Source organism: Lathamus discolor, chromosome 4 (assembly GCF_037157495.1).
Source record: "Lathamus discolor isolate bLatDis1 chromosome 4, bLatDis1.hap1, whole genome shotgun sequence".
Classification (NCBI taxonomy): Eukaryota; Metazoa; Chordata; class Aves; order Psittaciformes; family Psittacidae; genus Lathamus; species Lathamus discolor.
In genome coordinates this window covers 27,480,147-27,552,235 of record NC_088887.1, presented here as the reverse complement: position 1 = coordinate 27,552,235, position 72,089 = coordinate 27,480,147, and the positions used below count along the sequence as shown (strand labels likewise).

General features: G+C 38.9%; 1 long non-coding RNA gene across 1 annotated transcript; it reads left to right on the top strand.

Annotated features, from left to right (window-relative positions):
- Nucleotides 1-20,378: 20,378 nt before the first annotated feature.
- Nucleotides 20,379-47,089, top strand: LOC136012587 (uncharacterized). The gene is made up of 5 exons (XR_010611836.1): nt 20,379-20,466; nt 25,624-25,982; nt 27,251-28,836; nt 29,254-29,429; nt 46,599-47,089. It is a non-coding gene; the product is annotated as an uncharacterized LOC136012587 (long non-coding RNA).
- The last annotated feature ends 25,000 nt before the right edge of the window (nt 47,090-72,089 follow it).

The window sequence follows — 72,089 nt, the reverse complement described above, 5'->3', positions numbered from 1 at the left end:
ACTACAGCAAAAAATTCATGCAGCTCCACAACAGGGAATATGGGACCTGCCTTTGTTTAAAGGTATTATCTCCTTAATGACAGTCTGCTACCAATTTTGGGAGATTGGAACATTCTATTGTACCCCTGGTGCATAGCCCCTGCCATAGACAAAGACACGGGACTTTGATATGTGCAATATTTGTGTTAATGAAAGCATTGTTTGCCTTTTAAAATGCCATACCTTTGATTTAAATGAGATACTCAAACTGACCTATATTATCCTCTTCCCCTGTTGTATTTGCATGGTGGACATTATAAACATCTTAATTTAATGAGAATATTACTCTAATTGAAGCTGCTACCTAGGAGTGCTGAAGCAGCAGATGCACACTTGCTAATAATGAAAACACAGAATATCTGGCAAACAAAATATAATCCATCATAAACAACATAAGAGCCTAAAGAAAGACAATAATTTAAATGGAATGGAATATGTTTCCCGATGTGTCACTTTCAATCACCCACTGTCTCATTTAGAACATGAATTTCCCTCAGGGCTTCTGCAGTTTGTAAGACTTGCTGGCTGTTCATGCACCGATAGTGTCCATTCTCTCATCTCTTTACAGGGCATTTAAGTGAATAGTGTTCATTAATGTTAATAGAAAAGCTTCAGATTAATTATTTTAAAACAGTATTCAGAAAAAGCATTTTGTTGCTTTTGGCATGCAATACCTGCATATAATCTGTCTTCCACTGAACAAACTGAATGAGAAAGCCATGTATTTACAAAAACATGTTCTTCTTTCAGCCGAAAAGTTCATCTGATCTGACAGTGAGTTTCCAGGAGAGCAACTAAAAATTCAGCATTTTTGTGCTGAGGAAATTTTGATGTGTTGAAAATGCTTACCTTGTGATTCAGGACAGCACAGAGCCTGGAATCTGCTCTGCAAGCAAACAGTTGAAGAAAGGTTTGTTTTTTAAAATCTTCATCTTCTGGTTTCTCGGGAAAAAGTAAGAAATAAGTCTGTGGCTTTAAAGATTGCTTTGCTTACACCTAAAGATTGTTTGCTTCCACCTGTAGGGAAAGCAGGTGGGCAGCTCTGAAATGCTGTCTCAGATCTGAGTTCCCAGTGTTGCTGGAATGTTAGGATTATGATGGAGCAGAGATATAGATACTGAAATGTCCTGGGCTGGGCTGCTCAGGACCTGGCATCTTTAGCTGCTGATCTATGAAGCCTGGATTCATAAGCAATCTATCAGGAGAGACAGCAGAGACATGCCAAAATCCTGCCTTATTTTCCATAAATGTTTGTGGATACCAATCACTTACAAAACATCATTTCCCTAGAAATAATTTCTTTTTTTTGGTTGGAACCTCTCATGGCAGGTCTGAGTTCTAGGCTTATGAAAATATTTTGCCAAGGCCTATAATGACAACCTCTAATCATGTGTTTCTGTGGCTTGATCTACACATAGCATTGTATCTATGCACAGACGGTGTCTCTAGAAAAGTGTTTCCCTGCTGTAGGCATTCACTGTCTCAACACAACAACTCGGATGAATAATGGCAGCTTTTCTGGGCTCTTCATCATTAACACAGGGCTGTCTTTGCAGAGGCAACAGACAAGTTTTGATTCCTTCGTTTGTGTTTAACATACCTGCAGGAATGTGAGGGATATGAACCTCCCCTGTTTCCCACTTTAATGTTCCATTTGTAGTTGTGCAAAATGGACTTAAGCTGTTACATATGTGGAAAATTCTTACCTGGATGTACTTTGGGTATAAGCTACACAGCAATAACTGGTTAGATAACACTGTCAGTGTTGTGGTGCGAGGAATTAAATAAGATTCCTGTATGCAGCTATTCACTAAAGTCTCTCCTCATCTTCCTGCAGCTCACAGTCTTGTGCTTTTGTCTTCTTGGCCTGAGGGCATTGTGGAATCAGCCATGGTGCCTGTGAATCCTATAAATCCATCTGTGCAGATCAAGGTGCAGGAGGATGGAAAAAGTTACTATGGCACAGTTTCTTTGACTCTCATTTCCTCACTGGTGTTAGTTCTCACATATATAGTAAAACTAACAAAGAAAGTGGGAGAAATGCATTTCTCCTAGCTTTCCATTGGCTTATTATTTTCCTTATAACACATTCTCCCTTGCACTGGTACATTAGCTGCCTCAGGTTCTTGAAAAGGCTTACTTTGTCCTTTGAGAGTAGTTGCAATTGCCTGCTGTCTATCTTAAGCATCATTTTGCAATTTGAGAGAAAGGCCCACTGGACTAAACATTAAGATTTACTAGTGTGACATAACCCCCCCAATATCTTATAGTTGGAGATGTCCGGCAGAATGAATAAAAGCTTTTGTTCTTGGCTCTGTTTCTGCATAATCTATACAGGCAAAGTCCCGAACATAAAGAGGGTACTGTTAGGTCAGCAGTGATAAATAGTGGTGATGCTTGGAAATTACTTAGTGCTAATTAAAGTTCAACTACTATAATTAGTTTATTTGCTTATTTCTGGAACCTTTTGTGGTTTAGTTATTGATTTCATACATACAGAGGTGGTTTAGACCAGGATATTGAATCAGAAGTTTTATGTTCTCTGAAGACCTTCTACTGAACCGTGCAATAATATATAGCACAATCAGAGCAAGGTAACTGAAATAATAGCATCTTAAAAGGACTTGTTTTTCAGTTGTCTTGGAAATTTATAGGTTTCAAGACAATTTTTAAGGAATGATGTTATTTCTGTTTTCTCAAAAAGAGAAGAAATAATCTTAGCGAAATATTTACTGGGTAATTTCCTTTCTCCTTTTGCATAGTTTTTGACTTGTGAATAATTTCTATGTTGCTACTCATAACACTTCCACTTTATTGGACTGCAGGGCAAGTACGAGAAAACATAGCTAAACCAGGCAGACTTTAAGTTGGACAATTATATGACAATATTTTGATTCAAACCTACTTAAAAGTAATTTTTGACCTGTTCTGCTTCTCATGAAACAAGCTTCCTTCTGTTGTTTTTATCTTCAGGATATGGTTTCTCTGAAATCAAAATGAGAAAAGTAATGTCTTATAAAGTGAAATATCAAAGACATGCAAGTTTTAATAAGCACTGAGGAGTCCACCTAGTCTAGAGAAGCGAACATAGCACTTTTTTTTTTTTTTTACAGGGTAAAGTAAATTCTTCTCAGGCTCCTGGAAATAATTATTCCCATGTGACAAGGGTTTAAGAAATGTGATCATTATCATAGTTCTTCAGACACTAAAATGTCACCTTCTGAAGGCACTTGTGCTAGGTCCATGATAATTCTCTTTACTTAAGTGACTTAGCCACCTAGGTTCTTGCTTTCTTTAAAAAGCGAAGAGTGAGACATTTGTGCAATTTCTGCAACACATGGAAAAAAGTGAAGCACTTCACAACAAAAACCTAACTAGTACAGTAAGCAAAAAGCAAACAAACATCCAGCTCCTCACCTTCCCCACATACACAAATAGGATGGCTCTTAAATCCCATTCTACAGGTGACTTGCTTAAGATTTCTATGATGAAGTGAGTGCGTCAAGCTCTCTTTTGAAACTCTGGGCCCCTTTCTCTTTTTTCCTGTCTCCCAGGTCAGTGAGCACTTTTGTTCACTTTTGTCTCTCAAAGTGTTCCTGATAGTGCTGATCCTGGATATGCAGGATCACGGCTGATGATCAGAGTATAAAAGCAGAATGTTGAGAAACTACATCTCAGTTCCTTTTCTTGCCTAGGAGGAATTCAAATTCACATGCCTCCCTAGAAATGCAGTGATAGCAATAATGTTCTATTCTTTTTATTGGTGGTGTGCCTCAGTACAGGAAATAAAGATTTCTTGAACACAAGGAGAGGAGAAGAGTAATTTTTGCAGTTGTCTTCTTCCCAGGGCAACCTTAACTAGAGTGCTGTGTTTTTTAAGTCTTGTCTACAGAGCTTCAGACGTTATGGGTGGGATGTGGCCCTGTACAAAACTGCCTGTAGACCACTGATGAATGTACTCTTCTGACTGACGTGAATCTTCAAAGGGCAGCTAACAGTGGTTCTCCTGCTCGAGAATTTCTCTTTGAGGCACATACATTTTCAGTTCTAGCTCTTGATTTATCTAATCCAACTTTCTAATCCAATGTCACTAGACACAAGACTGCTTTGAATGATTATACTGACACAGAATATATTCTTACACGCTTGCATTTTCCGGGAAATGAAGTCCTCACTTTTATGTGGTGAAGAATCTGTAATTCATTCCCCTTTGCAAGTAAATTTCTACTTTTTCAGTATTTGTTCTTCCCTGTTGTTATGTATGTGTTGGTGAATTTACTAATTTCCAGTTTTATTATCCTATTGGTTGTATATTTCTTAACCTGAATTGTATCTTCATGGTTTGACTGAAAAAAAAAATATATTTTTGTGTCTCTTTCTTATATTTGCCTTGATTCTGGCAAATAAGGTCTTTGGGGGAGGACTTTTCTGTGAGGGAAGCTATGTTGAGTGGCTCTTGGCTCTGACATAGTTAATTATGACTTCACTATTATGTTATGTTCTCCCAAGTTTTATTTGTTGTTACATGTCCTGTTACTTTAAACTTATTTGATCAATGCATAATCTACTCAGGACTTAGAAGTCTCTATGAATTTTTTGTCCTTAAAATCAGATCTACCAATAGTGATTAGAATTTTTGCTATTCTAGATCATTCTGATTGTGATTTAATCATTTGATCATCTTGATGCTGATTACTTTTTTGTTAACATTTCTCATAATTTTCTTAATTGAAACGTTACTTTATTCTTTAACATAGATATAAAAGGTATCATCCGCAACTTCTGATTTGTAATAATGAATGCAATTAACTTTCATGCATATAATCAAATTTTGTATTCCAGGCAGAAAGTTCAGTATCTCTTTAACTATTTTGATGTTGTTATTACGCATGTAGCTTCAACTTACTGTGGTGATATCTTTATTTATTTTTAGTGGGCTGTCTGTCAAAAGACAATGAACTATGTCTTTTTACAAATACAGATGTTTTTGGAAGGTAGTACTCTGTACTTGTGCATTGTCTGGTGACTGATTTACTTGTGTGGGTGTTTATTTGTTCTTTGTGGGTATTGCTGAAATATTTTGGACAACTTCCTTTGAAGATGTGGGCTGTTTATCACCTGTTTGCTTTAACTTGCCGTTAGTTCTGTTCTTTTCAGTTGGGTCAAAGAGCATATTTAATCTTTTTTCACCATTCTATAAGGTTTACATGGTAAAGCTTTCTTAGTGGGGGTGACAGGGTGACCTCCATGAGAAGAGGCCAGGGCTGCCCCCTGACAGACCCACTACAGAGCACAGCTGTGGTAATAGCAAGGGGAGTGTGGAGGTCTTTGAAGTGAAGCTGAGCTTGGGAAAGGGGGAGAATAAATGTTATTCCCAAGTCTGTAAATGTTTGTTTCTTTTTATTTTTTTTTTCCCTACTACATGAATTGTTAATTAAATACTTATTGTAATTGTAAATAAATTAAGCTAATTTCTCCAGGTCAAGTCTGTTTTGCCCATGATGGTAAGTGGTAAGAGATTCGCATGTCTTTACTTTGATCCAATAAGGTTTCTTGCTCTTGTTTTTATTTTCTGCCAGTCTATCAGGGCAGTGGCTGTGTGTATGTCTGTTAGCCAAGACCAATCCACCACAGTCACCCAAGAAAATAACTAAAGCTTTTGAAGCAGAATACCTAGTAAAGAGCTGTCTTAAGTAGCACTTTTAAGAAAAGAAATTATTTGAACTAAAACTCATTGTTTTGAAGAAAAAAGAGTATACAAACATTACAGAAGTATTATGGAAATAAGTATAAAGTGTGTAGATATGCCAGAATAATGTTCCACCTCAGTTATGATACGTCCTCTGTCTTGCTTCCAAAACAGTAATACCTGCAAATTACATTTATAACTTCTTCTAATAAAAAACCCTGACGTTCATGTTGGCTCTGCTATTTAGATTGTATTTACAGCATTTTTAAGTTGAATTAATCCAAAGGAAATCTTTCATTTTACAAAGCATTGCTTAGAATTCTTTTAAGGTGTTTCCTGTGTCTGTATGTGCAGAATCTTGAAACCTCATGGACACTATTTCTCTTGAATCCACAACATTTCTAAAATTCTGTTAAGACTGTGGTTAAAAAAAAGGAAAAAAAAATCAAAGATATTTTATTGTTGATACAGTTTTTATCAGATGATTTTGTATATTTTTTAATTCTTTGTGAAGCATGAAAGCCTTCTTTTTATTCATATCAAGATTTGAGGTTTATTTGAAGAAAACAATCTGTAAAACAGAGGGAAGAAATTAATGTATTCTTTTTCAGGCCTGATATAAAAGACTGTGGATGGGGACATTTCAGAAACAAAGGTTTCTTTTCTTGAGTTTGGTGGATGCTTAAGAGACTGATTTATCACATTTCAAGTCTAAAAACCTCTTCAATTTTCAGTTGCTCAGGTTTTGGTATCCTGTAAATTCTAATTCAACAGATTCAGTTGTTCTCAAGCCACCCACAGAGCTACCCAGGCAAAAATATAAAGCCAGGAACAATGAAGAAAATACTTGATATTTTTTGAGAGGAAAATAACCCTAAACATCTTAACGTCCCTGCCTACACCCCAAATAGGATTTTATTACATGAACTGCTGAAACAAAAAGTAGTGTATTTCCCAAATAGCTTGTTTCACACCATTCCATTTTTTATCATCTATTATTCTTCTTAAGTAAATGGCACACTAATCTTTCAGTCTTCCTGGATGATGTATTTCATCCTTTAGCAAAAATGGTGTCTTAGCTTCTGATAATGTGTTTCTGTACTGTTTATTCAGTACCTAGATTGGTTTCAACATGGAATCACAGAGACTGAGCTTGTTTTCACTAGAGTGGCTTTGTACCTGGGCTACTCTGTTGTGTTTCTCAGCTTTTCTGGTGTGTCTTTGCACGGCATTGACTCTGGCAATGCAACCATGCCCTGCTGGCAAAACCAGACAATTTGGTGGGCTAGTGAAGAGTTACAGGAGTTACCTCCAGTTTGCTCTCTTAACGATGCTTGGCACATAACAAACAGCATCTGTGTTTCCCGCTGTCACAGGATGGATCTTGTAGAACATTATAAGAGTACTCGAGAGTCCACTATTCTGTAACCATCCGTCTAAAGGCCTGTCAATGTCTCACCCACAGTAACGTTATAAGTGCCCCAAGAACTCATTCAGTTACTCTGCCACCTTCTGTGCTTCAAGTTTCCATGTAGAGCTCAAATTCTCTCAACACCCTTCACATGATCATACTTTAGGTTTATGTATTTCTCATTTAAAGAGTGTCCCAGCTGAAAGAAAACCTAGGGCAAGTTAAGGTGTCATGGTCCCCATTTTGCTTTTGCAAGCTTAAATTTTTGCAAGCTTCATTTGGAGCTCGGCTCAGATGCCTCTATACAAATGCCCGTAGCACGGGGAACAAACAAGAGGAATTAGAGATGTGTGCACATCTACAAGGGTATGATATAATAGGCATCACAGAAACATGGTGGGATGGCTCCTATGACTGGAGTGTTGGAATGGAAGGTTACAGGCTCTTTAGAAAACACAGGCCCGGCAGGCGGGGAGGGGGAGTTGCCCTTTATGTTAGGGATAGGCTGGAGAGTATGGAACTCTGTCTGGGGGCAGGTGAGCAGCTAACAGAGAGCTTGCGGGTCAGGGTTAAAGGGAAAACAGCCATGGGAGACATTACTGTGGGGATCTGTTACAGGCCGCCTGATCAAGGAGAACCTGTGGATGAAGCACTGTACAGACAGATAGGAAAAGCCTCACGCTCACAGGCCCTTGTTCTCATGGGAGACTTCAACCACCCTGAAAAAAGTTGGAGCAACGGTACTGCCTGGCACAAGCAATCCAGGAGGTTCCTCGATTGTGTGGAAGACAACTTCCTTCTGCAAGTAATAGAGGAGCCAACAGGGAGAGGTGCCATGCTTGACCTTGTGCTCACCAACAGGGAAGGGCTCATTGAGAATGTGGTACTACAGGGCTGGATGCAGCGATCACGAGATGGTCGAATTTGAGATCCCCAGGACAGTGAGAAGAGCGTGCAGCAAGCTCACTGCCCTGGACTTCAACAGAGCAGACTTTGGCCTCTTCAGGAGCCTGCTTAGTAAGGTTCCATGGGATATAGCCCTGGAGGGCAGGGGGGCCCAAGACTGTTGGTTGATATTCAAGGATCACCTGCTACAAGCTCAGGAGTGCTGCATCCCAACCAGAAAGAAGTGCAGCAGGAGGGCCAAGAGACCTCCTTGGATGGATAAGGAGCTGCTGAGGAAAATTCAAAGGAAAAAAGAGGCTTATAAAAAATGGAAGCAAGCACAGGCAGCCTGGGTAGAGTACAGGGATGTTGTCCGGGAAGCTAGGGACCAGGTTAGGAGGGCTAAGGCTCAGTTAGAATTAAATTTGGCTAGGGATGTTAAGGATAACAGGAAGGGATTCTGCAGGTACATAGCAAACAAAAAGCAGACTAGGGACAACATAGGCTCCCTCCGGAAGGTATCAGGAGAACTGACTACACAGGATTTGGAGAAGGCTGAGGTTCTGAATGACTTCTTTGCCTCGGTCTTCACTGGCAAAGGCTCTGATTGCACCACCCAGTTCTTAGAAGGTAGATGCAGGAACTGTGAGAATGAAGACCTTGGGCCCACTGTGGGAGAGGATCTGGTTTGAGACCGTCTTAAAAATCTGAACGTGCACAAGTCCATGGGACCTGATGAAATCCATCCGCGGATCCTGAAGGAGCTGGCAAATGAAGTTGGCCATCATATTTGAAAAATCATGGCAGTCAGGTGAAGTTCCCGAAGACTGGAAAAAGGGAAATATAACCCCCATTTTCAAGAAGGGGAAAATGGAAGACCCGGGGAATTACAGACCAGTCAGTCTCACCTCTGTGCCTGGTAAAATCTTGGAGCACATTCTCCTGGAAGGCATGCTAAGGCACATGAAAAACAACAAGGTGCTTGGTGACAGCCAGCATGGCTTCACTAAGGGGAAATCCTGCCTGACCAATCTGGTGGCCTTCTATGATGGAGCTACGGAACTGACGGACAAGGGTAGGGCAGTTGATGTCATCTACCTGGATTTGTGCAAAGCATTTGACACTGTCCCACACCACATCCTTGTCTCTAAATTGGAGAGATATCAATTTGATGGATGGACCACTCGGTGGATAAAGATGTGGCTGGATGGCAGCACACAGAGAGTTGTGGTCAATGGCTCAATGTCCAGCTGGAGACCGGTAACGAGTGGTGTCCCTCAGGGCTCGGTGTTGGGACTGGTCTTGTTTAACATCTTCATCACTGACATGGACAGTGGGATTGAGTGCGCCCTCAGCAAGTTTGCCGATGACACCAAGCTGTGTGGTCCGGTTGATATGCTGGAGGGAAGGGATGCCATCCAGAGGGACCTTGACACGCTTGTAAGGTGGGCTGATGCCACCCTTATGAAGTTCAACCATGCCAAGTGCAAGGTCCTACACCTGGGTGGAAGCAATCCCAGGCACAGCTACAGATTGGGCAAAGAAGAGATTCAGAGCGGCCCTGCAGAGAAGGACTTGGGGGTGCTGCTCGATGAGAAAATGAACATGAGCCGGCTTCAGTGTGCGCTCGCAGCCCAGAAAGCCAACCGTATCCTGGGCTGCATCAAAAGGAGCGTGACCAGCAGGTCAAAAGAGGTGATCCTGCCCCTCTACTCTGCTCTCGTGAGACCTCACCTGGAGTATTGTGCGCAGCTCTGGTGTCCTCAACATAAAAAGGACATGGAACTGTTGGAACAAGTCCAGAGTTGGGCCATGAGGATGATCAGGGGACTGGAGCACCTCCCGTATGAAGACAGGCTGAGAAAGTTGGGGCTGTTCAGCCTGGAGAAGAGAAGGCTGCATGGAGTCCTCCTAGCAGCCTTCCAGTGTCTGAAGGGGGCCTACAGGGATGCTGGGGAGGGACTCTTCGTCAGGGACTGTCGTGACAGGACAAGGGGTAACGGGTTAAAACTTAAACAGGGGAAGTTTAGATTGGATATAAGGAGGAAATTCTTTCCTGTTAGGGTGGTGAGATACTGGAATCGGTTGCCCAGGGAGGTTGTGAATGCTCCATCCCTGGCAGTGTTCAAGGCCAGGTTGTATGAAGACTTGTGTGGGATGGTTTACGGTGAGGTGTCCCTGCCAATGGCAGGGGGTTGGAACTAGATGATCTTGAAGTCCTTTCCAACCCTAACTATTCTATGATTGTATGATTCTATGAAATCATGATTTAGGCTTAATTACAGATGAGATGACTGAATAAAATCTTTTTAAAAAGAAACTTATATGAGTAACAGTGAACACACAAATGCATCAAATGAAAATAAATAGGAAGTCAAAATTTAAATTAATGTGGCCAATAAGATTTGGGAGACAATATTCCTCTAGTTATGGAATCTGACAGTATGAAAAGATGTCTCACAAGACAGTGGTGATAGAAGTTGAAGGAAGTCATTCTTGCATCCTTTTGCCTTTTCTTCATACTGTCATTTTTTTTTTTTTTTTTTGCTATTAGGGTTTGTGCTTTGGTTAATGGCAAAGACTGCATTGCCAGAATGCAGAAAGCAGAATATCCATTGTCTTTGTGCTGCCACTGTTAGACACTAGCAAAAGTGCTCACATACATACAGCCTTACTAAGTTTAAGCTGCAAAAAGGCATTGAAATTTATAGTCCACTTAGGTAGTTGAAAGATGACTTGTGTCTCCTTTTCTGTCTTGAAAAGGAAGTGTCTTTCCTCCCCCTGAGAGCATTTAGTCTCCAATCTCTCTAAATTTGTCAAAAGAGCTTTATCAACTGCTGACTGGGGAAGCCCAAGCCTGCTGAAGGCAGTACACACAGCCCCACTTCCTCAGACTACCTTCAAAATGTTTTCACAGTGTGCCATTTAGTCAGATCAGAGCAAAATGAAGGATTAGAAGACAAAGACCAGTGGAAAATACAAAAGTTCATATGGTGTGCCATTTTCCCCTGTTTGTCCCATCTCTTCCCTATCTTCCCCTCTCCCCCTCCCCACTTCACTCTACCAGGAGTCCATCACATTGCGCTTTCCAGAGTCTGTTTCACCTCATCCTTTCTCTCTTCCTTCTTGTCTCATTCCTTCTTTCACAGCAGTGTTTTAATTTTTATTTCCCTCTTCTCTATGCTTTTTCACAGCCCTGTAAAATCTTTTGGATTGCGCCCTTCAAATTTTGCTTCAGTTTAATTTCTGACACTTTCCAATAGTTTCTGATACTTTCCTTTATTGTTCCTTAGGGTCCATAAGCTCCATTTGTTTCTCTTTGTATCCATAACATAGAACCCATTTTAAACATGGGTACGTGACTTTCTATCTTACTGGAAATAACAGAAGATGTGGGCTTTTAGAGAAAGTCTGATCTAGCCTGTGACGAGTTAGTGTGGTTTGGCCAAATGCCACAGCTAGATAATTGTCTTCTTTGCAGTACTAAATGATTGTCTGCTTGATCTCACTGATTATCACATCAGCTAGAGTAAGGGTGCTGTCAAGATAACATCTTACTTTCTCCTTTCTTCTCCCTTTTCCCAGATCTGCAAGTATTTCATCTTTTCCGCCTTACTAAGCCAGAGGTAATGATCTGGCCAGGACACACTCCTTGTTTTTCTCTATATATTTCCACTTATTTCCCCAGAGATAATTCTTGGAGACTTTTCCTGACTTCTGTCTAACATACAACTTCTTTGATAACTCTGGTTCTTATTCCTTCTGGGCTGTTTCTCTTTTCCTTGCGGCCTCCCTTTATACAGTTCAGTACTGCAAACAGACCTATTGTAAAATATCATCAAATGGTCAGTCTAGGCTGTTTTTTGAGTTTGAGTGCATCAGCAACCCTCAAAATAAATAGTAAGAGTTAATTTTCAGGTGAAAAGAAATTTACCTTGCCCATAAGTGATTTTGGAGCATGAAGACAAAAATCTCAGGAAAAATCATATGCCACACCTTTCTTTTACCTGTCCATAAAGTTGCAGAGTGAGTTAATTACATTTGTTGTTCTGTCTCTGTCATAGTTTAACTTGACCTTTTTGTTGATGCTGTTCATAGAAGCATTAGATTTTCAAAATTTACTTTTCCTTTATGTTCATGGTCTGCTATTATTAGGGTTATTAGCAGTAGCAGTAATATTATGGTCCACTGATATCAAGAATCCTTCAGAAAATGTTGCATTTTTCTTTGGCAAGGCTGGCTAGCTGATATCAAACATAATAAAACCATGCTTTAAGAAGAAATATATCTTTATGATGCATAAGGAAATAAGCTTAACTTGAATTTATAAATGGGTTCTCCTACCATTATGATATTTGATAGTGAATCACAATTTCCTCTACTTTCTGCCCATAATATACAGCATATTCTTTTACCTTTAATTTATTTTTGTTACATTTTAAAATATTTTTCATGAGAAACCTTGGAGAAGGATGAGCCAGAAAGACAATTAGCAACAGATAAACTCTATGTGTACAGAAGGTATTCTCATTATCTTCTGAAAATATCTCAAAAGAATAAAACAAATCAACTGGGAACTGTGAAATGTGACAAAGCAAGCATCGCTAGAAATGTCCCCACTCTTTTTCAGCTAAGAGCCTGCTGCAATATCCCTATAAATAAACATAAGTTCTTTAAATTAGCCTCCTGTAGTCAGATGTATATTTTATAATTTGGAATATAAATTTTCTTTGTCTGAAAAGGCAGTATTTTTTTTTTTTACCTTTATGAAGAATGTGTGTCAGTGGCTTAATAGCTGCATTCCTTATTTAAACAGTATGTTCCTCTTTCTAAGCAGCAAACCTGTTGTGAGCAAATAAACTTCTGCTTTTTTATTGTACAGTTTTCCTGCCCTCTTCCACCCTACCTTTGGAGCAGCTGCAAAATGGCTTGTGCTTTGGTAAGTAACCCGCTATATAAATGTTTATTCACCATTACTTATAGGAGAAAATACCCTGCCTTTTTTTTTTTTTTTTTTTTTTTTTTTAAATCTTTGATTAAGCACATTTTCTCTGTGTCTGCCCCTGCTTTTTGCTAGGCTGGCTTAATACACTGATTTATACAGCGGGCTGAGCTAGGAAACATATTTATATTTTAAGTATGAAATCTTATATTCTGCTGAATGCAGCAAACATGAACAGAGCACCAAGTGTGCAGAATCTATTAATTTTCCACACATGCACTGTAAGTAGTCCTGCTTGGGACTAAAAAATGCAGAATGCAGATATGAGTATTTTCATAGGATCATAGGATATCTCAAGTTGGAAGGGACCCATAAGAATTATTGAGCCCAAGTCCCTGCTCCTCACAGGACTACCTAACTCTAAACTATACAACTAAGAACATTTTCCAGACACTGAACTCTGACAGGCTTGGTCTTGTAACAACACCCCTGGGAAGCCTGTTCCAGTAGCTGACCAGCCTCTCAGGGAAGAATCTTTTCCTAATGTCCAATATGAACTTCCCCTGATGTAACTTCATCCCATTTTCTTTAGCAGAGAAAATAGTTAAACCTTTTTGGAAAGTCATCTTTCAGTGTATAGCATGGTCATTAATATGGCATTCCAGTACAGTGATTATGTACAGTGCATTATATTCCTGGCTTTTTCTGTGAAGTTATTGTAAAAACCACTCAACCATTTTCATTGTTATTATTTGGTGTTCTCTGGAAATCTATTTATTACATGACTCAGAAGTTATTGTATGCTCCAATGTGATTCTTATAGTCTGTGAACTTTAGACATCCAGTGGTGGGCCAAATACTGTGCCAATGAGACCCTTAGCCCTTTTAGAAATCTGTAGGCTGCTGCTAAATTCAAATTAATCTTGACAAACATGACATCAAATGCATTCTTTCAGCTCCAGAACTGGGCTTTATATGCTTCAGATTTTATTCAATGTGATGTCTGCAAATGGAATCTTTTTAAAATGCTTTTTACATGACAGTCCCTTTCTTTCTTGTTAGTTTGTCATTCAGGCCTTGGGTTCTGCAGTACGTGCATTTTGAACTCAAAGAATTGGTCTTTAAAGGCAAGGGCTGAGCGTATCTAGCACTTCCATGGAATTGCCACAGAACTTGTGTCTTCTAAGGTTGTGATTTAGTCTGATCATTACTAGGCTTGTCTGGATCTACAGATGAGTCTCTTTCAATTGTGTGTTTACTGACACTCTCTAAAGCACAAATAAAACAATAATCTAAATGAACAGAAAGGAAGAATAAGGAACTGTGCAGTCAGGTGTGTCAGTTATTGTCTTGCAGTGACTTGGATGTTAAATACATTGTGAAAGCATCTTGAGTCAGGAAATGCTGGAAGGTACAAATGAGTCTTGATGTTTGGTTAGTTTGTGTTCTTCTTTTTTAAAAGAGAAATTTGAATGTTTTAAAATACCCCATAAAAAGTATTTAGGAACTATTTTACTGGTTATTAACCTGCTGTTTTAATATATATTCTAATGGTTTAAACTTTTTATTTGGTGTTTTGGAGCTTTTGCTGTCAGGAAAACCGTGCTTGTTCCTTGAGGTTTTGGGGAGTCATCAAAAAAACACTGACTAGAAAAAAGGCATAGCACCATCTCAAGTGCTTGATTGCTACTGAATTTATTATGGATTCAATAAAACTATTAGTCAATTTCAAAATAAAATAACTTATATGCAAAAGAAGAAAAAAAGTTCCCAACGGATCTTGTAGCACTCGCATTAGGTGCAATGGTGATAAGGCTTTCTTTCTCTAAGTCAGGTTCATTACATTAGAAATGAGCTGAAGCCCATTACCCCTCTAAAAATGTCAGCTGAAATCTACCTTTGAGAGTTACACTGCCTTTCTGACTTTCTTATGAGCTAAAACATGGACTTCAGGGATATTTTAATGATGAGTTCTACAAAAATGCTGAATGACTACAATAACATTCAAAATACCATGATTAAACTTGAGATAATATTTCTTATTTAATCTTTATATTTTGCTTGGGGATGTTTCTACGCAACCCTAAACCAGTCTTGCATAAGTCTGAGAAAGCCTTAGAGGCTTGGAGCGATACGGTTTCTTAAAATAAACAAGTCTAGAAAATAACAAAAAAACATGTAAGTTTATTTGCATTTTATTCTAACTTAAGGGCAAGCCATAAAACAAAACTAGAATATCTTTTGTCATTTCAGAATGTATTCACCTTTCTATTCCTTTTGCATTCATGTAGAGACAAAGTGTTAACATGTAACAGAGACATATAGGAAAAAAGGAGGCCACTAGACCTAGACTGTATGCAAAACAAAGCATAGCATAAGAAAAAAAAAAATCTGAAAAATAATTGTGTTGAGTGGAAGCATCTAGGTCTTCAATGTGCTGTTCTTTTTGAGCTCATTTCCAAATGCATCAAATTTTAGCTCTTTAATTTGCAAAACTGTCCTCTTCCTTCTGTCTTTCACAACTATCTTCTGCTATGCCAATGTATCTTCTTGCTGTTAGAGTAATGAAACCTTTTCTGTAACTTAAGCCCTGAAAGAAATTATGCTTTCTGCCTGTTTCTAAGAGGAAAATAGAGTAGCAGAAATACTGAATTTTGGCTTCTTGGGTTTGTTTGAGAGAGCATGGAGGGTAAGGTTTACAGCACTATGGAAAACTGACTTCACTGAGGAACAGCAGTTCAACCAAAAGACTTTCAGAAACCATTTAAGCACTTCTCACGTATCATAAAAAAGAGCACAGGGTATAAACAAAAGCATTTCATAGTACTTTGTCACTATGTGTGCCTGGAGGTAACTATTATTTTGGAAGACCATTATCCATCTGTTGGCAGTTTCATAAACAAATATAAGTAATGGCAGAATAATTCGTGGGCTTGTGAATCACTCCTGGAAGTGACACAGGAAGAAGAGAACACTGGCCAAACTGAGAGCGGGCACTACAAGATGCTGTCATCTTGTACAAAATGAGCCACGTGGGAGAAAAAATGTTTTCAAGATTGAATAATCCTTGGAGGAGTGTACTTCAGCTAAAAAAAGATGCAGCAGTGTGTGCATGTGCATCGCTACGTGTTCATTACTGTGACTGAATGGAAAAGGTGAGGAGCCCAGCCCAAAGCAAACAGAAAGTAAGAGGTGCAGCAGGGACACAGGACTGAAAAGTGAGTGCTTGTAAGGGACAGAACAGGGTAGGAGGTGGGTAAGGATGGGGTGAGATTCAACTAGCAGGAGGACTGGAAGGATGGAGAAGTTAGTGGGTGAAAAATGCCTGTGCAATGAGGTGTGGTTTTCCACCTCAGCAAGCAGCTCACAACATGAACTGAGTTCCTGTTGTAGCAGTTGAGGATTTTTCAGTGTTTGTAATTTTCTTTATAGTAGCTCCAACTCATGTGGCTACCATTGATCTCAAGTTCGCTGTTTTTCAGTAGTGCCGTGAAAAAGGGTAACTAGAAGGGGTCTCAGACGCCCTCAGACTAGGGCATATTTGGCATTGTCCTTGCCCCTTTCTACCCTGGCTTTGTTCAGCCTCTGCTAACTGACTCTATCTGGTATTTCTGTGGCCTTTAAGAAGCATGGGGTGTTGATATGTAAAAATCTTCTTTTAAACATTTGTGTCCAAAGCAGAATAATCCCTGCTGGAAACAGTTAAGAGAATGGGAAGCATTGGTTGGAAATGGTTAGAAGAGAAAATGAAAAAATGCAACAGTAAACAAATAGATTCTCTTTCTGATATTCTCTATAAATAGGAAGCAATAATAATATTTCTCATTATTTAGAGAACCAAATGTATGCAGAATTTTCTTTGATGCAGAAATGAAACAGTATTATGACTTGTAGACCGATATGACCTATTTATCAGTGGCTTACTGCTAGCGTATAGGGTTGGTAGCTTAAATGAGTGTCCCTTGGAAAGCCTAGCTTAGCTTTCTGAGGTATTTTTTCAATAGAATATTGAAAACATTTGTCTATACTTAGAGGCAGTGAAGAGGAAAAGTAGTGTCAGAAGACAGCCTTTGTAGTCCCATGGGCAAAGGCAAAATGGCAGCTGAGTGACTGAAGCTGAAGCCAAACAAAGGGAAATCTAAAAATTAAGGAAGTAAAAAACCCCACCAAACCCAGAAGTGATTAGCTTCTAAAAAAACCTATAAAAAAATGTTTGACTTCACCATTTCCTGATGTCTTTTGTCAGGTTTGAATTGCACCATGCTTGAATCAGAATAGGTGGAGACAAACAGAAGTAAGCTCAGCCCAGGAGAGAAGGGTGGAAATGCTGGATGAGAACCAGCTAAAAGCACCACATAGAGCACTGAAGTGCTCAGGACACTGGCAGATGCTGCAGAGAGCTGAAGGGTGTAATCCTCTCCAAGAAAGTGTGGCTAGTTAAAACCAACAACTAGTTTGTTAGGAACTCATTCTAGATAATTCAATGAAATTGAAGTTCTTCATTTTTCCAACACTTTGGGAACAAAACTAATTTCAAGTAATTCTTTACTTTCCCCATTCTTTGCCCTTCCTTGGCTTTTGTTTCTCTGAAACTTTGAAAATGATTTTTTTTTTTTATGTGTCGCTTTTGAAATTTACCCTCTCTTTCTTGTCCTGAGTTAACTATCTTCATCGTTGAAGCCCTTGTCTTTGGGTACTATAGGCAAAAAACCTACATGTGTATCTACACTCGTGTTGTTTTGCAGTGTTCCGATAGATCGAAGGTATCTTACAGTAGACTTTAAGAGTATTAAACCGTGGTAGAGGCACATCTCCCAAGTGATCTAATGATTGCAGTTTCGGCTGACTTCAGTTCAGCTGGGAGGTGCATGACACATTTGGAAATACTTGAGCAAAAGTTTTATGGTCTGTGTGTCTTTACATGTACAGTCATTAAAGGCTAAATACTAGTCCTCGTTGTTTAAGTGATGAAATGAAGCATGCTGTAATGTCAAGCCACTGGAATTTTCTCGTGGGTCTTGAAATTTCACCATCTGGTTCACTGTTGATGCAGATTTGTTTTTGACTTGTCCTTAGCATAGGAATGAACTTTAAATAAACTGAACTGAAGCATTTAAAAAGTGCAATCATACTGACAGCTTCCACCCCTCCACTAATTAATTCTGACTTTTGCTTCAATCCATGTATAGCATGCATCATCCTTGAATAAATGAACAAATGCATATGGAATGGTATCTGCTCGGAATTGATACAAGTAGAAGAAAGGAAGTCTGTACCCCAAAGACATCTTTTATTATTTTTTTTAAGTGGTAACTGCTCTACTAACAGTTTGGAAGATAGAGCTGTTCAGTTGGTTTATTTAGTCTTATCAGGAAAGAATTGTGGGAGGGATGCAAACCATAGTTTTGTGAGCATATGAAAGAGCAGTTGTTAAATTCATTCCAGGATTAAATCATCATGCATTAAGGATACCCTCTAGCAGAACAGGAGCTTCAGTGTTTCCATGGTTTTTAATTTCTTTCAAAATGCTTTGCTGTTTTACCACCTTGTCTGTGTATGCTTGCCCATTTATTCTATTTATTGTTAATTTTGAATAGAAACATTATGAATCATTAGTTCCAAGAATGGCTGGTAAACCTGATATCAGTGCGTGCTGATGGAATTTTAGGGAAAAAAAACCCCAGACACTGGAGAGTCTATAGTTTCAGTGAGGAATCTAGAGAGGTGTGAGAGAGCTGATGAAGTAAATAATTATTTGCGTCTCACTTATGAAAAGGCTTTTGCTCATGAGGCATGTAGGCAACCTCAGCATACTGATGAATGCTAGTTTTATGTGCTTGATGCATAAAATGGAGTGGATGAATGTGTGGTAATTAAGAAAATTAAACAAGTATTATAAAATTGAACCATTTAAAATCCATGGATGGCATTTTATATTTGGATTGTGCTAAGCAAATTTGAAAATTATTTATGACATTTACAGGCTGATACAAGTAAAATATCATGACATGAGAGTATGTTACCTTGATTATGCATTAAGAAGCGACCTGATGAGAACAGTTTACGCTTCCAACAATGGAAATCAAAGTACAATTAATTGACAAGCTCCATTTAGAGGTATCTGGAAGATAGTAGCAGATCTGTAGTATGCAGTAGACAGTTGCTTATTCTTACAAGTCAGAAATGAAAATCTTGTAAGTAATATAGCTGCATATACACTTTTTCAGAATTGATTTACCTTCCTTGTAAGGGTGCTACAGTGCTCTTGATACCTGAAGCAGCATGTTTCCATAGGAAATTGAAATGTAAATTAAGACCACAGGAAAAGATACTACCCACCATAAAAATCAAGATTCAGAAAGACAGTAGTAAAGAGTGAGCAGTTTTAACGATTTTTATTATATTGATGTCTCTTCCTTCATTTTGAGTGTAAGTTAAGAATACACCTGAAGAAGAGTGGCTCATCTGGAGAAAAAGGAGAGTGCTGCTTTTCTTCTGAGCAGGGAATAACAGTTTATAGAGGTTTCAGAATGGGCACAGGCAGGGATTAAGGGGCAATATGTGCGGTGGTAGGTGCATGCAGCTCCGTCAGGGACTGAGGGACTGATGAGGAGAACAGGGAGCATACAGTTAAGCATGAGAGATGACAGAAAGAGAAACATCGGGGGAATTGGCAGGGACTCCTCTAAGCTTGTTGAAAACCTCAGAGACATCGTGCCACCTGGGTGAAACTATTAGACATGACCCACAGTTTTCTAACTTTACAGACAGCAGTCTCAGTATTCAAAATAAATTCATCCAGATTAAAAATAAAAAAAGAAGAGAGAAAAGAAAAAAACCCCAAACATTAAGTTCCTGTTCCAGAGTACCATGTGTTCATTTACATTTAGATCACCTGTAGCATGACATTTTCCAGAGCTGCTGCTGCTGTTCCTGTGTGAAATTTCTCTTCTCTCCACCTCCTGTGCTTTTCTCAAAGAAAGGAATGGGAATGTGCTAGTGTATAGTTATTATTGTTTGCTATGTCTATTTTACTTAAAAAAAATAATTATCAAATGACCTGAAATAATTTCCTTTTCAGCTATGCTCAATATTTGGGTCCTGATACAAACATAGTTTGAAGAGTGAGAGGTTTCTCTGGTGTCTTGGGTTTAGACAATGTTTCCAGTATTCAGTGTCAGGAGAATTCCTGTCAGGCTGCAGTTTTTATTTCGGAATGAGCTGATCTATGGCTCTGGGAACAAAATGCAGACTTACTTTTTATTCTTTTCTTTTTGAAAGGTCTAAGCCTTGTGGGTAGCTCGAAGTGTCCATGTATCTTTTAGAATGGAAAGAGGAAGTAGAACCTTGCTTTATCTAACCACAGAGGAGAAACAACTTGTTACATACCAGAAATGTAATATTTCGGTCTCTTTCTTTTCAGACTGTAGTATCATCATTTAAGAAACACAACAAGATTTTGCAGTTCAAGCAGCTCTCTTCCTGGCCTATTTGTTATAGGTAAGCAAGTGCCTGGAGTAAGTTACAAATTCAAACATGTTTCAGTATTACTGCCTTCCTCCAACTGATTGCTATTTCCACTTATGCCACAGTCATATCACGTTCATGACCTAGAACTTAAAGACTTCTTTTAGCTGATGCTTCCTAACTATTTTTTTTTCACACATGTTCTTAACCCTAACTATTGTATAATTCTATGATTTTCTGTTCTTTTAGTCCATTTGGAAATGGTCTTCTGTCTACTGCCTCACATATCTTCCAGGTGCAATGCAGTATCTTGCCATTTTTGTGAAAATGTTAAGAAAAGAGTCACAGCAACTCTTGGGAGCTGCTGGAAGTTGTGCAACCATCTCAGCAAACGCCTTCTAGTGTACTGATAGACAGCTTAAGGTAACCAGATTTGGTTAAGTAGTTGTAGAGCAGTCAGAACATAACTTATGCATTGGATACGATTCGTTTCTACTGAACACTTCAAATTCATGAACACTTTTTGTGGATAAAATAGTTAATTATTGATTGTACCAGAGAAACGCAGGCTGAAACCTTGAGGTGCATGTATTATAGGTACTTTATTTGTTGAAACAGCAGGGATCTCTGGGACCTTAAAGTACTGCAGTGTGGATTTGCCAAGTTGAACCAAACTTTAACAGTTGTCTCTGTTTATCTGAGGTGACCATACATACCCTGTGTGCTTCCCATAATATAACACACTTTTTAGTCTTATTGAATCAAAGCAAGGCACTGTGGGAATTCTTTTATCCTGATGCATAATGGGAAATACAGCTTTGGGAAGTTTGTTCAACAGAAGTAATGAAGGACACAAAAAATCTTGAATGAGAGGACAACAACACAGGCAGTTACTATTTAGCATAAAACTGATTTAGAATAAAGCACAGTAATATCTTCACACAGATTTTTTTTAAAGTTTCCTGTTTTACAGACTTAATTATTTTTAATCCTTTATCTTTTATTCAGTACTGGGAATGCTCTAAAGGGGACGTGAGCTTCCTTTTGGCAGGAAATTTCTGATTAATATATTACTAGCCTTATGATACTTGCTACCAGTTCTCTAATACAAATTGTTTTTGAAAAGTGAAGAAGTATATGCATATGTCATTGTAGTTAAGGTTATCATTCTATCTACTGTTATAGCAGCTCAGAACAGAGTCAGAAAAAAGCAGGAATACAGTGAAGATCCATATTCATCTTAGATAACTGTATTTAAAAGAAAAAAAACCCCAACCAACAGCAACAAACATAATAATAATAATAATAATCATCATCTTATTAAATGTTTAGAAACGATTTTTCCTCACACATTTTGTTGTTCTCTAAGCTGCTATAGTTCTTTCTCTCTTCTTTCTAAGTGCTTTTTTTCCCACCCCCAAACATTGCAGATAGAACGTACTTTATCTTTACTTTCCACTATCTTTTCATGTCTCTCCTGTTTTCCTTTGTCTTTTTTTTTTTTTATTTTTTTATTTTTTCCTGCATGCTCATCAGTCTGGATTGCCATCAAACTGCTTAAAGTAGGATTAATTATCCAAAGCGAGATGCCGTCAACTTCTAAAGGCAGATGCCGATAATACAAGGTTTAAAGCTGAACTTTAAGGTTTGTTCAAATGAAATCACTTGAAACCTGATTTTTATTTTTTCCCCAGCAAGTTGTACTGCTGGAAGTGCAACATCTGTATTTTCCACAGAGAACTCCGTTTACAGGTATCTGATAGTGTTAATGGTAATAGTTATGTTCACTAGGAAGGAAGGGAATGGGGAAGGGGATTAGATGTTCTTCTCATGTATGTGAAAATATCTTCCAGAATATTGATTATAATATAGATGCATTTAGTCTGCAAAGAATCAGGGTCAGGAGTTTCATCCTATATAATAAGGCCACTCCTGTGGCTCCCCTCAGGTGGTGGCTGAAAACTTTTGGCAGTAAGGAAAAGTAGCCTCCTGAATACCCTGCTCAGGGAGAAGGAATTGCCCAGTGGCATAAATCTACATCACTCAGACTTATCCCTTCAGACCCGGTGCTCACTGCCCTCTTGCAGCCCCTGCTTGTTGTACAGGCCCCCAGGACTGCAACAGCTAGGTGGAGTGATAACAGACCGGAGGTGGCTGCCTTTTGTTCGGGCAAGCTTGCCTCTGAGACTGAAGCCACACACGCAGTTGCATCTCTTCACTTCATCTTCCCTATCTCTGACTAGGTGACACTGTACACCAGCAGGTGAATTCTTCTGATTCAACTGGCAAATAAGTAAGCCAAATGAGTAACATCCATCTCATGTCAGCTTGTAGTTGACAAACTTTGTTTACGTTGAACAGTTTTCCTTCTAGCTCAAAGAGTCTATTCAATGTAGCAGTATATGTATATACATATACATCTCCTATATGTCAAATTGTTTTACTGCTGCACCTCCACGTTTTTTTAATGTCTGCTGGATACAGCTGCAATTTTTTGTTTGCATCAGACACCCTCTTAAAGGAAAAGCTTTAGCGTCTTTTGTGAATGTTCTTTCTCTCTCTCTTTTTCTTTCCTTTGCTTTCCCCTTATGCAAAAAGAGCAATTATAAATAAACATACTCTGAGTTTTGCTTATGGAAAATACTGCTCCTATTTTTTTTGTTCCATCCTGTTCTGCCTTCACAGTAAATCCAAGTCAGCCCATACATGGGGTTCATGGAAATCCAAATGTGATATGCTGACTGCATACTTATTCCCAAAGATAACAATAAAAACACAAACCCTATAATTTTCAGGAGCAGGAAACCCTTAGTAAATGTTTGACCCATCTGGGCTGGTGGATCTTAATCAGCTAATCAATTGGACCATTTTCTTTCTTATACTGATCTCGATGATGGCAGCTATTCAATGAGATAATGCAGTAGCTTCCCAAAATACCTAATGCCTAGGGAAGTTTCCTTCCCCAGTGTTACTCCTGCTACTCTCATTCTAATTTTCAGTACAACTGAATAGAAATGTGTTTCAGGTTCATGGTTCATGTTGTAAACGATTCCTCTTGTCAGGAGAGTGACCTGAAAAGGGAGTTCCTAAGTGACAAGAGCTCACCTTTACAATTAGCAGTCTCCAGGCAATTATCCCTTTATCACAATGATGAAGGAAATGCATAGTTGGAAGAAAAGTAATTTGTTTTAATCTTATCTACCACTGATGTCACTTAGTTTTAAGGTAATTATATTCAACCTTCTATTAGAAAAGAAAAATGGCAACTATAAGTATGGGGATTTTTTTCCAAGTTCCTTGGTTTCTGTGAACTGGGATTCCAAACCTCTGATTACATCCTTGCAACAACCCTGACAATGGAATGTGTTTTTCCCCAGTTTAATATAAGAAAAACAGCAGGAGGTCTTACTTTCAAAGGCATTTGATAAAGGAGCCCACTCATGGAGCTGAGAGGAAATCAATGGAACTATTTCATTTCATGGGGCTCTAGGATGCTTAAGTCCCATGGTATGATTCATTGCTGTTATGTGATTTTTCTGACAGTGTTCTGTCTTCTGGTTCACTCTGCCTTTTATCTCATACTCACTTTTTTTCTTTTTTTTTTTTTCTTTTTTTTTTCTCAAGTTTGCTTGTAATTTTAGCCTGTGAAATCTGGGATATGGCAAAGCAGGGTGCTGGCACACTATAATGAGATTTATCCTTTTTTTTGAAGTAGAACCTGTCAGTGGCAGCTGAATAGCACTGTTCTCACTAAACAAGCTCAAGAAACAAATCTTCTGTGGCCTTAATACATATTCTTCCATTCCTCTCTTCAAACTGGAAAACGCACATTTAAAAGGAAATAATCCCTATTGCCCATTTGAAATTCCTGGCCTAAAATAGAAATGAGTTATCGTATTTATCTTTTTCTCCTCTCCCTTGGAGCAACACTAATAATTTTACTTGAAGGTTGCAAAGCACAGATGAGACAGTATGAGCATAAAGATTCTCACTGGCTTACTGATGGATGTTCCAGTTTTTATGGGCATGCTGTGTATTACACTTGGTGGCTCCATGGGGTTGATACAGGCTCAGGTCCAGGAGTTGCTCTGTTTGTTGACTGGGCTGTTCAAAGGCTGACTGAAGTCCTGACAGGTCTGCACAGGTGCATAACATGTCTGCTCTCTTACACCTTCTCAGTACACACTTACAAAAGGAGGACCCTGGATTATGTGCTGCCTCCCCTGATCAGGGAAGTGTACTGGGTAATCATGAAAGGGTGAGTTTGGAACTTAATGTAGGTGACAAGTGACTAGACACAGGTTTGAGTCATAAACAAAAAAAAACAGTAAAATCTAGTATACGTTTATTCCTTTTAGATATTGGAATCTTACTTTCATATACAAAGACCAAAAAGCTTTTTGTCCAGCATTCAAGATCAAGGCCTGCCTTGGCTGTTCATCACATCCTCTTGGACATCCCAGCTCCAAATTAAGAAGTCTGTACTTTTGCCCGGGCACATAAAAGCTATGTTTCTTACAGAGGATTTTCAGGAGAGACCTCCTACTGCATTTTGCTGTCAACAGTTCCTGCCCTCATGCAGTAGCTTCCCTTTTGTCCTTCCATGTGTGAATTTTGGACAGTCCCACAGCCTGCTGTTGCAGTAACTTCTTTCCTGGGCAGGGTTTCCTCCCTTGGTCATACCCATCTGAACTCCAAGGTGTCTGCTCTCCACTGGCATGAGCGTCCCTCTCCTCACCCTTTGCTTCTGTGTAACAGAAGGTTTCACTCTTTCCTGTACTCATGTTTCATTGACATAATGCTGCCTTATGGTCCGCCTCACCAATTCATTCCTCTGTTATTCGGTGTGTTTTAGGTGATGGGGGAGAAAGAGAACCTCCTGACATACAGCTTGGGTTTTATGCAGAGACGTGTGCTACGTTACTTTTTGTAAACCTGGTGTCCCTAACTTTCGTGTGGGTCTAGCACCTCACATAAATTCTGAACTTGATTTCCTAGCTGTCCATATTATGAATGTTAGCCTTGGATGAACTAGAAGGAGAAAGCAGAAACCTTTGCAGAATTAGATTTGTTTACTTGTAGTCCAGAAGAAACTGAAGTGATAAAAAAAGTGGTAAAGTTACATTTTCCTTTTTTTTTTTTTTTGTGCATTATTTAATTTCATAGCATTGGATTAATTTTGTTTTTAAGGCTGTTGGACACAGAGGAAAGCCTCTAAGCTTGTTGTGAAGTGTCAGTGCTGACAGAAAAGGAACAGCTGAGGAGAGATAATGGTACAATCTCTAAGATCTGCACATCCTAGATGAATGTGAAGCTTTCATTTCTGTCAAGTTTCATTCTGGTTTAAAGAAGAAAAAGAAAAGAGAAAAAAGCTGAAATGTACATATAGAGAAGAATTTGCAATTAGAAGATCACCACAGCTAGAGGATGTGGGAAAACAGCTGAAAAATGCCCTGCTTTTGACTTTGACTTACCTCAGAAATGTTTTTGTTTGTTTCAAAGCAATGTAAAAAGGTGAAGAAAGGTCAAGGAAGAGCATCTAGTGAAAGGTATTGAAAAATGTTGGTCACCATTGTTCTGACTATACTGTGCAGATGCTTTATGTCTCTGTGCTTTTTCTCCCTGGGCTGCTATTTTTTCTCTTTCTTGATAGTCTGAGGAAAAACACAAACCAAAGAAATCCTAGGGTCAGCTTATTGATCTAGAGCTGCCAAATCCTCGTGATGTGTCACTCTAACAGCTAATTGAAAGGCTTCTGTCATGTAATCAAAAGTATGCTTTTGGGAGCTGAAATACCCTGTTTTGCTTCCAAACTTTTTGATCTGAAATAACTAAGTGAGCTGTTCTGAGAAGCTGACTATGGAGATGTATGTTCCTAATTTCCTTCTTTTACTGGTCCCAACTGTGCTTAGCCTTTTTAGCTCCTTTTAACAAACAGTCATTAAAAATAAAGTAATTGGCTTTGGATGCTTCTGTTCCTAAAAATCTCATTAGATCTTGAAACATGCTTTCTGCTCGAAATTCCACTTTACCTCTTCAGTGAATAGCATTGTTATTTAACTCTTTGTAGAAAAAAAAAGATATTTTTGAACTTCTGTTCATTATTCATGCTTGTGACGATCTTCCCTAGCCTGTGTGAGAAATACCGTGATTGAAAGGCTATATGATCTTAAAAAGAAATTTATTTACCAAGTCGGGCTGTCTTTTTCTTCTGCCTGCAAGTAATTTGGCATTGTCATAACTTTATTTAAGTGAATTCATCCAATACACATCTCACAAGAATGAGATTTTTAATGCTCTTAAAATAATTTCTCATATTTGAAGCATATTTACACATTTTTTGGACTATATTTACATGGTAAAAATTATGGTATTGTTTTATTTTGTTAAAAAATATGATGGTCCAACTTCAGCAGTGGTGGAGCTTCTCCATGTCTGTTATTCCTAGAAGTATGAATTCAAGCAAAACAAGTCTGATCTTATGACATCTTCATTTTTGTCAGTATTGAGCCATATCACAAGTATCCCTCATTCTTTCCCATGAGAGACAATTAGTTTTATAGCAGTGCACTCTTTTTATCATTAAACTGCTATTAGTTATCTTGTTGCAGTGTTTAGCTGTGCTAATGAGTGAAGTAATATGTAAGTGCATAATGATGAGATTTGGGTCTTTGTAACATACCTGGTTTTCCAGATGTTTTCTTGTAGAATCTAATGGGATTAGCAATTTCATAATGGCAAACCTGAGTTTAATATTTAAACTCCTTTAATATTTTAAACTCCTTCATATCCTGATCCTGTGTTTGCTCCTTTGCAGATGTCTCTGGCATGACTGCAGGACATGGGAGCCTTGACCTGAAGGCATCCAGGGCAAGACTACAATGCCTTCATCTTTACTCTGAGAAGGGCTGAGGTAGTGGAAAAAGGGGACTAGAGTCTTTTATCCTAACATAACATAAAAATTCCTGCTTGCACTGACTGTCTTCTTCAGGATTCCTCCAAGGTCTATACTGGAAACATTCTCTTGTAAATTCTGAAAATCCCATATAATAGAATCAGATGAATGTATAAGTGTTTCACCTAGCCAGCACCATCCCACCGCTTTTCTGCTCTGTCATGAAGTGAGTATAAAAATGGGATTTAAAAGATGATAATCAAGTACTTTCTTTCTATTCATTTTTTTTTAAGTGCTTTGGATTCCTATTTTGAACTTTCTTAACAGCAGTAACAGGTGCTGCTCTTCAAGAAACATTGAAAATTATGCTTTTCAAAAGAAAAATAAGATTCCCAATACCTGTGTGATTTCAGCTGCCAAGGCTTAAGAAACAAGAGAAAAAAATTCTGAAGACATATGATAAAATGGTGAAAGTTAGAAGTACTGGAACTAGAAAGTTTAACTGTGACCATTCAATTTCAGCATAATATAAGGGAGTTTTTCTTTCCGGAGAATTCAACTTTCAAATGGAAGAACGGCACTTAAATTTGAGATTCCTGTTTAAAATGAATTATAGACCCTTTAGAAAGATATTCTGCAAAAAATCAGTGAAACTGTTTAATGTTTTAGCCATCCAAATTATGAGTTGTCAAAATTTCATACAAAAATTTAGAAGATTATAAAAAATACTTCAGTAAAGAATATATAAATACAAGAAATGGACAAAAAGTATTTTTTTCGTAGTGTCAAATAAATTATTGCAGTTTTAGGCACAGATTCAGAAACAATAAAAAAAGGCTGTGAATGAATCAGCCATTAAATTTCTTAATGTGTCATCCAAAAGTCCCCCCATATACCCTTGTTTTGAAAGGTCAAGTTTTGCTAAAACCAAGAATGTTCTAGACAAGATTGTCCCAGGATGTCTAACCTTCAGTTAACAGCTGAGCTGTGTGAGAGAAGATAGAAGGAAGAAAAACCAGTTTGCCCTCAGCTGTGGAGAGACAGCAAGACTTACTGCGGTGAGCACAGGGGCAAACACTGTCTTTCTCTTTTCAGTCATTCTCGCCTCTCTTAGAGTGTATTCTGGATTTGCCCATGACTCAGTGGATGACATCAGATACGACACATAACACATCTGTCCCTGTCTGAATGGCAATAAATATGTCTTGACCTCAGGAAGGTGTTTTGAAGATAGATTTGTTTTCCAGTAACTTGACTGTCTGAAATAATTTGACTATATAAATGCTAATGATGCTGATCTGGAGCAGTGTTTCCACCCTTTCATGTAATTTCTGGTGTGTAAAACAGACTGTCTTCTTCAATTGGAAATTCCTCTGGGTAATTTACTGAGAAGCAAAGAGCTCATTCTCTGCAAGTGGAATCCCACTGTGAATCCTGGTGTGTTCAATTACGGTTTTCTGAACTGTATGTTCTCATCTGCATGCATATATTCTGCCAGACAGAGCAAGGTAAGGACAGAACATCAACGTGCAAGTGGAAGAGGTACTCCACTACCCTATTTCTTGTAATTTTGAAATAAAAATAATGACTGTCTGTTTGGGTAGAAAGACGTAAGTGGGCTTAATTTGTGAAGTTGACAGATGAAGGGAGCATAAAGATTCTCATGTTCAAACTCTTTTCACAGTGCTATGATCACAGAAGTAGGACAGATAGCAATTTTACAATGTCAATTATATTTTTTCCAGTTAAAAAAAATGAATAAAAAATCTAGACATTATTTAAAATATGTGTATAAAACATTCTCTTCCCCCCACTCCCCCCCAACACCCCCCCCCCCCCCAAAACAACACCCAAACCCCATTTTATTTAAAAAATAAATGTGGACAAAATGAATACTGAGAAACTAATGATATCTTTTTATCTAGAAGCCATTTTCTTCAAGAAGTCATGTTCCTATCTTAACTCCATCTCCCAGAGAAGGCTATGGACGGGAGCTCCTGTGATGAAACTGCCTTCATTTTTCATGATGAGGGACTGGTAACAAGCACAGGAAACATATTCTGACATACCATTTTTGGAGAGGAAAAGGATTCTGTGGAAGGTACAATGTCAATATTTCCAATAAAAACCTTCATTTTAATTTATTTTATATTTCCTCTGTAAAAAAATGAGTCTTTATTTACAGCTTGCACTGTATACTCATAATGAGGTCCCATGGCTTATCACAGCCACCCTTTAATTCTTCCATTTAGTTTTAATGAATTATTTCTGCTGTTGTTTGTCTGTATGGCTGAACATCTTTGTATATTAGTATACCAAAGTTAATGGGAGATATGTTTTCTTAGCAGCTCTGGAAAGCATGAGTTTTTCTTAGCATGTTTCTAAATACAGGAACCCTGAATCAATTCTTAATCTGTTTAATTCTTAGGCTTCTTGCTCTCTGAGTGTTTTTTAGGCTATTAACAGTAGTCCATGCAATGTTACCCACAGACTCTTTAAGTGCCAGTTGTAAATATTGGAAACTTGTAAGAGAATGTTGGCAATTCTTACAGAAACACACACATTTGTGCATAATGTAGTGCTGACCCTTATCTATTCTCCAAGGTTATGGATTCATAGCATAGCACAAGTTACTTTGCATAGAGCCAAAATTTCATTCTTGAATGTGGGCAATAGTACTCATGTCAGAAATTTTGTGCAGATACGTCACTCTGTATATCGTTGCATGACTGGATCTGTCCCAAAGATTTGAGTCTCAGCAGCACCTCCTTGTGTTAAAAGCTTACCTGTTTAAGCAGAGGATGGCACATTTCTTGAGATACTTTCTAAACATGATATTTTCTATGTAATAAAGAGTTTTTCTGCTTCACAGAAGAATCCATTTCTGAAGATCCGTAAAAATATGTGGGCATTGCTAATGAAAATGTTAAAGTAGGTAACTAATAGCATTTATGTCAAGAAATATTACTTTTCCAGCAATGTATTCAGGCATCAGTACTCCCTGCTCATTGACACCCAACCAGCTTTGCTCACAAGTGGTTTAAATTCTAGCATATATGTATAGTTAATTATATACCAGTATGCTGCAGACATGTTCTTACATTTAAGGCTTAGAAATGCTTAAAATTGTCTTATAAGAAGATGAAAAAAACCCCAACATTGGCTTTACTTGATGTATTAAAGTGTCTACATTTAATGACAATAGTGAAAATTAATTCTGTCAACAACAAAGATCCCCTGAAAAGTGTCAACAGTTTTCCTGTGCCATGTAATTCTGTCAGAATATCTTGTTCACTAAAGCAGGCCATTTCATGTTCTGATTTATACCCTGCCCTTTTTCAACTTTTCCTGGATAGAAAGTCTTTATTTTAGATTGTTTTTGTTGTTGTTTGTGTCTGTTGAGTGAATTTAGGGAAAATATTCTAATCGGTTTAAAGTAATTTTCCACCTGTTTTTTTTTTTTTACTTCATTCACCAATGCTGTCAGACAAAATTCTTCAAGGAAAATACGTATGGAGAAAATACATAAGGTCAAATTATGCTCGACTTTGAGAGCATAATTAATAATAATAATTATGACCTTGTACCAAGGTCAAATTGTGCTCGCCCATACTAACTATGATGAGGTCAGCAGCTGGTGGCTGAGTAGAGTAGCAGATGTCTCTCTTGGCATCCTGCCTCACATGGCATCTTGGGATGTTACAGACTAGGTAAGTAGAGCCGCCTTTGTGGCCTTCACCTGGACTTGCACAAGCAAGTCCATGAACTTCCTGTGTTGAGGGCCCCAGAATTGTATGCAGCACTGCAGGTGGGGTCTCAGGAGAGCAGAGTAGAGGGGAACAATCACCTCCCTCGACCTGCTGGTCACGCTCCTTTTGCTGCAGCCCAGCATACAGTTGGCTTCTGGGCTGTGAGCACACACTGCTGGCTCATGTTGAGCTTTTTGTGAACCAAGACTCCCAAGTCCTTCTCCTCAGGGCTGCTCTCAATGCAGTCTCTGCCCAACCTGTAGCTGCCTGGGATTGCCCCAACCAAGATGCAGGGCCTTGCTCCTTTGTGGGAATTTTTAAGACCCCATTAATGAAAGCCCTGAGCAACCTGGTGTGATCCCAGAGCTGATCATGTTTGGTACAGGAGATTGGACTGGTGACTGTAATTCTCCTTGCTTTTCTGAGACTCCCAATATTCTCTGATGATTTGAGCAAGAAAGCCAGAAATGCAATTTCAGTTGTCAATGTATGGAGTGAGAATTTGTACAGAAATTTATTCTTGTGCAAAAGGAGGCTGTTTTAGCCTGGTATTTAGAAAGATAGTAAAGTTCACACATTCTCACCTTTCCCTCCCTTGCCCTTGAATACCACAGGTTACAGGAACCTTGAATTAATTTTTATGTCAGTTGTACCACCCTGTTTAGAATTTCATCCATTAATGCTCTGGGCTGAGCAGGGAAAATGGGGTGACATGGAAGAAAGGGCAGATCTACTACTTGTATGAAGACAAAAGTGTCAAGATAGTCCTTGACATTTTGGTCTTTCAGATTAAACAATTGTATGTTACATCCAGATTATCTTCCAGAGATTTTAACTATGATTCTCTCTAAACCAAATTGACAGAATTTGACAGTGCCAACAGAAGAAGCAAATTACCACAGTCAAAGTTAGAATAATCTGTGCCAGGGCATTGTTGTCTGCAAACGATAAAGGACAGAAGCAGAGAGAAAGTAGATCATAAAAGTTGTGTACAGTTCTGCAGTAGAGTAGCATCAGTAGGGGTGAACTATATAACAGATGAGAGAGAAGAGAGCCTATTCAAGAAACAAAATAGAAGTGTCAAAAAATACCTGACTACCCTGTTTCCAGAAAATACTGGGCATATTTATAGAGGCTAGAATCTGCTTAATGTCATTTAAACTCAAGCATCTCAGCGTATAAAAGCAGATGTGTTGAAATCAGTGGGAACTAAGCATCTATCCTGTTTACCCATCATAAAATTCCTGTCACGCATTCGTCTGCAACATTGATCACTTAAATAACTTCGAAAAAGTCGACTTTATGCCACTTTTGGAAATGAGTCTCTGGCTTAAAACCAGGTTAGAGTTTTTGAAAGGATTATCCACAGGGTTTATTTACCAACTTATCTATAACCATATAATTTGACTTTGATTGACAGAATTGTCCAGTTATGTTAATATTAATGGTAGTTCTATTGCTAGAAAATTCATTTTAATGACATATCTTTCCAAATGCCTAGCTTTTTGTGAAAAAAATCCCTTTCCATTAGATGTTTGCCACACCAAAATAGGCATATCTTAGTTTAAGAATACTTCTTTCCCATGCAGCTATGTAATGCCTTTCTACAACTGTGACAAATCTGTCTCTTGTCTGAAGGCAAAGATTTCTTAATCCTCATTTGGGTGACTTTAATCATAACATCGTGCTTTCCTCTCCTCTTGTGGGATGTTTATATTACCTAGCTCTGCAGTTAGATTGCAAGTCTCCATCTGTAAAATGTTTCTTTCCCTCCCCTGGAATTTGGCTTGGATTCTAGTTCTAAATTTAAATGGAACTCCATTTTCTTTGTCTAATAACCACTGAGTAATTAGCCTTCTACATGGAAAAAGAATTATCTAAAGAAATGTGTTCCTGGAAAGGGCATTTTGAGTGCGGTAGATATATGTCTCCTCTGCCAGGTTACCTGCAGTTTGCAGAAAGAAATTTTAAAGAGACAGATGCATTCATACATATCCAGTCCCTGTAAATTGTAAGAGACTCTTTCCCATTATTTGTGTATCTTATCTTTTTCATATTACAGGAAAATGCTCTTACTTCCTAAAAGAGACATTTGTTTCTAATGGAGTGGCGCACTGAAAGATTCACATATTAGTATCTTTACAAGAAACACACCTGCGTAGCCCTCTGGGTCTTTGTTTTGTTTTGCTTTTTTTCCACAGTATTCTTCTGTAAATGGTACCTGGATGGAGGTGGATTTAATTGTTACTAATTATTTTCGTGGTTTATGCAATTCAGTTCCTGGCTTATTTCTGTTCTTGGTCACATTTGTGGGCTGATATTTAGAATGAGTTAGGGCTAAAGTTCAAATGTTATTATATAGTGTTGCATACATTACTGTGCAGACTATAGGCCAAATTGTTTGTATTACTGCCAGTGAAGATTCCACCATTGGATGTATCTGTGCACTGCAGTGAACTATGTAAATTTCTGATTAAGTTAGTTATTGGAGACATATAATTGTGCGCATGGTTCAGAAAGATCTATGAACACTTAACAGTGTTCGGGTAACCCTAGCCTGCATTGTGTAGCATCAGAATCACAGAATCACAGAATCCCAAGGGTTGGAAGGGACGTCAAAAGATCACCTAGTCCAACCCCCCTGCAAGAGCAGGGTAACCTACAATACATCACACAGGAACTTGTCCAGGCGGGCCTTGAATATCTCCAATGTAGGAGACTCCACAACCCCCCTGGGCAACCTGTTCCAGTGCTCTGTCACTCTTACAGTAAAGAAGTTCTTCCTGATGTTAACGTGGAACTTCCTATGTTCCAGTTTACACCCATTGCCCCTTGTCCTATCACTGGATATCACTGAAAAAAGCCTAGCTCCATCATCCTGACACCCACCCTTTACATATTTGTAAAGACTGATGAGGTCACCCCTCAGTCTCCTCTTCTCCAAGCTAAAGAGACCCAGCTCCCTCAGCCTCTCCTCATAAGGGAGATGTTCCACTCCCTTAATCATCTTTGTGTCTCTGTGCTGGATTCTTTCAAGCAATTCCCTGTCCTTCTTGAACAGAGGGGCCCAGAACTGGACGCAATATTCCAGATGCGGCCTCACCAAGGCTGAGTAGAGGCGGAGGAGAACCTCTCTTGACCTACTAACCACTCCCTTTCTAATGCACCCTAAGATGCCATTTGCCTTCTTGGCCACAAGAGCACATTGCTGGCTCATGGTCATCCTCCTATCCACCAGGACCCCCAGGTCCCTTTCCCTTTCGCCACTTTCCAGGAGGTCACCCCCCAACCTGTACTGGTACATGGGGTTGTTCTTCCCCAGATGCAAGACTCTACACTTGCCCTTGTTGAATTTCATCAAGTTTCTCCCCGCCCAACTCTCCAGCCTGTCCAGGTCTCGCTGAATGGCAGCACAGTCCTCTGGTGTGTCAGCCACTCCTCCCAGTTTTGTGTCATCAGCAAACTTGCTGAGGGTGCACTCAGTTCCCTCATCCAGCTCATTGATGAAAATATTAAACAGCACTGGTCCCAGCACTGACCCCTGAGGGACTCCACTAGTCACAGACCTCCAGCTAGATTCTGCCCCATTGACCACAACTCTCTGCCTTCTTCCTTTCAACCAGTTCTTGATCCACCTCACTACTTGATCGTCAAGCCCACACTTCCTTAGCTTATCTATGAGGATGCTGTGAGAGACAGTATCAAATGCCTTACTGAAATCAAGTAAAACCACATCTACCTCTCTACCATCATCCCTCCACCTAGTCACTTCCTCATAGAAGGTTATAAGGTTGGTCAAACATGACTTCCCCCTCATAAAACCATGTTGGCTGTTCTTAATGACCCCCTCATCCTTGATATGCCTAGAGATGGAGTCAGGAATAAGTTGTTCCATTACCTTTCCAGGGACGGAGGTAAGGCTGACCGGTCTATAATTACCCGGGTCCTCCTTCTTGCCCTTCTTATAGATTGGTGTGACCTTTGCCATCCGCCAATCCTCAGGCACCTCTCCCGTCTCCCACGACTTACCAAAGATGATGGAGAGTGGCCTAGCAATGACCTCCGCCAGCTCCCTCAGCACCCGTGGGTGCATTCCATCCGGACCCATCGATTTACAGATGTCCAGATTGCATAGCTGATCCCTAACCCAATCCTCATCTACCAAAGCAAACTCCTCTTTTGTCCTGACTCCTTCTGGGGCTATAGAAATCCAGGGCCCTCGGGGAGAGTCTGCAGGAGTAAAGACAGAGGCAAAGAAGGCATTCAGCACCTCTGCCTTCTTTATATCCTCTGTCTCCAGGGCACCCACCTCGTTCAGCAGCGGGCCTATATTGCCTCTTGTGTTAGTTTTATTTGCTATGTATTTGAAGAAGCCCTTTCTATTGTCCTTAACCTGACTAGCAAGATTAAGTTCCAAGGAGGCCTTAGCTGTCCTAATTGCCTCCCTACATCCTCTAACAACTGTCCTATATTCCTCCCAAGTGGCCAGCCCCTCCTTCCTTAATACATAGATTCTCCTTTTCCACTTGAGTTTTCCCAGCAGCTCCTTGTTTAACCACGCTGGTCTCCTAGATCCCTTACTCATTAGAATGCTCTGATCCTGAGCTTGGTAGAAGCGGTCCTTGAATGCTGACCAACTATCTTGAGCCCCTTTACCGCCTAGTACCCTTTCCTATGGGACTTCCCTTAACAGTTGATTGAAGAGGCCAAAGTTGGCCCTTCGGAAATCCAGAACTGTGGCTTTGCTAGGTATTCTATTCCTCCCACACAGGATCCTAAACTCCACCATCTCATGGTCACTGCAGCCAAGGCTGCCATTGACCATCACCACTTGGACCAAACCCTCCTTGTTGGCGAGTACTAAATCTAGCAGCGCTGCTCTCCTAGTTGGTACGTCCACCATTTGCATTAAGAAGTTATCATCAATGCACTCGAGGAACCTCCTAGACTGTGAATGACTAGCTGTGTGAGTCTTCCAGCAAATATCGGGGTAGTTAAAATCCCCCATGACGACTAAGGCATGTAGTCGCGAGGCTACTTCCAGTTGCCTGTAGAAAGCCTCATCAACTCCTTCGTCCTGATCAGGAGGTCTGTAATAGACCCCCACAACTGTATCACCCGTGCCAGTCTGTCCCTTAATTCGTACCCACAGACATTCCACTTGCTCCTCATCCGACCCCGGACAGAACTCAATACATTCTAGTTGCTCTCTCACATAAAGAGCAACTCCACCACCTCGCTTTGCTGACCTATCTTTCCTAAAAAGGACATAGCCATCCATGACCACATTCCAGTCATGTGAACTGTCCCACCATGTCTCTGTAATTGCCACTAGATCATAACCTTTAGCCCGCACACAGACTTCTAACTCCTCCTGTTTATTCCCCATGCTGCGTGCATTGGTGTACAGGCATTTCAGGGAGCCAGTCCTAGTACCCTTTTTCCCCTGCGGGACAGGGTCTAAAAAGCTATCCTTTCCCACAGGTGAAACAAGAGATTGATAGTCCTCCTTAGCCCGCCATCCTTCAATCCCTAGCATGTTTCTCTTGGGCTTGTCCCCAACAGGCCCAGTTAAATCCCCTCCCCCCTTCATAACTAGTTTAAAGCCCTGTCAATAAGCCCTGCTAACTCCTGCCCCAAAACCCTTTTTCCTCTCTAGGACTGGTGTATCCCACCTGTCACCAGCAAACCAGGTGTCACATACAGCAGCCCATGATTGAAAAAGCCAAAACCCTGCCTATGGCACCAGTCACGTAGCCATACATTAATCTGCAGACTCTTCCTATATATCCCTTCACCCTTGCTTGCAACAGGTATGGAGGCAAACACCACTTGTGCTCCAGACCCTTTAACCAGCTGTCCCAGGGCCCTGAAGTCTCTCTTCATTGCCCTTACGTTCCTCGTAATAATTTCGTCACTGCCAACCTGAAAAACCAGCAGCGGATAGTAGTCAGACGGCTGCACCAGTTCAGAGAGTTTCTTTTTAACATCTCAAAACTGAGCCCCAGGTAGGCAGCAGACCTCCCTGTGGGGTGGATCTGGTCGACAAATGGGCCCTTCTGTTCCCCTCAGAAGGGAGTCACCCACCACAGTTACTCTTCTTTTCTTCTTGGTTGGGGAAGTTCTGAGGCATGGGGGTGAGTGACTAGCCCTGGGTGACTCACTAGATAGATTTGCCTCTCCATCTCCATTCACCTGGCCCTGAATTTCCAAGACCTCGTACCTGTTATTCAAGGGCAATTGGGAGGGAGGAAGGGATTGTGAGGGTTTTCGCTTACCTCTCCAAGGAGGGACCTCCCTCCATACATCCTTGTCCATTAAGCTCTCTCCTTCTGTCTGATGGTAGGAGGGAAGGGGATCCATCACCCCATAGGGAAACATTTTGGTGCCTGCTCTCTTTAACTGCACCCCTCAGCTGATATTGGATGCACCTGCAGTGCCTCATTTCCCACAACAGTGTCAGCAGTTAGCAAAGCTCTGGCATGTTTGGGCTCATTTAGTGTTCCCCTCAGATTGCATCCAGCTTACATCCTGCTCTCGTTGTGCCTCAGGTAGACATGATGACAGACTTTGGTGTTTGCTTCAGACATGTCCAGCAGAAATATGCTGGGGTTTGTTCAGGTTGGACTGCATTTAATCCAAACAAAATGAGCAAAATCAGCAAAGACTTGCTGTTTTAAACTGTTTGAATTAACTTTGTCCATTTCACATGAGAAAGCTTAGGAAGCCCCCACATGGGCAGCTCATCTGCCAGATCTGAGAGAATGTCTCTTCCTGGAAGACAAGAAGTAATGGTCATGTGGAGGTGTCACAGTTGAAGCCCATCCGGTAACTCAGAACCACGCGGCCGCTTGCTCACTCTCTGCCTCCTTCTTCTCCCCGCTCCAGGAAGGATGAGGAGGAAAAAAAATGTAACTCCCATGGTTTGAGATAAGAACAGTCCAGTAACTAAGGCATAAGACAAAACCACTGCTGCTACCACCAAAAAGAATAATGCTAAGGGAAATAACAAGGGTAGAGAATATAAAACTGTCCTTGGTTCAGCAGTAGCAGTCATTTTTCTCCTTCTTAGTAGCTAGTGCAGTGCTGTGTTTTTGACTTTCAGCCTGGGAGCAATGCTGATAACACCAATGATTTTAGTTGCTGCTCAGTAATGTTTACTCTCTCTGACCAAGGACTTTCTGAGTCTTGTGCTATGCCAAGGAAGAGAGGAGGCCGTGAGGAAGCAGAGACAGGACACCTGATCCAAACTAGCCAAAGAGGTATTCCATACCACAGTATGTCATGCCCACTATATAAACTGGGGGCAGTTACTCAGAAGGGCTAGAACACTGCTGGGGTTGGGCTGGCTATTGGTCGGGGAGTGGTGAGCGGTTGTATTCTCTTCCCTTGTTATTTCCCTTATCATTATTACTGTTGGTGGTAGCAGCAGTGATTTGTGTTATACCTTAGTTACTGGACTGTTCTTATCTCAACCCGTGGGAGTTGCATTCTTTTGATTCTCCTCCCCCTCCTTCCAGGAGCAGGGGGAAGAAGGAGTGTGTGTGGGGGGGGGGGGGTAGTGAGCAAGAGGCTGTGTGGTTCTGGGTTGCCGGCTAGGATTAAACCATGACAAAAACTAAAAAGGAAAGACAAAAAAGAAGAAAACAATAAACACAAGTGATGCACAATACAATTGCTCACCACCTGCCAACTGATACCTAGTCTGGCCCAAGCAGCGATCTGAGCCTTCTGAGTACCTCCACCCAGTTTATATACTGTGCATGATGTGCTGTGCCATGGAATACCCCTTTGGCTAGTTTGGGTCAGGTGTCCTGTCTCTGCTCCCTCCCAGCTTCTTGTGCCCCTCCTCACTGGCAGAGCGTGAGACTGAAAAGTCCATGATCAGGGTAAGCACTACTTAGTGACAACTAAAGCATCACACTGTGTTTTCAGCTTTGTTCTCAGAGTAAAGTCGAAAGCACAGCACTGCACCAGCTACTAAAAAGGAGAAAAATATATTTTACAGGTGAACTCAAGACAGGAGGGAACATAGTTCCATCCACAGGCAGAAGTAGGCAAGGAAGGTGCATGTCTAGATGGTCACATTGTAGTTTTTACTAGGCAACTGTCAGTAATCTTAAAGCACATTGTTTTATGAGACTTGGATCTAGAGAAGCATGGCTTCTTATTTTTCTGTGATTTGTGTCCTGCTCCACTACCTGGACAGCTTCCCTTTGGCTGGGCAGAGTGTCCAGCCACTGCCTGGCCAGACAGTTTAAGGATGCCGATTTTTCATCTGATTCCTATGTCTCTGAGTGTACGAAAAGGTAGGAAGTAGCTGTCTTTCTTTGGGAGCTCACTCTCTGCTGCCCAATTAAAATCTTCGGAGAAACTTGAGATACTTGAGCTCTCTGCTCCTGGGTCAATTTGAAAACTGATCAGCAGCTACAAAGGCCTCTGAGATAAAAAGATCTGAGGACTGACAGACTATGTGACTCTGTGTTTCATTTCCTTGGGAAGCCAGGATAGCGAGTCTTTTTAAAATTTATTGTAATTGAACTATCTCTCAAGCAAAAGATTAGATGTAGGAGCAGCAGAATTGTATGATATAGAGTGTAAATTTTCAGAAAATGTGGACAAATTAAGGCAAATGTCACACAAGCTGGTAGTGGTGTCTTTTTGGGCTAAGACAGTTCAAGACCAGGTGTCATAAAAATCTTCGTCAGACCATTAAACAGCTCTCTATCTGTAATTGTACTTCTGCTTGTTCCCATGTTATTTTTCATGAAATTATGAACGGTTTTCCTTTCAAATATTGACAAGGCTTTAAATAGAAAAAAAAAGGTTTTAAAAAAGGTTATCAGTGATTGAATTCTTTTTAGTCAGTAATTCCCATGGCAGTGGCGATTTTGTAAAAGTAAACACCACTTGCAGAATGTATCTTGGAGATAAAAATCCAGACAAAAGCTCCTTTTCTGCAGCTACGTGTTTGATGGGTGTGAACTATAAAAATCCTCGGTAGTGGCTAAATAATTTTCCTTTCTTTGGAATGAAACAGAAATGAGCACTGAGCAGCTTTTATAAACGCAAAACCTCAGAAAATGCTTGTGAAGGACCAGTAGGGGGCATTAGTATTCCATACAGAAAGGGGTATTGCAGTAGTCATAAATTATTTTATGCATTTACTTTAGTATAAAAGTTGAAAAAGCTGCAAACTGTGTGCTTTTCCATCCTCTGTACCTCAGAGTATTTGTCTATTTTAACCCCGAATGTGTAGGTTCATTTAGCTATTTTCATTTAACTGGCAATAAGTAAAGCTTTTGAAAATTTTTACATTCCTCATCTGGAGACTAGTTTGCAGCCTATTCAGTATTCAAATGTAGTGCCATTTCCTCTTTCTGACAAACATGGAGTAATTAGTCTTTTCCAAAGACAAGTTATTATCTAATAAATGACCTTCTGCAAAAGGCTGTATTAAAATAAAGCAAAAGGTATATTTAGCACAAATGATGTCCAGGCAACAAGGTGCAGGATCAAAAGAGAAGCTTTGTATAACCAATCTGCTTCAGCAGCTTTAGACATAATGAAAACGTTTACTTGTGGTCTACATCAAAGGTAATTATAAGTCTGACACTATGTGTAAATTCTTAAACACAAAATGTGATGGGCTGCTTGTCATATTGGCCATCAATTCCCTTGAAATCACAAGTACCATCAGGAGGCATGATCACGTTTCATAAGACATATCACCCCTGTTTGAGACATAAAATGTAAACAGCAAGCAGATGATAGAAGATAATGGCTGAGTTACCCGTAGTTTCCCATGTCTATTTCCCAATATACTTGCAGGGATAGCAAACAGAAGAATTGTGAAGAGAATGTCTTTGAACTATAGTTTTAACAGAATATCCAGTCTCAGTCTGCTCAGATTAAGCAAATTTGAAAGGGCATTATGTGCAATCAAAGGTGAATGTGTGACATCCTTTCACCATCTATCCCTCCACTGACTGTAACTAGAACGTTTTCCTAGCTGCATCTGGAAGCAAAATACAACAGAACAAACTAGTTATTGTTCCTTCAGAATCAATCTTAATATTTAAAGTAAGAAAAGATTTATTTTTATCTGGCAGTGAAGATAAACCTTCAAAAACCTAAAGCCTTTTTTTTTTCTCAGTACAGAAAAAAAATGTGAGAAAATATTTCTGTCATACAGTTCTGCAATCACTTAAAAAGTTAATTTAGAACTTTTAAAAGGATTGTGAGAGCATTCTCCTCCCTGGGCATTTCCTGGGGCATATAGATGGTTGTGGATTAATAATCCTCTGACTAACCTTGAACCTGACTACTTTTCTCTGCGGTCACCAGTCCCTAGAAAAATGCCTTAGGCTCATCTACTACTGCTTAACCAGATGTGTCACAAACTGTGCTGGTTTGAGTGCTGGATTTTTTTTTCCTGTGTCAAAAAGTCTTGTCCCTCTTAGTACAGACACAACCAAGCCATCTAAGCCCAGGTGCTGATTTACCAGATGAGAGGGAAGGAAGAAGAGCATACCATGTAATGTAACAGTAGTCATCCAGCATCAGAGTAATTCCTTTATTTCTGCTCACATTGTACGTTGCTTTTTTATTTAAGAACTCTTCTAAAAATTTATATTTGTCCCAGATATGGTTAAATCATGATAAGGCTGGCTCTTGAATGGCTATGAATGGCCTCCCTTTGCTCTCTAAGGGAAAAAGATGTTTCTCATATTGTTATTCTATTTAACAGTATACATGGTTGTTATAGAAACCTAGTCGGGAAATGTATTTTTTAGCTTTATGTCAGCAGTGACCCTTTAAACAAGAAAAGGAAAAGTAGGAAATAGCATTTCATGGAAAGTTAAAATATAGCTCAACAAAGCCCATCTTTCTTTTTAGCAGCTGTGTTTTTTCTACATATATAATTTATACATCTATTATATTTCACTCTGACGTCACTGTTTTGTGGGCACAGGATACAGTGGCAGAAGATATATATTGTCTTAGTGTAATTGATTACATGTATTTAGTAAATTTTATTTTTCTTATTGTATTGTTCTCACATTATCTTATTTCTTCTTCAACTTCCTTTACAATAGATATTTTTGTTTCAGCTGTACAAGACATTTATATGCTGCCATTTTAATGTCATTAATGACATGAGACTATTATCTTCCATTTTCATCAGAATATTTTACTTGAGATGTAAGTCATTCCTGAAAGCTTTTGGAACACTAAAGATTTAATTTAAATAAGGCTGATGAATCTTTGAAATAGATGTTCTGTCCATGCTTCAGGTGAAGACTGTGCAATAGACCTTAGAACCCAATTCAGCAAAACAATTAAAATTATATTTAGCTTTAAGCTCATGACTAGCTGCCTTTGTTTTGTTGTTCCATTTAATGGTTCTTCCTGCTGGTATATAGTTCATTCATGATGAAATTTGGGATCGGTATAATTTGCAGAATGTTCTCATATGTCAGTAATACAAAGTCTTCCTTGAATTAACATAAAAAATATTTTTCTTTTTAAAAAGCTGTACTTATATTTGATCTCTAATGCATTTTAAGCTGTATGAAAGTGATATTGAAATCCATCCATTCATTCATCCATCGATAGCAACAGGAAGATCCTCCCCATTAAATACATAGTAGACAGTTTGGAGTTAAAAATAGATATTGTGAAAGCAGATGCATTGCACCTTCCATATCACATTTTCTTTGTGTAGAGGTTATGAATTAAAGCTTTGGATATTTAGCTGTCTTCCAAATGTGTTTCTCAGGCTTTCTTCCAAAGTAAAAAGTGTGGCTCCAACATGGCAAAATAGGACTTCACCAAAAGCCTATTTTTGCCAATTTAATTTTTTTTTTTTTTTTTTATTACTGGGAGACTTTCAAGAAGTATATTTTTCTGTATTTAATTAAGAATCACCTTTTGATCTTTTACCATTTTTAAATGAAATCTGGGACTGTAGGTGGCAATGCAAGTACTTGAACCCTACATGCCAGGGGAACAGAGAGTTGTGGACATCAGAATGTTTGAAAAATTTACAGATAATACTGCAGCAGATGCTTCCTTTTCAGGACCTGCATTTCTTCTGAACCACACTGTAAACCGACTATTGACCATAGCAGCCAAAATGTATTCTTTCTTTTTTGACAGAGGTCAGCTGATCCAAAAGAGATCAAAGCAGTGTAATGTGTAGCTGAATTTCTAAACAGAAAGCATGTGGGGATTCTACACTTCTCCGTAACATGCTTTTATTGTTAAAATACTTCAAAGATTAGTAAAAGCCATCCAAGTGTAAAAGCACTTGGAAGAGGTGGCCTCATACTTGTGGCAGACTCATTTTTTAAAAGCTTTGTTGCATTGTCTTTTGCTGCCAGCAGTTGAGAAATGGCAACTGAGGAGTAATATTTAAGAAAGATGGACAGACTCATATTGAGTCAAGCTCAATGTCTGAGGCATTTGAGGAAATGTCTGGCCAATCTGCTTCTCCTAGAATCATTCTTGCTGCTTTCATTTCACAATTAGCTAAATTTTTGTCAACTGCCAGCCTGCCATCCCCTATGGAAAACAAAGTTTTGGGGAAAAAAATTCTCCTGTTGTAGGCCTTGAAGAAGATTTTCTATGGATACACCATTCTGAAACTCCTGTTACTCTGTGTGAGTCATGCCTCCTCTATACTAAAGGAGAGACTAGAGATGCCTGCACAGAAATGGAATGACATGGAAGATTGTACCATCAGTGCTCAGCTGTTTGCTTTACTGGGATCCTTTCATGATCACTTCCTTTTCTGTCCTAGGAGAACACAGCAAAATGCAAATTCATCCTTTGAAGACCCTGAATCTTATACCCCCACAAAATAACAACTCTTTAAAAGGGAGAGATAGAGACAGAACTATTGTTTAAGATGTCATACTACTGCCAAGCAACATTTCCTCTTTTTAAATTAGATCTGCAACAGTTCTCACTGCAGTCCTATGGCACCAACCTTCTGCACCAAATATTCCATTATCTAAGTACTAGGAACAGCCAGAGTTACAGAGTGAGTAAGCCTTGCAAAGATCACTTCTTGAAATTTATTGATAGAAACTCTGCCAGGCCAGATCTGAGCAGGTCTTGTTATTTGTGATGACTACGGATTAGTACTATTTTAATGTAGTTAATTCTTCCTTTTTTTTTTTTTTTTTTTTTTTCCCTTTCCTTGTATTCTTGAACCGTGCTAACTGAAGTTCAGCAGGAAGGTGAGGTTCTTATCTAATTCTCCAGATGGTTTTGGTAGGAAAAAACCCAATCAGCTACTTTTTAACTGTGTTCCATATGGTCTAAAGACAGATATTCAGCTGTATTGAACTGTTATGCAATATATCTGAAGTATGAAAACCATGAAGCAGTGATAACATTGCAATAAACAGCATGCTGATTTTTTTTTTTAGATGAGCATTCAAATATTTGCAGCCTGGGAGAGATCCCAGTGACCATAATTTTCCAAAGGCTTGCTCTGGTCCTTAAAGCAGCTTAGACAGTGTGGAGGACTTGGCTCAAACACTGCTGGAAGTTAGGGCAGGCAACAGAGGAACTTGGAGGCTAGGTTTCCAGGAGCCGGTAGGGCAGACCAAGAGGAAGGGATTTACAGAGTTTAACTATGTATTAGGCCAGTCCCCTCTCACGAAAGGCAGCATTGCACACTTTAAAGGACAAAATATCTTGATTGGATCACCCTTATTCCAAACTGCAACTACATGAAAAAGGCAACTCACTATTTGGTAGATGTTCCCACCTAGATAGATAGTTTCAATTTACAGCTGAAATTAACAAGTTAGCTATGCTTCAGTCATCATACTGAAGTGACCACCCACTCCCAAAATCAAAAAAAGTGTACCTTTCAAAAAACTACAGCTTCCTAGCAGCATCTTCTTGTAAATGCAATGCAAGTACCTGGTGTAAAGTCTTTTATTTATAAAGCTTTATTTATAAAAGCAAATCCCATGGTAAAATATGCCCAGCATGGTACTAAATATTTTACTGTTTTGCGTATGTCACTGCTGGTGTAATACAGATCTGTCTCTGACTGCCCACTGAGTGCAACGTGATGTTTAGAAAGGAAATGCTGCTGAAGCAACTGTGAGCCCATTGAAAATACACCAGTTTTTATTTTAAGGACAAAACACAATTCCATTCTGTATCAAAGAAAAACAGTTACAGATGAGCAAGGCTGTCCAGGGAAGTAAATTATGTGGAAGTAAAGAATAAATGTATTATAGAGTATGCTGGCTGTGCACCAAGAAGTACATTTCATTATAATTGGTCTGTTGAAGGAATTGATGTGTGAGTACAATCTCTCTACGTCAAACCAAAGTAAATGTTATAAATCAGGGAAGCTATATCATTTGGATATCTGTAAGAAGAATGAAGCCACTCAAAACTACCAGTATTTATGCAGGATTTTTTTGTTTTGTTTTGTTTTGTTTTAAACTACAATGTTTGCCATGGGGAAAAAATAACAAAAGGGTTCGCGAGTCTATTTATTGAAGCAAGTCTAAGCATCTCTTGCAAGTAAAGGAGCTGGGCATCTCACCAGGCATATTTTTAATGTCTGCATTACTCATACTGAGTTCCAGCAGGCTTGGCTTTCTTTCTTGTCTATATGGTGTATTCTATGTGGGGATTCTTGCTTCTGGTCAAAGATCCTATCACTAAATATTTATCAGTTGTATGAGAATTAAGATAATTTAGAATGTCTCCATGTTTGTAACTAGCTGATGAATCAAAGCTATACTTTCAACAGGGAAACAATCTGGTCAGTATTTTCATTCAACAGGACAGAAAATCAGCCACATATTTTACTCTTAAAATGGCATTTAATCATGAAATAGGAAGTTTAAGAATGGGGACTACCCATTAGATACACCTATATAGCATGACTGCTTTTGCAAAAGGTTGGCTTGTGCACATTAGAGGAAATTAAATTGACCTCTTGCACCCAGCCTATCCTTAGTTATCTAGAAAGTGTAACAGGGAGATTTCTTCCTTTCTGTCCTTGTTTAGGTGATTTGTAAAGATAATGATTCTGGGTATGATCTTTTGGGAGGTAAGAGAATGAGAAAGATAAGGCAAGGAAATTGAAATTCAGCCCATGTGCTACTCCAACTTGAAGGCTACTGCAATAAGCTCTTCCTCTGAAGAGCAAAACCATCAAACCTCAAGAGACATCTTAAGCACCTCTTTCAAGGAATCAAAGCTCTTACATGATCCTAGAGGCAGTATAGTAGCAAATAATACAAATTCAGTCTCTTGTTGTTATTTATTGGCAAGAATTCTAGTAGTAGCAAAACAGAACATAAATGTTGTTCTAACTGTTTTTACTTTAAAATGATCCTTAAGAAAAGAAAGCCTTTGTAACTTCTATTACTTGTGTATGGAGAAGCTGCCAAACAGGTGATTGTGTTTCATATGAAATACCTTTGTTTGCATTCACTTTTAACATACACCTGTAAATGTCTTTCTATCCTTCCTAGAAGTCCTGGCAACCTGCCTCCTCCCGGAAAATGGTGATCCTACATGCTGCCTCTTCTTTTCCTAGTTGAGGAGAAAATTGCTGCCCAAGCACACATCCTCAGCTCTTTGATCCTTCTTCAGAAGGGCAGTTTGTCTCCTTGAAGTTCATTCAAGATCACTTTAGAGCCAATTATCTTTGCCTTGCATGATGATACATGACAATTAATGGGAATGGGTAGAGATGGTTAAGAGCACTTTATAGCTGCTGTACCTGGAATATATTGTATAATAAAGCAGTGTTATAAAACTATAGTAGATATGAGGCTTTTATCCAATGTTCCTGAGTTTTGTGTTGTACCATTACATTTTAAGCTCATTGCATTTAATGCAAGCAATATATCCTATTTTATTAACAAAAAGGCAGCAAAGATGGCCAAAACCCTCAGTCATGAGATACTCAGGATGAACTGAAGGGCACTGGTGTACTTATTTCATCGGAAATGATAAAATCCTGAAATGGGATCTAAAGTATGGGTTTTTCTTGTTCCCACCCTTAATAATTTTTCTTAAACCTTTTGCTTGTCATGTGCCTTATTTCTGAACCAGAGATTTTGAAACTAGATCAGCTACTGTTTCACATATGGTTAAACACTAAAGTTATGTTTATACTTGTAAATGAGAAAATATAGAATAATTTGGGCTCAAAGGTACTACAATAAACTTTAGTGATTCAAATATATTTAATAGAATACTTTGTAGATAGTAATTCTTTTTATCATAGGATCTCAAAATGCTCTGTTGTAGTATCTTCACTGGAAGATGAAGTGGAGGAACAGGTCAATCCTCACGACTCATCTAATATTTCTAACAAATGTGCCTCAGAATGTCTAGGTTTCTGGCTTTTTTGTGCCATCAGTTAAAACACAGTGTTAATCAGGTAATAACTGAGAATTGAATTAGACTGATAAAATGAATGTAATTTTTTTGTTGACTTCTATTATTGAAATGCATTTTTATGATTTGAATATCTCTAATTAAAATAGTAACTACAATTTACTCAAACATGAAGGTGTGTTTAACACTCTGTATAATTCCAAGAATGACCTATGTCAGGGTAGACTTATGTATAATTGTGCCTATTAATAATCTTGGGTTTTAAAATAAGGCAAACAAGTAAAAAGTTTAAATAATAGCTATCCTGAGGCTAAGTTACAAAATTCAGACAGTTCAGATACAGTTAAAATATCTAAAACATGCCAAAGTTAATAAATCAAACAGCTAAAATATATTTCATTCCATCCTGATCCTGACTGACATTAACCTCATGTTTAAAGGTATTCGAATTCTGTGTCTTAAGGAATGAAAAACTCTTTTATTAAATAGACACTATGTTTTTCCTTGTTATAATTTGTATGCCATATTTTATCTCCAAGTGTAATTTTTCATGAACTTGTAAGAACAGACTGAAAAGAAATTGTAAAATTAATATGCATCAAATTCTTCCATACTGTTAGCTATGGAATGCTTCTAAGTTCCTAAGGCTCATTGTCTCTCAGATTAATTTCACCAGCTACTGATTTTTTTGTCAGTCTTTTTGAGTAAAACTATCCGTTTCCTTGTTATTTTCTTTGTACGCATTGGGAGTTGTGAAAGGCAGTTTTTGGACGAGTTATGGAAATATAAAACAGCATGATCTTGTGTTGCCCATGGCAGCTAGGCAACCGAGGGGCTAATTAGGTATCCATTACAGTAGGGATGTAAACTGCAGCAGTGGAAGTCTCAGCAAAGGAATCTGAGAGGAACATCTCTCACAGCATGTGTTCTGAGCACATAATTTTATATACATATATATATATATATACATATATATATATAATGCTATGACAAGCCTAACAGAAGTATATATTACCCTAGCTGGCCTTGATTCTGTTCCCATAGAAGTAATTGGCAAAGGTCTTATGGACTCCAGTGTACTGAGACTACAATTATCTGCAGCATGAAGAAGGACTCATGGGTCTGTCATAGGCAAAAAATGCGCATGTTAGGTTTGTCCCTGCCTTTATCTTGTGTGAAGAAGTGAGCTAATCTCATAGGCTTTGTCAACACTCTGAAATGGGTGGTAATATTTGAATTCTTTGTGCTCTACATTTTAGTGTTGGACAAAATAGCTCTCCTATGAAATATACTTACTCTCTTCCTTACCTTTCTATAAGTAGCCTATTGTGCATCCCCAGTGCTGGCAGCTATCTGCTGTTTCGATGTAATACGTTTGGACTCCCGTAGCTTTAAAGATTTTTCAATCTAACAAAATCATAACAAATCAATTTTTTTAATCTAAAAATTTAAAACTGCAAACTGTTTGCTAAGAAATATTTTCAAGCTAAGATGAGTGCTGGACTGTGTAATAGACTCTACGTGATTGGCCTAATTTTGCATTCTTAACAATTTTGTGTCTTCATTGATGTTTCATGCAGTGTTCAAGCTATGAAAAATTATGCATCCTTCTCTCCAGTTTAGAGAAAAGTAAGTTATGGCTGCTAACGATTTCAACCTATCTATTTATTAGGAATAAATGAGCACGGACAGTTGGTGGTGTTTCATCTTGTGCTGGTCTGGTAATATTTGTAAATAGGTTAATAACTTTTCTAGTGCTTTCCCTCTCTGCCACTTGAGACTTGTTGCTGTCAAACCCACGAAAGTCAAGTCAGGATGATGAGCCAGAAAATGCCATGAAAGGTACTGAAGCAACACAAGAGCCTGTCAGATCAAGTGGCTCCTCCTTTCAATCTCATGAAGTTCCAGGCCTGAAAAATAAGAGCAGTGTGATTTCTGAGAGTTAATTGGAAACGTCCTTTTTTCTGCTGACTGTTGGCCTGGAGGACCTGCCAGGCTGGAAAGGAAGATGTCTAGTTCATCTTCCTGCTGTGGCCTGTATCAACAATAACTGCGTTATCTCTGGCAGATCTTTATGTAGCCTTTTCTTAAAATACTCTAGTGAGGATAAGTCTGCAAGCTTTCAGGCTGTTTATTTCAGTGTACCACTATTTATGTTGCTAAGAAGTTTGTAGCATAAGACAAATCTTCTTTTGACATGATCTTAGTTTATTTGGTTACTGTAGACATGAGCAAAATGTTCTTTTTGTTGGTGGCAGCAACTTTTTGTGCATGTCATCATTATGTCTCCCAAATCTTCTCATCTTAAAAAGCAACTATTTTTAGTTATTCTCAAAATTCAGTTTGAGTCTTTTAGGTCTCTGGCTCCATTAGCTGTTCTCATCCAGATTTGCCTTATTTGGCCCATTGTGTTTTTTGAAGTGTGTTGTCCCAAACTGGTCAGTGGATTCCCATTTCACCCCTAAACAGGACATAATTCATCTGGTTATTTAGCATATTAATCTTTCTAGTCATATAAGACTGGTAAGCTATGTTGCTGTTCAAAATCCCAGAGCAATATTCAACTTTTGTGTACAAACCAACATAAGAATATATCCTGAAAAGTTCTCAATAATACCTGGTACGACCTATCTTAAGACCATCTTTCTTTACCTTGCTTACAAGAGGGTTGTAAAAGACTGAATGTCATTCAGTTTTTTGACAAATTTTAGCATGGATGTAAGGATTTTCAGTATCAAAATTACACTAGTTTTAATGTGAGAAATTTTTGTTTCCCAGCAACAATAGTAACAGTTAAGGTTTATTAGGGGAAAAATTTCATTTTTTTGTTGGGATGGTGATAGAAGTGAAATGGTACCTGGGTATGTGCCAGTCCCCTTAATGCTCTTTTGCATTCATTGAATTAAACGCCTTAAAAGATGGTACTTACCATAAGCAACTACATAGAAAAGTTATTTAGATCATAGATGGATGATTGTTAATATAGAATAACATAGATTTATACAGATAGATAAGAAAATAAAAGTAAACAATATTCTGCTAGTAATAAGTTGTGATCAGTACACTATTGAAGTCTGGGGTTGGGAAAATAATGAAAAAGTAATAATGTTTTAAAAAAGATCTGGGATGAATCTGCCTTTTTACATAAGGGAGGAAGAATAGGGATACTTCTGAAATTAAAATTTCAAATAAAAAGTGAAGGACTCATTATTAGAAATAGTTTCATGTCTTTTAGTTGAAATGTTTTACTGTATGCTTGATTCACAGCAGATTATCTCTAAATATAACAATTTTAAGGATAAAATATAAAGCTTCGAATCACAATAAGCTTTGACTATGCTCCTCACAAGCAATATAGATTGTAGGGAAGTCAATCAGAATCTGCAGGAAACCTTTGAGCATGACACTTTGTACTTGGATCAAAGTGAGGAATACCTGTGAGTTTATGGGTAAATTCAGATCAAAGGCTCAAGGTGAAGAATTAAAATAAAGTTAGCCAACATGGACAAAGCAGTTTTTTTGAGAAAGCTTTTTGCTATTGTTAGTAGCTATGATGACATTTTACAAAGGTTGACGCATTGTCAAACTACATATACATATCGCTTTGAAGCTGTTTTTGAAATATTGTGGCTAAAAATGAGCAAAACTCCCATAGACCAGCAAAAAGCCAAAATAATCTTGTTTGGACACAATATTTGCTGAAGTTCAGCTTCAATTAACTGCCTGAATCTCCTGGAGTTTCAGGTGCTCTATTCTATTTGAAATAAGGCAAGCACCATACCTGGTAGAGTGGCATTTCAGCCTGATGTGGGACTTCTTACAGCATGCCTCAGATCATCTTGTTTGATCAATTTATTATTTTTTCTATAATTTTTAATAATGCCAGCACTTGTGTTTTCCATCTCCTCAGAATTTCGCATCTTGTGTTTTGTGGGATATAGGACATAGCAACTCCTTCTTCCACTATAGCATGTAGAATAAATGAATTGAGAATTGGGAAGCAATTCTCTTTTCCCTTGACTCAGCAGAAGAAATATTTTATTTTATGTGGCTGCTATCACTTCCCAGTGGCCCATAACTCAGCCTGGAGTTAAAAATCTGCAAATCCGCAATCTGTGCTGAAAGTAGCCTTGTTATTGAGTGGGTTGACTAAGGTAATAAACAAAGTATAAAGTGGGAGAAAAAGAGCAGATAATCATAAAAATGGATGGCACATACCAAAGAAAGAGCAAGTATTTTCATGAATATTGTTCAGTTGCTTTTAAATGCTTGGTTGTTAGCAGAAGCTAGAGAGCTTCCCTTTATCACTCTCTCAAGGTTTATATGGCTTACTGTAAAGATTTAAACTTGAAAAATATTATATTGATTATATATATAAGAAAAACCATGACCTGAGACCTTGCAGGCAGGAGTGCAAGCATGAACATAACCCTATAGAAAAGCTGTAATTAGGACTGCATGCAGCCTGCCAGGCAGCTGTCAGTCAGTTGCTTCTCTTTTCACTTCAGCTGTCAGTGGGTTGAAAGGAAAGAGAAATGACAGAACTCTTTAGTGCAGGAAAAATCAAGTCTGTCTCTCTCACTTGCTAGCCTCCACAGGGATAGAAAAGGATTTTTTTCCTTACATGGACAAGAACATACACAAGATGTCATATCATCTCTAATGAAAACTTAAGGAACTGAAATTATAGGATTAATTTTATTACATTAGCAAACACGAATGAAGGTCTAGCAGTTGGAAATGAAATGCTGCTGACAACATCATAATAAACTATTTTTATCTTCATTCTGCCTAGAAGTCCCATGCAATTAGTGCCCAATAAGCTCTTATTTAATAAGACATGATAGGCATTTTAGAAATGAAAGCTATTTCTTTGAGAACAGGATATGCATTGTGAATGACCTGCAGAGAATGATGTTAAAATACAGAAATAACTGTGAAAATCAACAAGTGAGGGAAAAATTCTACAAATATGAAATGTAGCTTCATACTTATTTTCTCTTGAATGACTTTTCAAAAAGCCTTTTAGACATGTCAGAATGGAAGCATTTCTGGAAAGATACTTAATGCAGACAACAATGACTGGAAAGGTGTCTTGGCTGAGGATGTGAAATGAGAGAATAAGTGAGTGTGTGTTTGTGTGAATAAGAGAAAGACAAAGAGAAATTTTCCATGTCACAGTAGCCCCCTGGTTGGCAGGGAATCTGAATGTCACAATAGCCCCCTGGTTGGCAGGGAATCTGAATGTAGCATTGCCAGTGGGGTGCTCTCCAGAGCATAAAGGTGTGGAAAGTTTTTACTGATTGCCTTGCTCTCTCTAACTTGGATTTTAGCCACTGGGTTTTCTGATGAACCATGATGCAATACAGAAAAGGTTTCATGGAACATTTCTTAATCAGTTATATCAATTACTCTTTTCTGCATAGGTCTATGGTTTATGAAAGATTTCCTTATCATTATGAAAAGTACATACTGAATTAAAAGCTTTATTTTGCAAATGGAATGTTATCTTGCAAATTTGGCCACAAAGGATATCCTTTTCTGGTATTTTTTTCCTCTTTATTTAGAAAAAGGATAAAAAGTTTTTAAGAAGAAAAAATAGTTTCCTAAATATTTTTGTTTTGTTTAGTCTTGAAAATTATTGAGCAGAACAACTGTGTTTATTCAAAGTGTCCCAGGCATGGCACATAAGCAGTGGCTTCTGATAGATAGCAGTCTCTGAAAAGGTCTATGGGGTACAGGTACCCAGGGGCTGGAGAGGGACTGTAGGGCCTCTGTGACACAGAGCCTCTGTGGGGCTGCCCCGTGCTAGACACAGCCAGTTCCAGCCAGATCTAGCAGACCCACCACAAGGTCCCCCACAGACACAATGGCTCCGAGCTGAAGCAAGGGAAAAGGGTGAAGAGGAAAGAGCAGCAGAAAGGAGCTGCTATGGACCAAAGGCAACTCCCATTCCCCATCCTCCTTGTGCCTTTTGGGGTGGGGAGACAGAGGAGCTGGGGATGAAGGAGTGAAGTTGAGCCTGGGAAGAAGGTTGTGGAGGAAGGTGTTTTATTTTTTGTTTCTCACCATCAAACTCTGTTTTTAATTGGCAATGCATTAAATTAATTTCCTCCAACTCAAGTCTGTTGAAACACGCAAATTTCTTCACCCTGGGAAAGAGCATTCTGTGTATGACATAAGGTAGCAACTAGAGTGCTGCTGATGTAAAGTTTCAGAGGTCTGTCAGTCTTGGTTCACAGGTTTTAAGTCTGTCAAATTCTTTTACGTCAACTAATATTATCCACATGGCTACAAACTCATAAAGCAGGATTCTGATAAATCAGGGATTCCCTTTGTATTTTACATCAATATACTTCTAATACAATTCTTTTTTTTTTTTTTTTAAATAAGGAAAATAAACTGAGACTTTATGAGGTGTCTGTTTTTCCATCCGTATAGTAGCTTAGCAGTTCTATACCTTTAGGTTGACAATAACATACATCATTAAACTTTCATTGTCCTTGTGAGTGTGTGATCCAAGCATTATTTCACAGCAGAAGAATAAAAATAAGTTTCTAAAACCTCATTGCAAAACAACTTTTTGATAGCTCATATATCCCAGTTGAGGATGTTGAAAATGCCACTGCAAAATTAACTCCCTCATTTGAGAGACACAGCTACATAGCTCAAACTTTAAAGTCACAAGAGGAATCAAATACATTAGATTACAGCTTGCCTACTTTCTCATAAAAATAGGGTAGTAGATATGAGCTGTAGGAGGAGCTCAGAATTATATGACAAGGTACAGAATGAGTCTGCTTGTTTGAGCAAGAAGCTGCACTCTGGAGAAGTGGAAGTACTTGACTATTTTGTGTATGCCTATTTCACTCTTACAGAACTGGAGAAGGCAGGAAGAAAGTCAGACTCTTGATTGGGAAGCATAGCCACATCTAATTCAAAACCAGAGAAATTCTAATACTGTAAAAAAACCATTACTTGTGGATTCCCCATTTTATGTGTTCCTGTGTGCATATGAGCCCACTCCATGGGTGACTGAAATCTTACAAAAAGCAGGAGTGAAGGAGATTATTTTGAAATTTATCATTGCTATACTATTTTAAGAGAGGTCCCTGGTTTCAAGATGTATCTTGAACCCCAGAACTGACATATTGAAGCCTGGCTGACATGAATTTTTAGGAGTAGTCAAGGAGTTTGCTTCCAAAGTGCAAATTTGAAGAAAGAACTTCAATCCTTGCTCAGCTGTGGAACATGCTAATTGAGTCCTTGTAGTGACTGTAATGCTTTATGAGCCTCATCTCCCAGCAGTAACACTGAGGAATGGAGCAGGAGATGTGGAAATAATTATGGCACATTGGAATTACTGGCAGGTCCCTCTAAATCTGTTATCTTAAGTTTGGGTTGTTAGCACTTCTGTAAGCAATGCCTTACTACCACTTGGAACTAAATCTTTTCAAGTATATTCCACAAATGCTTGCTGTAATGTATGTGATCAGAAGGGTCTTTTACTGCATGAGTCATAATGGAGAGAAAGGAATTTTTAAAAAAAGCATTCTTGGGTTTTTATGGGAAGACAAACGTAAGAAATTACATGAAGTGGTGGTTTCCAGAACCCATGTAATAGAGAATCTAAGCTATTCATAATACTAGTCAGTATTTCTAGTAAAGATCTGAGTGGCAGGGGAGCGTACTTGAGTGGGATTAATCGCTTGCAAACACAATAATTGGTTGCAAGTATTGCAAAATGAGTTTTCAGAATGATCTCGACAACTTGGGGAAATGGTCTGAGATAAATGAAATGTAACCTGACATTGGTCAATATGTACACTTAGCTAAACATTTTGCAGAATCAAGGTAAGGATTAGCTGACAACAGTTCTGTGGAGGAACATCTTGACATTACAATGAATGGTTCAATATCAAACCTGTGAAAAAAGAGAAACACCAAACTAAGTTCATAAATATGTGAAAGTCATGAGAAACATTGCTCTGTTTTCCTGGGCACTGGGGAGTCTCTGCTGTATGCTATGAAAGTCTTAGGCAATTATGTTAAAGGGTGGACTAACTGGACAGCATCCTGAGAAGCACAGCAAATGACTGAGGATGTAATAGACCCCTGAGAGAACAGGATAACTTAGCATAAGTGTGGAGGGCACCAGCACTGCAGCCAGGCAGGTGAGCACCAGGAATTGCTGTTCAACAGTGTTCAAGAAAAGGTGAAGCCACAAGAGGAGAAGACACATGCGGAGATATGTGGGGATAAAGCAGAGGAGGAGAACTGGAGGAGACACACGGAATAGGACACTGTTGGGAGTATGGCTGTTGATGCACTCTTGAAGCAGGTGCTCAGTGCCGGAGAAGGTACCTCTGATAGACTGCTGCCCCGCCCAGGGCAAAGACACTTCTAAGAGATTATTGGTCCATGGGCCACCCACACCAAAGTGGGGAAATCCTGGAGGGGTGTCCCTTAGAGGGTCCCTTAGAGGACCCATAGCAGAGCACCCTTTAGAGGATGCAGCCCATGGACAACTCATGCTGAGGGAGAGACATCTCTGTGGAGCTGTAGCCCCTGGAGGACCCTGCTGGAAAACAGGAGCATTAAGAAACATGGAGTAGTGGGGGAAAATGAGTAAGGGTCAAGGGACAGCAGAAAGAAATAATTACACAGACACCTCACCAATGAGACTGGCAGTGTAACTGAATGCAACATGTAGTGATGACAGGGGAAGTTAAGCCTAGAAAGGGAGTAGAAGAGCTGGACTGAAACCAAGTCTGGGAAAGGGAACAGGTATTTCCCCAAGGGAAGGCTTTAATTGTTTGTCTTTTCTTTCCCTCAATACCCAAATGAGCAATTAAGTTTGTATTAATTAGCAATGAAATTTGAGTGAAATTGCCTGAGTTAAAACTATTTTGCCAGTGACAATACAACAAGGAAAGAGCTCAAATTAGACATTGTGACAAACTTTTTAATGGCAAGGGTGTTTAAATAATATAATAGCTGTCCTAGATGCTCTTGTTTCAGGTTTGGTTCTTATCTTGATGCAAATGATAAGGAGGGATCATGAAATTCATAGGATTGATTTTATGATCTCATTAGCCATGCTTAGGGATCAGTTGCCTTGCAACTCTCATTCACTTAATTAATAATTATTAGAAGCATCTAACTTTAAGTCTCCTGCCCCTTTTTAAATTCCCTTAAAAGTTTTGCCCCTAGGTTCATTTTGGTTCCTGGTCTTAATTACCTTAATTATACACAGATACCTTTTATTCACCGTCAGCAGACCCGCAGCAGTTCCATTCTCCTTTCTCCTGTGCCCTTCTGGTTTGTCTTCCCTCAGCTGCAACCACAGAGTTCAGTGTTTGCTCACCTTTATTGAAAATTATCTATATAACTCCAAAGTGAGCCTTAACTAATGAAATACTGGGTGACTTGGTAATACCAATGATTTGATTGCTAGCCTGAGAATTAGGTTTGGGACTACACTAAATGACTGGGTACACACTTGAAAATATTGTGTATCCCTAGCAGATGGTAATTAATGTCATCCAATTAGAATTCAGAATTCTGCGCACTTGGGAACTAATGGAGAAAATCATTATGCTAGAGGTGTGTATAAATTCATCTGCATTTACAAATGCTAAACTCACATTAAAGACGATGACTTTTTAAATATCACACAAATACTGTCTTTTGGCAGAGCAAACTGAATATTTTAAAGATTTCCTGTAGGCATATTTCATACTAAATTTTCATTTTTAGGAAGGATCACATGGCTGTAATTCTTCTTTGTGTCTCTGGTTTCCCAGTGGTAACACACAAAATATTTTACATTCAGTTTCTGTCTTGCAGATTCAAACTTTTAAATTCAAATAGCAAAATATTAATTTTTTAAATGGAAATATGATGACTGCCAGGCACTGCAGCAACCAGAATCCATACTGAATATATGCAGAACTATAGGTTAAGCTTTCTGTACAGAACTGAAATCTTATGAGTGGTTCTGCAAGAAAGGAGAAAACAATATTGGGTCCTCCTTATACTTGTTTTTTCCCTACTTGATATTGTTCACAGTTTTTGGGAACCAATCACTTTTTGTTTGTGAAGAGGGGGTGAGATTATTACTTTATAACCACCGAGCCCCAGAATATGTTCAGTGCTGCAATCTCAAATAGGAACTGTCTGCAGACAAAAAGTCTCTGCTGCATGAAACCTCCACTAGCAGCTAGATTTAGACTGGGGATGACAGAGTGTACTCGATTCTGACCACAGGTGCTTGTGCTACCACATCCAGTTCTGAAATGCAGCCACATAATCCATTCTGTGGCATTTAAATCTTCTACCTGTACTTTTGGCCATAGGTTGTTGCTGATTTATGTCACCTGCCACATAGCATCACTCTGTAACAATGCAGAGCATCTAGGCAGAGAACCGAGAGCTAAGAGCTGAGAGCTGAGAGCAAAGCAGGGCAGACCCAAGATTATGCGGGAAACTCTTCTGGATCTCAAAGCTATACCAGCCCCAGACCAAAGAATATTAGTTATATGTTTCCCAATGTCACAGATAAATTTTTACTCTAACAATAAGTTGCTGTTGTAAATATAAGCAGTTATAAGGAAAACCCCAATCTATGTATCTTCTCTAGTCCTATTTAGCCTATGTGTGTCTGCCTAAAAACACTCCAACACTTTTTGCTTTGCTATGGGTGGATGAACAGACTGTGGGTAATGGGGTTGTAGCCTGAACTTCACAATAACTGGCTCTGATGCTGAATATAAAACACACTGAGATGGAAAGAAGTATCTTTTAATACATTATAAATATCTCATGCTTTATATAACACTTATAATTGGAAATGCTCAATTTATATTGTGTAACTCAAATTGCATTTGTGTGAGATTATTTGAAGTTCTATATCCTGGTAACTAGGGTTTTATCTCATCATATTAATGATACTATATTCTCTCAATACTAAGATAAACAGGTGCAAAGAAGCAATTTTAAAATATATATTTTTATAATGTTGTCTGTCTTTTCCATTGTGAGTTACATACCATTAATGCTAAAGAAGCAACCACACCTCAGTCAAAAATAAACCCAACTTTCATTCCATTCACTCATAACTGTGTTGTTTATTTTGTATTCACATTTTGAGGTTTGTGAATATGGAATAATACATCCTAACTGAACGAAGACCTCTGAACATAGTAACTGTAAACTTTCATTACATTTTTGAGAAGGCAAAAGCGTCTGTTGCAGTTGTATATACACAAAAAAAATAATCAGCCAAATCTCAGTATGTCTAGAGTTCTGTTTTTTTCTGTTATTGGAATACACCTAATAAGCCTAAGAACAAGTCAAAAGGGAAGGTTTTCATAGCAAGTCATAATAAAAACCCTCCAAACCAATCCACCTTTCTGTGTTTGCACCATTTGCCTTCGTACTACAGTAGAGTTTGTTTAGCTTCATTTTAGGTAGGTTTTCCCACTATGATTTCATAAAAATATGTGGCAGAGAAATCAGGAGATGTTACTGTTTGACAGCAACAAATCTCAAATTCTGTTATTCTTTTATTAGCACATCTTTCTCTTAAGGGAAAAAAAAATATATAGAATCTGGGACATGTTAGAATAAAGGTCAAATAATCTAAAATTATTACTTATCATTCTCCAATTACATAATAAAAATATTACTCATCAATGTAAGATGTCAGAAGTAGGACATTTCTGTGAAAATCACAACTTTACATTTTCCTAGTTCTGTGTCTTTGAATAACCAGCTTAACTTCACTGAGCATTGAATAGACACTCCTTTACACCATTACAGGTTATTTTCATCACAGTAAGTGTTTAAATAATTTTTGATTTTATTAGAGGTGGAGGCTGTAAAAGTAGAGAATTCAGAATGAGTGAAATTTAACCCATTTGATTGCTTTTATTCCACTTCACTGTATCTTAACTACACCCCCATTTAGTACTTATATATGTGCTTCATATAATACACTCTTGTTCTGTTGACAGAAATTGGATCCACTCTAGCGCTTGGATCAACTCCGGTGCTTGAAAGTGGTCTGTACACGAAGTTTATGTAGAACTGTCAGAGTTATTTATGACCTTCAAGCTGTCTAATGTCTTGATCAGAACCAGCATTTACTTCTTTAAATCTATGACAGCTAGTGGGAAATTACTGACTTTCGTAGTGTGTGGGGGTGTGTGAAAGTAAGCTGCTTCATTTCCAGTGTAAAGCTAAAACTGGGAAGATTTTTGGAGAACTTCTCTCCTATCAGATACAATATAACTCAGTCCCTAAAGACCCTTAAAATTAATCAGGTATTGAGGAGTGAGATGTGAAAACTCTATTTTTTGCCACTTGATCACTTTCCAGTTTGTGAAATTTCCAGTATGTGAAATTAAACAAAATATTTTTAAGAACGAAGGTCAGATTTTCAGCTGGTATAAATCACAAGAACTCCATTGAATCAGTGAAAAAATAATAGCTTTTCATGATAAAATGTCAAGTTCTTGAAGTTTCTAGGTGTCTATTTTGTACATCTGCACTATAGACTGCATTATTTAACCTGTTTATCTGTGCTAGGTGGTTTCTCTAGTTTCTTGATATCTATAAGATAAAGGGTCAAACTGTATAATCCTGGATCGAGAAAATTATTCTGTGATTTTAATGAGTTATTTTATTTATACTTTGACAGCTCTGAGTTCATCATCAATATGAAAACACACTTAGGTTGCTATGCTTCTGTAGAGCACTTACTTGCAGATCTTCTGATCTTTCTGGTCTTCCGCCTGCTTGAACTGAAGTGTTAGAGCTCTTGCTCATGTTTTGTTTTGGTAACCATCTTTACTCAGCTTTTAACTCTAAACCCCTTAAAAATATTAGCTCTCTGATTCATGTACCCTTTGGTTAACATTAGTATGGTAGTCATATTTTAACACTTTGTACTCTCATCAGCTCTACATTCCCCTTTTTTTTCTTTTTCTGTGAGAGAGGAGCTTAGTAATAATTACTAATTAATCTAAATTACGTTAGAGTAGTATAAATTCCAAATATTTATTTGGTGGTGCTCAAACTAATGATTCAAAACCTGTGAATTTCATGATGGTTTAGGTTTACACAGAATATCTGAAAGTTCTGTGTTGCAGACACAGGCATTTAGGCAATGTCACTCACTGATGTTATGAGAACTTTTTGGCTAAATCTTGATAGTAAAGCAAATCTGGTTTGTATGGGGCTTTGTGTTTTTTTTTTTTTTTTGACATCTCAGCATAATGGAATTTTTCTGGGTTTTCTGTGTCCTTTTGCATGTACTAGATATTGGAGCATTTAAAAACATTTAAAAAATGGCAGAGATAATAGTGAAGAGCTTTAAAGGAGAAATAAGTTAATCTACCTATATCCTTGGAATGCAATGAAGTTTTAATGAATTTTGCTATTCTTAATAAAAAAAATTAAAAGGGGAAAAGAAAAGGAAAAACAACAAACCCCCAACTCAAAGTCACACACATACACACACATATATATATAAAGACTAGATATTAAAAAAAAAACCAAACAAACCTACCTTTTTAAAAAACATTTCGGATGTAATTACTCCGTTAATTTCCATCCAAAGGCTGGAAATAAACATTAAAATCCATTAAAATTAAAATAGTTTCCTTTTTAATTTTCCTAATTACAGCACCAGAACTTTAAGAAAATATCCATCTGAAGAAAAACTCTTAGCAAAATTGTCAGAAATTGCAACATGGACTCCCACATCCAGCTCTTTTAAGAGTTTTAAAAGTAGCACTGTAGCGGGTGGATATAGAGAGAGGAAAAGTATTGCAATATGTTCTGTGCCAGCTCCCCTTGTGGGCTGCTGATCTCAGCAGAAAGGTCCAGTGACTTGCTTATCTTCAGGCCCAGATAGCTGAAGAGAGAAAAGCTTGTGGCTCCTAGGCTGCAGTTGTATGACAACAGATAGGTAACACAAGACCATTCACAACCAAAGACTAAGATGAAGATAGCAGAACAGTAATTAAAAAAATACAGGCAAAGTCCATTCTCATAATTAGGAATTGGTGATTGGTCCTTAACATTTATTAAAAATCTTATTAATTTACAATGCACTGTTTTTCAAACATAGCTCTCTCTTAATAAGGTCTTGTATTCAGATTCTCAGTGTGAAAAATGGTATACATGCTCCTAACTATAAATATGTCTGAAAATATCTAAATGAATGTTAAAGCATTTCCAAAAAGATTTTTTTTTTTTTTTTAATTTATAGTTTGCATTTAGTTGTTCTTTGTAAAAATTTAACATTGATGAGAACTCCGCAGAGGATATGCATTATGATACCTCTCTCTTCCAGCATTCTAAATTAGGTGGAAGTAATCAGTCCATATGAATATATATATGTGAAGAATAAAGTTAGCGGAAAGGCAATTTTTCTCTGGCATACCCTGCTGAAGAGATTTCAACTGCAGATCTTAGATCACTGCATTGGACTGCAGAAGAAACCAAAGAAACCAATTTTTTTTTTTTTTAAATGAAACCCACCTCAATTTTATCCTAATTTAAAGATTACAGTGAAAAGAAATTGTGATGCTCTATCTAGCTATTAAAGCTTGCTAGCAAAAGTGTAGAAAAAAATAACATCTGGAGCACAAGCTATTAAGGAATTCAAAAGACTTTCATCAGCTTTTCTTCTGACAGAGTTTAATAAAAGCAGTTGCTTTTGCTGAGATAATTTTGGATTTCAGTACACACTCCTTATAAACGCAGTATAATGCAGAAGAATATCTCACATTTACAGTCAGACTTTCAAGATTTATAGTCAGAAAGGACAGGTTTAGCAATAAACAATGTCAGTCTCCTCATTTTTAATGGCCGCATGATACATCAAGGTTTTTTAGTGTCTTCTGTTTGGTAGTAGCATAGGAGTCTGACTGAAGCTAAGAAACAAACACTGATGATACAGTTTTTTGGGCATACCTGAAATATTTCTGTATGAAATATAAAAAAGTTACTCCTAGACAAGTAATAAATTTAATATACCCAAATGAATGATCTAGTTGATAGGGTAAATAGTAATTTGCTTGTGAGACAGAAAATAAAAATAGTTTCTCATTCTTTTCCCTTGCCTCTTCTTTGGTATGTTTTAGAGAATTACTTTTGTATTAACAAACAAGTTCCATACTCCTCTTTCATCAATGGGGAATGTAGTACAGAGAGAAACAGAGTGAGATCTAAACCACTGCTTGTTTTCTGCAACACCAAATGTATCATTACTGAAATTTTATATATATGAGTCACTAAAAGTAAGAAACCCTTGTATAGGTGTATAGGGGGAATATTTGTCTAAACTCTTGACTGCATCTAATTCTGTCTGAAATATGAGAGGAAGTGCTTGAGGGAGTCATAGATGTGGAGAAATGAGTAGATTATTTTGAATAGTAAGTTAGTGGACAGATCAACTGTGACAAGGTATATGAGTACAAAGGTAACTAGTAAAATCTTGTGTTACCATGGATTTACAGGGTACTGCTAAGGAGTGCTCTAAAACTGTAAAATGTAGTTTAGTTGATCATAGCAAACACATTTATGAATCTGAACATTTATTATCAAATTGTATATAGACATTCTTAGATAACTTCGAACTTCTCAAAGCAGCAATTTCTCTATATTTTTGTACTCATCTATTAGGCTAAGAAAATACAAAAAGCTCTGTACTAATCTGACCTTTCCTCACAAATATTTGACTGGTAAGAAGAGGAAGGCTCCAATTTGTAAATACACGCAGCAAGAAATGTGCTAGAATGCATGGCATCGTCTTTTGCTATTTTGCCTGTAAATCCACTCTGGCCATAAGGTCAAATATACTCCATTCAGTAATCAAGTTGTCTAGGAAATGAAATCCCCTACCCCTGCCCTGCTCTTGGGAGGGCTGCAGTGACCTTACTGTGGATTTGAATAGTAGCTCTACTGCTCTTCGGTTGTTTTGCGTGGGCAGCTGGGGACAGATTTGAGGCAAAATAACCAGACATGTCCTTTAGCCTCTTTTGTCTGTTCCAACCAGTTGTCTTTGCTGATCTGTGTGGAGGATGACCAGTGCAGGACTCAGCTGGACTGGCACATTGTAATGGATGGGAACCTAGCTGAGAGCTAATTCCCTCTCATGACTGAGAGGTATAACAAAGGATGTTGTTTGCCACAGTGTATTTGGCAGAGTATATATGTTTATGTTCATAGTGACTGTTTGTTGGAAAGAGGCAGGAAAACATAGGTGTGTAGATGTTCTGTGACCTTCCTGGTACTTGGCTGCACTGGGGCACTTGGCCAATGCTCTCAGAGTGGACAAGAGTGAGAACATGAGAAATTGCATGGTCCTACGAGTAAACAATCAGAGACCTGGCATAAAGCTGGTTGTTTTGATAAGGGTATAAAAGTGGGACCCTCTTGTGGCCATGGGAGAAACCTCACCTATGGGTGGACGTACTGCGTGGGAATTTTCCCAGCTACCTAAGGCTCCTGGCATTGACGACAATGGGGCTTCCCAGCTTGAAGTGTGGGCCTGGATGATGATTCAATGGTAACTGGTGATGTATTTCTTCTTAATCTCTGTTCCCTATATACGGTAATGTCGTGGTTTAAACCCAGCCATGCAGCTAGTTCTCTCAATCCTCCCCCCCTTCTTTCCCTCCCTCTACTCCTGGAGGGACGGAGAGGAGAATCGAAAAGAATCCAACTCCCACAGGTTGAGATAAGAACAGTTTAGTAACTAAGGTATAACACAAATCACTACTGCTACCACCAATAATAATAATGATAAAGTAAATAACAAGAGGAAAGAATATAACACCTCAACACCAGACGACCAATAACTCGCCCAGCCCCCACTGACCGAGCACTGACCGATACCTCGTCCAACCCTGCAGTCCCACTAGCCCTTCTGGGTAACTCCCAGTTACATCCTGGGCATGACGTGCTGTGGTATGAAATACCTCTTTGGCTAGTTTGGGTCAGGTGTCCTGTCTCTGCTTCCTCCCAGCTTTCCCTCCTCCTTGGCAGAGCATGAGACTCAGAAAGTCCTTGGTCAGACCAAACATTTGAGCAGCAACTAAAAACATCGGCGTTCTCAGCACTGTTCCCAGGCCAAAAATAAAAAACACAGTGCTGCACCAGCTACTAAGAAGGAGAAAAATAACTGCTGCTGCTGAACCCAGGACAGGTACTGATTTAGTGCATTGGTAACTTTCTTTGGTACTTATATTCTTATCTCTGATTTGCTTTATTGTATTTATTCACTCTCTATATAGAAATATTTGCTTAATTCACACTAGTGTGCTTGCTTTAGTCTGCTTATTGGCTTTAGTGTGCTTGTTTATTAAACTCTCCATATTATACAGCTAGTGTGTGGTCACTTTGTGGCATACCCTGTCTGTCAGCAAAACACACAGTCACAGTATAAAGCAGGCAGATATGTAGTTTTGTGCTGTCCCTGGCCAGTGGAGAACTTCATTTTCTAATTTATGAGAATCAGCCGTTAGCTGCTCATCTGTGGTTTTTATGGCAGTCTAGCTGTTTTCCTACTCCTGCTTGGTCACCTTGAGTGTGAATAGCAGAGGAAAAAGTAGCATTTAAGAAACTGAAAACTCCTCAAAGATGGAATGATCTTCTGCGTCATAGTATCATAGAATGGTTTTGATAGGCAGGAACCTTTAAAGTTCACCTTGTCTACACCCAAACACAAGAAGAAGGCACTAAAGTGCTTGAAATTCTATAGTTTTAAGCACAGTGCTCCCTTTGGAGTGCTTTGTTACTGTCACTGGACACCACTGAAATAGTCTGACTCCGTTGTCTATATTTTTATGAGATCTGCCTCGCACCTTCTCCAGAATAAGCAGCCTGAACTCTCTCAGCCTTTCCTCCTACAAGAGATGTTCCAATCCGTTCATCATCACAGCTCAGCTCTTCTCTGGACATTCCCACTATGCCTGTGTGTCCTGGGTTCAGCGGTAGTAGTCATTTTTCTCCTTCTTAATAGCTGGTGCAGTGCTGTGTTTTCATTTTTTGGCCTGGGAACAGTGCTGATAACGCGATGTTTTTAGTCACTGCTCAAATGTTTTGTCTGGCCAAGGACTTTCTGAGTCTCATGCTCTGCCAGGGAGGAGGGAAAGCCGGGAGGAAGCAGAGACAGGACACCTGACCTAAGCTAGCCAAAGAGGTATTCCATACCACAGCACGTCATGCCCAGGATGTAACAGAGAGTTACCCGGAAGGGCGGAGGGACTGCAGGGTTGGACGAGGTATTGGTCGGTGCTTGGCTGGGGGGAGTGGGGCGAGTTATTGGTCGTCTGGTGTTGAGGTGTTGTATTCTTTCCTCTTGGTATTTCCTTTATCATTATTATTATTTGTGGTAGCAGTAGTGATTTGTGTTATACCTTAGTTACTAAACTGTTCTTATCTCAACCTGTGGGAGTTGGATTCTTTTTGAGTCTCCACTCCGTCCCTCCAGGAGCAGGGGGAGGGCAAGAAAGGGGGGGAGTGAGCGGACAAGCTGTGTGGATTGGTTTAAACGACACCATGTCTCTCTTGCACTGACAAGCGCTTCACAGTACTTCAGGTGTGGCCTCAGCAGCGCTGAGGAGAGGGGAAGGTTCACCTTCCTCCATCTGCTGTCAACACTCCACCTAATGCAGCTGAGCGTGCCACTGGCCACCATAGCCAAAAGGGGATAGTGCTGGCTCACATTCAACTCAACTGTCCACCAGGCCCCCAGGACATGTAGATATCATCTTTGTGGCAGCTGGACTATGTACAGGTCTTCAGGACCCACAGTCTGGCTGCTGGTCAAAAAGCTTGGATGCTTGTGATTGGAAGTTGGAGGTGGGGTAAGCAGAAGGGAAACATCTTACACTACTACTTACATTAAGTGAAATCATTGTGCATTCCAAGAAATTCTCCCCTTTGGATTTCCTGTGCTGTTGAGAAAGTGTTGGAAAGCATTACCATTCTTTGGTTTTGAAACACACACACCCTGAAAAGCATCTGATGTTTACTGGATGTGATAGAGGCCAAGACATGGAAGCTGCAGCATCACGGTGCTGAATGAGGTGTAGGATGCAGCACCAGGGGTGTCCATGTGCTCCTATGCCCCCACCAGGGTTCACTCCTGAGAAATAGTGGGTGCAGGAGCATGGTGGGAGGTGGCAGTTGAGGGCTATGAGCTACAACTTATTTCTGTGCTTGGTCTGTCCTCCCAGGTCCCATTCTTCCAACTCCCCTAAGGGGTTTTAGTTCGTGGGCTGCCTGCACAGGTTGTAATGCCTCTACAGGGATCTGCTCTGGACCCTGGACTTGTTCCTTGGTGGTGGGTGGACGAGCTGATCACATCCTTCCCCTAGTCTTTGTTCACGCTCACTGTATGCAGCATCTGCTCCAGACACCTCTTCCCTCTGGCCTACTGCTGGCAGCGGGCAAAGTAGAAGCAGTGAAGGCAGAAGACCACATAAGCTATGCTCTCAGTGTCGTCCAGGCATATGGGGCACCATCAGTCTGCTGCTGCCTCCAACAGCTCAGCCTGGAGCAACTAGCTTGTGCCAAGCCTCACAGCACAGCTGGTCTCTTCCAGGCCTTCCTTAGCATCCCATGCCGTGTCCTGATAAGTGAGATGTGCAAGGTGTCTGATCTTTTCTGGTGCTAGGAGGGGAAAAGTAAAGAAAGCCCAGGAAAGCTGTTGAGAGTGGAAGTAAAGGACGCCTGAAGGGGCTCCTTGCAGTCTGAAAAGCAGCAGCAGTGGCCTTGTATTTCAGCCAGCCCTATGCTCTACCGGGAGGTGCTGGGGAAGGCGAAGGCAGGCTTAGGAAAAGGGCACTGGCAGATACGGGGTTGGGCCAGGATATGTATGCCGGGATATGTGCCTCTTTGGTGGTTGGCTACAGGGTAGAAAGGAGGAAGTGAGAGTAGGAGGGAAAGCCCCGATCTCTTCTGTACTTCTCAGGTGATCAAGGCAGGTCAGGCATGGCACCGTGGCTGGGCTATGACAAGCTGCTGGGAGACCCTGGGGAAAGAGCTGGTGTGCCCAAGTCACCTAATCCCTCATGCTCTTCCCCATACGCTTACCTGGATTACAAAGGGTACTTGAAGGTCAGGGAAGGTGAAGGAACTTTCCAGAAGACTTCATCTGGAAGTCAACAGCTCTGGCACCCTCCTTGTCCCATGGAGGGTGGGACAGCTGCTGTGTAGGACCTGCAGCACCCTGCAGCCAGGCAGCGGAGAGAAGCACTCAAAGGTCTGCATTTGCTCAGTGCGCAGAGCTGCTGCTCTCTACCACACCAAAGCTTGAAGTCCTTTTCCTCCTTCTTCTGATTATTCCCATCAGCAGCCTGAACTGGCTGACTGTGAAGCTATGTACCTGCTCTCCCAGGCTGTTGCAACAGCGGCCTGAGGCAACTGGCAATGAATATTTTGAGAGAGGGCTTTACAGGTCTCTTAGAGAAGCCTGGGAAGTGGTCATTGTGAACCTTCATGAGGCTTCAATCCTTTGACAGTGCTTTGATTTCACTTCCTAATATCTCTGGTCAAGACCACATTGCAACCTGTCCAACGAGCATATCTGGATTTTTATCTGTGGTTTGTTTTGGTTGTTAGTTCCTTTGTTTTAATGGTGTGGAGTTGCATTGACATCCTGAAGAATTTCGTGCATGCTGCTCCAAAAGCTTTATTTTAGAGTTTAAGAGCATTATTTGTTTTCAGTGGAATCCATTCAAGCCTTGATGAAATCTTCCTGTGGTTTACAACAGAGGTACTTTCATTGCGGTGCTGTTAACAACGGAATTGCTCTGCAAGTTTCTTTTCAATACCTAACTAGGACTAATTAACATTACTGGGTAATTCACTACATAACTGTATTATTCATTGCCTTTTCTCATTGTAATATTCCTACTGAGTGCATTAGTGTTACAAATTAACTCTGTTGTAATTACACCAGAATTAGGCACACAGTAATACAACCAGGTAATTAGTGGTAACTGGTAGTAACAAAAACTGCTACTACTTTACAATTGCATTTGTAATTACCAAATAACTGTGTTGTAGCTATGTAATTTGAAGGGGTGCCAAAAAAGGGTGTCTTTTCACCTCTATCTGAAAGAGATTTTGCACACACACACATCTAATAAATATAAATTATATTAATTTTCAAATTTTTAATGCTAGAGAAATAGGGCTCAACATGTCCTCACTGTAAATACATCTGCAATATATCCCTGCTCATTGAAGAACCTTATATATTTAATATTTCCATGCAGGAAATAATTTCTATTTTAATTGTAAATGTTGGAATACTTCAACTGTTTATGTGTTCTCCAGTAGTGTAACAGTTGTTGTGCTTCTTTGCAGAACACTGTTTTCAGATATTTGATCTGTTTAATCAGCCTGAGTTTTTAGTGGCATTTCCAATCCAGATTAGTTTGCTTCCTCTGTAGATATAAGTGCTGGTGCTCTGAATGAGGAGATAGGCCAAAATTATCATCTGCCAAAACTAGCTTCAGAACTGCAAGCAATTTATGTGATTCCATGTGATGCTATATCCAGATAATTAAACTTGTTAACAGTGACATTGATTATCCCCTTGGTATGGTTATACTATTTTGTTAAAATATTCTCTATATGTCAGTCACACTGGACTCTAGAAGTGTGCTGCTTTGCCTGGAGCTGATCTGGTGAATCCATGTAACTATTCAGATGAGTCCAAACCTCCTGTCCTAGTCTAAATGGATTCATAGTGGAAGGAACAGTAAGATGAACTATGACTGCACAAGGCCCAGCTGCTAGATGTAAAGTTTGTTAGTTCTGTTCCTGGCTTTGCTGATTATCCTGAGTAGATTCTTGATTTACCACCCTTTCTAAAGCATTTTTAAACCCATTATTGCACGGTGCTCATCAATGCTTTTGATTTTATTTCAGAAATTCTGGGAGTTATATGAAAGAGCACAGCTTAGAGGTCTCCATGCCACTTTTTGGCTCTTTCCTAGTTGTGTCCCTAGATCGCAATAACAGAGAAGAACAGAAAGCCATATTTGGTCTCTGGAGCAAAGGAACTATACAGAAATCAAGGAAGAGTCAGGTCAAGCTTCCCTACAGATTATGTCCCAGGAGTTTCACATACCTATTGAGTCTCATCAGTATGCATTTTGAAAAATGCAATGAAAAGCACAGAAAGATAATGTTATATTCTGATTATCTAGATGCTACAACAGCAACAGTGTTAGTGGAAGATGAGAACAGTAACGGGTTATGTGTATCTTGTCAGAAATTAAAAAATGCAAATTGATTGAACATAAGATATAGCCAAGGAAACTTGAATCACTAACTGAATATTTGGTGAATAAAGTACAGGGACAAACAAGAGTCTGTAAAGTCTAACAAATATTTCAGTAACAGTTTCTCATTTTTAGACATTCCCTTGCTTAACTTTGAAATATAGTAACTGTTCCTTTTAGCAGCTCCTATTTCTGTTTTTACTAATACGTGCATTTATGTTGACAAACACTGAATGTTTGAACAAAAGCAGGTTTTACACAGACAAAATTTTTCTACATTCTGATAAAATGACATGAAGATACACAGGATGTTTTACTGCTAGACTTACATTTACCTATTTTTAGTTGTACTATAGTATCTCTGTTGATATTTGTTTTCTTTCTGCAGAATCAAATTTGCATATTTCATATATTAACACTTTTGATTGCATTTCTGCTATGAAGTACCTGAAAACATCTCTACTTTTCTATTACAAATATAATCATAGATACAAAACTGTAGTCTAGGTTAGGATTTTAAAGGTTTTTATTTTCAAACTGAATAATATGGGTCTTAAGCAAAATTTGCCTTTCAATAGGAAGCTGAGGCTTCTGACTTCACTCAGAATTCAGCATGTCTTTGATCAGAACGTAAAGTTAACAATCCTCCATTGCTATCCAAAGCTATTCCCACACAGTTCTGAGCCATAAAGTTCACTAGTCGCAAGGGCAGCCTAGCACATCATAGGGAGGGGTTATATGTGCTCAGAATAAAGTGCTAGATAAAATATGAAAGGCTATCATCCTCTAAAGTTATCTGAAAATACTGTCAGCTGCTTAAATGTACTTCATAGTTGATGAAGTATTTAGTTCATGAGCATTATTTGCCCAGAAAACTGCATGGTGTGCATAATTTTTTTCTTTCTCTATTTTTCTGCCAACTGAAACTCTATCTTTAATGTTTTAGTAAGCCCACATAATTTCTGTGGTCAGAGCTCTCATAAAAAGTAAATTCACAGTGGAAACTCAATTCATGTAGGGCTACATGCTATTCAGCATTTAGTAGTAAAATTCAGGTGCATAGGGATTTTTCTAAAACAGTTACTGAATCCTGCTAGGCAAACATTATGAACAATATGCTTATTTTATGGCAAAGAACATAGCAAATAGTTCTTCTGTTTCCATAGGGTGGATACTAAAATGGAAATGTGCTGATAACACATAATTGGAAGACATTGAATAATACATATAGGAATGGATGATCCTGAATGACACAACTATGGTTTTATAGTAAGGATTAACAGCAAGAATTTCTGTACAATGTGGGGTGCTATTGAAGAAACTCTAGAGAGAAAGATGAGGGCTTACTTAATGTTACAAGGTTAGTCTAGGTCACCATTGTGATGTGACTCGGGAAAGAAAGAAAAATGCCAAAGACGCAAGTGCAGAAAAGAAGGGCAACTGCAAAATCTTTATGGCTGAAGTCAGGAAAATAGTAATTCTTTTGTAAAAGGTGTTGTTGGGTTCATCCAGAATGCTGTGAACAATTCTTTTCAGAACAACATACTTGAACTACAAACACAAACAATGCATAGAAGGATTTGGGAAGCAGAGACCCTGTCCAACATGAGGGTGCTATGAGAGTTTGATGAACTGAAAACTGAAAGGAGATGTTTATCTTTTAAAAGTACATGAGGGTAGGTAAATACTACTGAAGTAGAATGACTGTTTAAATTGAAGGTCAATGTTAGTGCAAGAAGTGGGTGATAACTGGCCACGATTCAAACACACATTTGGAACTAGATGAAAGTTTATAGCTCTCAGAAGAATTCTGTTTTGGAATAGCCTTTCTGTATTGGGAGAAGGTAACTGAATTAAGACTTAGTACCTTTGCACCTGATGCATTTATGGATGGAACTGCAGAAAGGTGACCTCTGTAACATAAGAGAATGAGACTGACTTGCTTGGGAAAATGTTCCTGTTCTAAGCCCTTCCTGCACAAGCAACGTCTCTTAGCTTAGACTAACTCTTTGTTTAAACTCTCCTGTCTGTCCTGACATACATGGTCAGACACCAAAAAAATGAACATTTTGTTCATTTGCTTGATTTGGATGCTTTGACAAATGTATTATCTAGTAGCTCGGCATCTCACAGAAATTTCTGGGGGATATTTGATTGTGAGGGCAACTGCTGCAAAATCTGCAATATTGCAATTGCCAAATGTATATTAATATAATTTTGATAGATTTTCCAAGGTTAACCAGAAATGATTTTGAGGTTTGGGGCTGATGATGCTGTGACTCATACTAATGACAAATGGCA